Source organism: Propithecus coquereli, unplaced genomic scaffold (genome assembly GCF_000956105.1).
Source record: "Propithecus coquereli isolate 6110/MARCELLA unplaced genomic scaffold, Pcoq_1.0 Scaffold18, whole genome shotgun sequence".
Lineage (NCBI taxonomy): Eukaryota > Metazoa > Chordata > Mammalia > Primates > Indriidae > Propithecus > Propithecus coquereli.
In genome coordinates this window covers 6,484-75,793 of record NW_012142745.1, presented here as the reverse complement: position 1 = coordinate 75,793, position 69,310 = coordinate 6,484, and the positions used below count along the sequence as shown (strand labels likewise).

Below are 69,310 nucleotides of genomic sequence, written 5' to 3'. Positions count from 1 at the left end.
GTCTCTATGTCAGTTCAGTGGCTCCTGGTCCTAGCACAGTGTTTCTGCCTGCAATTATATAGCTTCAAAGATAGTCTGTGTACAGTTATCTGGATACAGCCTTGTACGGTATCGAGCATTTTCAAATGCCCCTTTATTCAAGTGTTAATCAATCATCCAGCCAGCCATCTCTCCATCATTCATTTATTTGCTCCACATTTATTGAGAATCTGCTATGTGCAACTCTGTGCTAGACGCTGAACAAAGTAGGAAAGGGGAAGGAAAAGGATGAATCAATCTTTCACTGCTCACGAAACGGGAGACACAGAAGTGCACCCAGCCGACTGTATGTCAGGGCATTAGCGAATGAGCAGAAGCCCTGGGTGTCCAGGGCAGAGGGCAGTGCCCACCCAGCGGTGCAGCTGGAGAAGCGTCCAGGGAGGATGTGGCTTCTGAACTGAGCCCTAAATGCTGACAGGCAGAAGAGGGGTTGGTGTGATGGGAAAGGACTGGAAATCGGAGTCGAGGGGTGGAGGGAGAGAAGGTGGGGAGGCGGGGGCTGGGATGTCCCGCTGCAGAGCTCATGCGGCAGGCAGTGGGGAGCTGGGACCTTTTGCTGCCCATCAGGATGATGTGGGTGCAGGCTGGAAGGAGGAGAAGGGGTGGATGGCGAGTTCTGCTGTTCTGGGACCTGTGAGTGGAAGGGGGTTCCAGGTTTGTAGCACACTCCCCATCTACCTTTAGAGGAGACTGGAGACCTGGAACTGACCCAGAATCCTCTAACTTCCATCCCTGACCAGGGCTGACCTAAGCCCTGAGGGGCACTTAGTCTGTGGTGGGGGTGGGCCTAGGGGTTAGGCAGAATATGGCTATTTGTGGGGACACCTGGCCAGAATTGGTGCCAGTGAGTGGGAGACTTGGTTTGGGGCTGGGCTGGGGGCTGGAGACGACTGGGCCAGGTGTCCCCACAAGTCCGTCAAACTCCGCTATCATTGCCATCACTGGGCAGCATCTGCATTCTTGCCGACTGAGGCTACTGTCAAGGCTGGTGGGCTCTGAGATGCTGAAATTTGTGACTCCAGGAACCCAGACTCTCTTTCCACCTGGGAGGGGATACAGTCAGCTTGCTGTGGAGACAGGGTGGAATGAGGCCTCTAACTCTGGGCCCCCCATGTTAGGTCCTGAGAAGGAGCCCCTCACCACCCAGCCCCCCCAAGGATTTCATTGTCCTCGATTGGGGGTGGGACAGCCCTCCAAAGTGCTAACCATCTCCCTGTGCCTCTGGCCCTGGATGCTCCAAAATCTTGTCTCTACTCTGGGCTTCTCCTGTCATTGTACTCCTGGGGAAAACTGAAGCCTGGGGAAGGGTTTGGCTGAATTAATAAAATTAGTGAGCGTCAGGACTGGAAAAGTTCTTAAAGACCTTTGGATGCCAACTCATCATGCATCAGGGGAAACTGAGGCTCAGAGATGCAGGTCACTGGCCCAGATGGGGAAAAGAAGGAAGGGCCTTTCAGCCTTTGGAAGTCTGAGTGGTGAGGAGTGTGGCTCTGGGGCCAGCATGCCTGGGTATGAGGTCCGCTTCTGTATGGTCCTGCCTGGCTTTGCACAAGTCACCAACCTGCTCTGTGGTCAGCTGTTCTATAATAACAAAGATGATTTGAGGATTAAATGAGAGAGAATGATCTTTAGTGCCTGGCATACGATAGGTTGCAGCAAATGACTTTTTCCCTCCCATTCGTTAACTAAAATGAAATTAACAAGGTTTATACTTTGGAAAAAGGAGCGTTTTATTTCTCATAAAGGGTAGCAGCCTGTTGGGAGGCCATTCCAACAGGTTGGGAAACTGATTCTCGGCCAGAAACCAGGCACACGTGCTTTGAAGAAGAGACAAAAGGCAACAGGATTTTATATTGAGCAGGGTAGTCAAATATACATATTCAAGAAGCTACAGGAGGAGTCATGAATATTTATGAAGGGAAATCATGCATTTGAATTGTGCATTATCTCGCTCATCCTATCATGGCTGGGAACTCAGTTTTAAGGTATTTCTGGGGTCTCCTTGGCCGAGAGGGGTCTGTTCAATTAGCAGAGGGCTTTGGATTTTATTTTTAGTTCACAGCTCTAACTAATCCTATCTGCTTCTTCACTTTTATCATTTATTTGGTGCTCCAAATATTTCACATCTCTTTTCCCCCATTATTTTTAGTTATAAAAAATTTTCACGTGTATAGAAAAGTTGAAATGATTATATTATAAACTCCCTGAATTCTACAGTGAACACTTCGTTGTGTCTGCTTCATCACAGTTCCATAGATCCATCTCTTTTGTTGATGCATTTCAAAGAGAGTTGAAGCATGTATTTCATTAACTAGAGCTTGGTTCAGATCACTTTGGAATATGCAGTCACAAATGTCCTGACTCAGCCCAGAGAAAACGCAGGGACTGTTATCCCACATTTGACAGCTGAAGAGAAAACAGGTTCAGAAGTGAGATTCCTGGTCTCCAGTCACAAAATGAGTTGGAAATGGCAGAAAGCAGAGTGTTCTACAAAAGCTGAGAGTTGCTGTATTATCATCATCATCATCATCATCTCACCGAACATCCTTCCCCACCCAGCAGCCCCTTGGCCATTTCTCTGCAGGTGTGTCTCTTCCATGGGGTCCTGGCTCTCAGGGTCCTGACTCCTCCCTATCCTCTTCCCCACCCCTGTGCCCCAAGCCCACTGGCCCTGCCCCTTGAGTCCTCAGGGAGGCTGCCGGGCCTTTGGCTGAAGGAGGGGTAGGCCACACTTCCGGGCAAGCTCCTGCCCAGGTGCCTGTGCCCTGCCCAAGCCTGGCCTGAGCTGGGTAAAGTGCAGCCCGAAGAGCACTGCAGGGGTTAAAGGAGGCGGCTGCTGGCAGAGGGGCCGACTGCTGGCTGACTCCGGGAAGGAGGCGGTGCACCACTGGCCCGCCCCGCAGCCAGCCACTGGTTGGAACCCAGCTAGCTGAGCCCTCAGCTCAGTTGCTCCCAGCAGTGGCCCTGGGACCAGCTCTGCTCCTGGCACCCGCTCCCTGCCTGGACACAGTGCTCACTCACTGCCTTCCTCTGGACAACCAGCTTCTTGCCAGCCACAGCTTTTGCCCCCACCACTGGCCACCACCCGGTCCAGGGAGTCCTTTGGCCCAGACACCCACCCCACTCAGTGGCGCCCCTGCAGGAAAGGTGAGTGTGTGTGTGTGTGTGTGTGTGTGTATATATGTGTGTGAGAGTGTGAGAAAATATGTGTGTGTGTGTGTCTGTGTGTGTGTCTGTGTGTCTGTGTGTCTGTGTGTAGGGGGATGGAGCCGGCAGGGCTGCTGGGCTGCTGGTACTGATGCAGTGGAGACCACCCATCAGGGTGTAGATTCAGGGCAGGTGAGGTCAGCCTACCTGGTGCCTTGTCCCTGGGCTGGGCAAGCCCCTCAGGCGTCACCCTGTCAGCCCCCCATCTTCAGATCTTCCTGTGGTGCTGGCAGTCTGGGGTGGGGCTGTCCCTGTGCTGAGAGAGCCACCAGTCAGAAGGAGTCGGTTGGCTGGGGAAGGTGCTGGTGTCAGTGGCTGCTTGGGACCGAGGCCAGCTGGGGCTTGGGGACACAGGGACGAAGGGAGGGGGAAGATTACGGGTCTCCTGTGCCACCTGCCTGCCCGTAGCAGGGGCCTGGGTATCGTTTGTCTTCATTTCTTTCCCTGCCACCCACTGGCACTGCTGTCAGGGTGCCTTTCTCCTCCTTGGGGCTCTCTTTGCTCCCAGAGGGCTGACCCGGGCTGCAGGGGGCCTGGTGGGCCTGGCAGGGTTGGGGTTCAGAGCCCTCTGCCCCACCCACTCCTCAGTGTGGGCATAGCCTGGCATGAGGGCCCCTCTGCCCTCCCCAACCTTTATTTCTTGCTCCTTCCTCACCCCTCTGGGCAGAAATGGCTAATCCAGGTGGTTAATGAACAGACACGGGCAGCTGCCTCCCCCCACCCCCTGCACCCTCCTCTCCTCCTCTGACCTGGTGCCCTCCTGCCTCCCCTTCCCAGGCTGAGAGCCTGTGCAGGGTGACCTCAGTGTCTGCCCCCACCCCAAATTCCTGACCAGGCAGGACTGCCCGCCCAGATGTCTTAGGCTGGCCACTGTGCTAGAAGAGGAAACTGGGAGGGGTGGCTGAGGGGGTGACCCAGGGAAGCCTGCTGTGTTCCCAGGCTGGGCTCCCCATAGGGGCCTGGGGTGGGGTTGGGGACAAGGTGGGGAGGGGCTGACTCAGGAGGGCAGGAAGGCAGGTGGCTGTGGGTGGGAACAGGAGGGAGAACTGCATACTAGGGTTCCAGTGTCTTTGGGGACAGAGCTTCTCTTGGGAAAGCCCAGCTGTTACTCTGTGTGGCAGAGCAGAGGCAGGTGTAGGGGTGTGAGGGGGGCACTCTCTCTTCTCTCCGGAACTGCCCGGGGGGTGGGGACCACTGTGGCTCAGACTGGCCTTAAGTTGCTTCTGCCAGCTGGCGGCTTCTCCTGTCTCCCCGAACCCAGCTCTCGCCCAGGACCTCAGAGCTTGCTGCAGGGGAGGCACCTGCCTGACACCTCTGGCCCAGGGGCTGGGAGGGAGAGGGGAGGTTCTGGATTGGGATGCAGAGTTTGGCACGAGAGACCCAAATGGAATGAGCGCTGGGGTCCCAGTTTGGGGTTGGCTTGGCTCCTGCTGCCCAAGTAGGACAGGGAGCCAGAGAGGTGTGGGCTGGGGCCAGGCTGGGGGTCTCAGCCAGTCAAACGGGGCCACCAGAGCTGGGAGGCAGCACCTGCATCTGGAGCTGAGAGTTCGGGGTGATGGAGGTGGGGTCCTGGGACCCTCTGCTCCCAACCCCTGTCCCTGAGCCCTCCTGTGCTTCTGCTGCTTCACTTCCCTCGGAGCCCAGCGCAGCACTTCCCATGGGGTGGACGCATCAAGAAAGATAAACCCAGAGAAGCTGGTGGCCGGGTGGAGTGGGGCTTGGATAGGGTTCATGAAGGTTCAGGGGAGACATTACTGTCTTGTGACTGTCTTCTGGTCTCCGATGGGCTGTGCCAAAGCATCAGAGTTTGGGAACACTCAGCATCCTGTTTATATTGAGGTAGGGGCAGGAAGCAGAGTAGTAGGGGGCAGATTGGACTTTTGTTTGGTTGAAAGAGGGAGCCCCAGAGGTGGAAGCTGGACTCAGTTAAGGCAGAGCTTCCTAAGGCCCCTGGGCAGTCAGCGGGAGAATGGGCTGCCTTGTAAGGTAGTGAGCTCCTCGTCCTGGGGGGAGTTCTGACAGAGGCTGGAGAAGGGCTTGGAAGGGTTCCTGTGCTGGGCTGTGGTTAGAGGTGATGACCTGGAAGGTCTCTTGGGACTCTGAGGGCCTGGGATTCTTGGAGCTGGGGAATTCTCTAGCACCAGAATGGGGGATCAGGAAGCTGTGGCCTCTGGCCTGGGGCGTGGGCACAGAGAGGACTCACAGGGTCCCCTTCCTCCCGCCCATGTTTGGAGAACGGAGAGCTTGACTCTCTGCCCTGGCACTGTGTGCCACCCACAGCTGCCCACCAGGTCTGCCCCAGCTGCTTCCTGCAGAGGTCCTTAGGTTCTTCCTATTCCTCTGGGCCCACTCTGCGCCTGGCCCAGCTGGTTAACCCCTCGAGGCCTGGAGCACACCCGTGGGCTGTGTGGCACAGTGGAAGGGACATCCAGCACCACAGCCCTTGCCCCCACTTGCAGTTGGAGCCCCTGCCCCTGCCGTGGCCTCCAGGGCCCGTGTGCATGGCCCAGGGGTGGCTGCTCCCTGTTGGGCAGCTTGAGCCTCTGCCGAGTTTGTCCTCCCCTACAGGGGCCTCCCCAGCCAGCCTGGAGATGGTCAGCAGAGGACAGTGCCAGGATCTGAGGTGCAGAAAACCCTGGGGCGGGTCTCACCTGACCCTCAGTTTCCACATTTGTAAATAATGCAGGGTTGTCGGGGCAGCTTGAAGTGGTTTGTGTAACTAGCACGGTGGGGGCGGGTACAAGCCAAGGCAGTTGTTCTCAAGGGCCTCTCAGGAGCTGGGAGCCGGTCACCTCTCCAAACCTGTTTTCCCTGTGGTGGGCAGTGAGAGGAGCGGAGGGTGGGGGTGGGGCCAGAGAGTTCCCAAACCCAGATGCAGGCAGGTTTGGGCTTCCTGTGATGGAATGTCCATGTGGGCTTCTGGGGTGGGCTTACGACCCACCCTGGGCTCCATCCTTCCTACCTCCCCTGCAGCCTCTCCTCTGCGGATGCCCTGAGCAGAGAGGATGGAGCGGGAGGCGGAGGTCGCCCCACTCAACCCCCCCACCTCCGGTCAGGGCAGCCCCTTTTGCAGTCCTGGCTTTGTCTGACAGAGGGTCCTTTCCAATCCTAGCGTCAGGCCCTGTCTCCAGTCCGGGACTAGATGAAGTGCTTAATTAGGGCACTCTTCTCAGGGGTTTGAAAGAGACCCAGTGACGGAGGGAGGGGTGTGTGGGGAAGGAACGGGAGACCTGAGTGTGCGGGGGTGCTGTGAGCCTGGAGCAGCCGGGGTGGGAACTGGGTGGCCGGCAAAGCTCTTGGCTGCAAGTGGTTCTGGCTCGTGGCTTATTTCTGGGGCCATGAGTCTCTTTGGCCCCAGAAAGGAAACTAAGGCCCAGTGAGGGATGGGTTTGGGGGGGTGGGGGTGCATAGGAGACAGGCGGTAAAGCCATCCCAGTTACTGGACTGTGAAGAAAGCACATCAGAAGTGGGTGTGCAGTAGGGGAGGGAGAGGGTGGTTTTTTGAGAATGGAGAGGACTGTCCTAGACTTTGTCCCCAGCACTGTCCCCTGATGGCCTCTGGCTTGGTGGCTCCCTCACTGGCTGGCTCTTAGCTATCCAGGGCTATTAGGCATGCAGAGGTGTGGGCACAAGTGAGCTGGAACAAGGGGCGGGGTGGCAGGGGGGCCTCCCTGAGTGCCCCCTCCATTATGCAAGGTCATACCTGGCCCTCGTCCCCTTCCTTCTCTCCAGTCGCCTGAAGCACTTTCCCATCCCCAAGGAGGAGGCCGCAGGAGGCTAGAGACCCCCAGTGCAGCTGGGTCCCTGGCCTGCCTCAACCCAGGCTGGTGGCCTTGGCCATCTTTCTACTTGCCCCCACCTCACTGTCCTTCGAGGAGGGAGGCTGGTCTGTGTGGAGTGGGAACCCGTATGGGAGGGGTGGTAGGTGGGCCCGGGCCAGTCCCTGGCACTGCCTCCTCCAGGGCTAGTCTGGGCTCTGTAATCCCTGCCTTTTTAGGGCTGGGAGCCTGCAACTCAGGGCTGGGTGTGGGAGGCAGGGGGGACCAGCCCAGAAGGGCGGCGTCTGGGGGAGCTGGAGGGGGATGAGTGATCGGAGGAGTGCCTGGGTGGAATCCAGGCCCTTCTGCCACTATGGGGGTCCCAGTCCTGGGGCCGGTTCCCCCAGGGACCCTCCTCGGCCTTCTCCGGCAGAGATTGTGGAACCCCTTAGTGTTCTCTGATCCTTGCAAGTTTCCTGTGGGCTCACCTGTCTTTTAGCTCCTTGAGGGCAGGCCTGCATCTTTTGCCTCCCTGGCGATCCTTGCTGTGCCTGGCAGAGTGCTGCTCAACACAGGTGACTGACTCCTGGGGAGCCGACGGGCGAGGGTTTTTGACAGGGCCTGGTGAGCATTTGTGATACTCGGATACGGGGCTGTGCTCGCCGAGAGGTCCATGGCAAGGCAGAGAATGCGAGTCTGGAGCCAGACAGCTGGGGCTCAGCTCATGACAACCCCGTTTATCAGCTGTGTGGTCTTGGCAAGTGGCTGGATCTCTGCGAACCTCAGTTTCCCCACTGTAAAATGGGATAGTAGTACCTGCTTTGTGGTGTGGTTGTGAGGATCAAATGAGTTTATTCGTTTAAAGCACTCTGAGCAGTGCACGTAGTACATGCTCAATCAAGGTTAGCAATTGTCATCATTACTGGTGGTGTTGGTGGCCTTCTTCCAGGACCCCAACTGTTGGTTGACTCCTCTCTCTTGTTGTGGTTGCCCCATCCCCAAGATGGGGAGAATTATGGGACCAGAGAGTGGAGGAGATCTTGGCATCATGTTCCCTTAAGGCTTCTAGTGTCAGATCCCAGAGAAGAGTCTTCCTTTCCCCCACTGTCTCTCTTTCTCTGTGATTAGGGGCAGGCGAGGAGCTAGAGGCCTTGTCTGCCCAGGGAGCTGATGCAGAGCTGTGTTTATGGAGGGCTCTGAGAAAGTTGCCATCACCGTAAACAAGATGTGTTATTATAAACCAGCCCAAGCTCCCTTTCTTGGATCCCATCCCATCATGGATGACAGTCACATCATTGGAGACTCCTAGGCCTGGCAAAGACCTGGCCTGGCCTCCAGGCAGGCTACCCTGGACCTTGGGCTATGTCCATAGAGGGGGCACCTACATTTTAAAGTAGGATCCCCAAATAACTGCTGCAAATTATTGTCTTATACCCTCTAGGTCTCCTTGAAATTTAACTCGCATTCCTCTTGCTGTAACTTTAGTTCAGTCCCTTGTTGGTAGGGGTTAGGGGAGAACCGTGTCCAGCCCTTCCTGCATGCCATATAAGCTGAGAGCTTTGAACCCGTGGTAGGGTAGGGCTCCTGGCCACACTCCCTCTCCATCCTAGGCCTCTGCCCTCTCTGGGGTCCTCCGTTTTCCGGTGCCCCTGACATTCCTCATTAGTAGGGGTCAGCCCACAAGGCCTGCCAAGCTGTACTCTCCACCCAGCCGGGTTCCCACCCAGGGAGGCTGGGGTTGCTCTGGGTTGGGGGTGAGCTCCATTTCCGGATCCCTGGCCCTCCCAGTTGCAGCTGCAAAAGGCATTAAGCTGTTTTTTTTGGAGAAAGAATGGGCTTGGGTTGATGATGATGACAGCTGGAGAGGTTCCTGAGCTCAGCCTGGCCCTATCTCGCTTCCCCTCCTTGGCCCCTCCTGCTCACCTCTGCCCCGTTTCTAGGCCATTGCTCATCTAGAGGTGGGCCTCACCTTTGGCCCTTGACCTTGACCAGACCTGGGCAATTAGCTGGTCTGCAACCACTTTATGGGAGCAGCCTGGGGGTTCAGTACTGGGCTTAGTGCTGGCATGGGGGTGAGGTGGGGCCGATGGCTTCAAGGGAGTGTAAGGGAGGGTCTCTGCCCTGGGGGTTCCTGTGTTTGGCCGGTGGGAGAGTAGTGCTCCTCAAGCGGACAGATCTCAGTCTGTCCCTGGCTCTGTCCCTCGACTCTGGATGAGTCCCGTCTGAGTCCCTTCCCTCACTGGGCCTCAGCGTCCCCACCTGTGAAGTGAAGGGCTGGAGGGGTGCTGGGCTGGAGGGTCTGTGAGTCCACCTCCCTTGGTCCTGCCCTGGTCCCAGGCTGCAGAACTTCACCTTGGATTGACCTTGCTTCCCTCCCTGCCCCACCCCCACCTCTGGCAGTCGCTGGCAGGAAGTCCTGCTGATTAGGGCCCTAATCACCGGCTGAGACTCCCAGAAACAGCAGAGCTGGTTGAGTGAGAGGGGCCGCCAAGCCAGGAAGGGGGGCTGGCATGGGGAGAAGCCTCCACTCAGGGATGTGAGCTGGGCTGTCGGGCTGTGACGGGGGGCACTTGATGCCTGCCTGTGATTGGGGTGGCAGAGGTGGGCTGGCCCCAGGGCTTGGCCCCAGGGCTTGGCAGTGCCCATGCACCCACTGTGGAGGCTGTGAGGCGGCAGCTGCTCCAGCTGGGCACTGGGGCCTCCTGATTGTTCACTTTAGAAGCCTTTTAGGGCACCCACCCTGTGCCAGGCAAGGTGCCAGGTATGGAGCTGGAAAGGCCAGGGAGACAGTCCAGTGGGAGACAAAGGGGAGTAGACAGAGTGTTTCTGCAAAATGCAGCCGGAATGTCAAGCAGGAAGCAGTTCACGTGAGCTGGAGGAGTGGAGAAGGCTTCAGAGAAGAGGTGCCATTGAGATGTGTTTTAAAGGTTGAGAAGGAGTTTTGCAGGGGGTGGGGGTGGCGTAGGGACAAAGAGCTCTTCAGGACAGGGGAAGGCATGCGCAGAGGCGCAGCGGTGTGTGGGTAAGCATGGATAAAGTAATGGCTCCAGCCCTGCGTTAGAGTCAGACAAGCTTGGGTCTCCCTCCCAGCTCTGCTGCCTGTCAGCAGTGGGACATCGGTCTGCATCTGTAAAATGGGGTTAACATTCCAATCCCGTAGTGTTATGGTAGGGATGAGACGAGACACCATTTGTGAAGCTCTGAGCAGTGCCTGGCACAGAGCAAGCCCACAGTATATAGTGGCTTGAAAATGGCATGTGTGGGAAAGGGTGGCTTCAGGGACAGCTTGGAGGTGTTGCTTGGGGCCTGGGGCTGGGGGATTTTCTGGGCTAGGCTAAAGAGGGGAGCAGCGGAGGGTTTTAATATAGAAGAAACATGATTTAGGAAAGACATTTGGGAAGCTGTGAAGGTTATACTGGGACAGGCCACAACTTAGGACCTGGGTCCCTAGAGTCCTGTGTTCAAATTCCTCAGCGCTGGGCCTGGGAAATCCTCTCTCAAGTCACTTCATCTCTCTGATCTCTCTGGGCTTCCTGCCCCCGTGCTGTCTTCCCTTCTCGGATCAGGTGGCCAAGGAGGCCCTGAACTCTCCTTCCCAGGAGAACTTTCACTCCAGGAGAGAGCCCTGCTTGGCAGGGCATCACACAATATGAGCTGCAGCAGGCAGGAGAGAGGGTAGACTGCAGGCAGCTTATATTTCTAAGACCCCAGGAGGCTCCTTTCGGGGGCCTCCTTTATCGTCTGGCCCGGCACACAGTAGGCCCTCACAGTTTGTTGAATGAATAGATGAATGGGGCTGTCCCCTAGTCATCGGGGAGGAGCCCATCTGCTGACTGCAAGTGGCCTGGTGAGCGTGGAGACAGGGGAGGAGTGTTGAGTGTCTCCAAGGCCAGGTGCCTGGCATGTCGCAGGTGCTCGGGGACTGGGATGATGAAGGAGCGGGGATTTCAGAGCTTAGAGCAAGGGCCTACCATGAGGCAGTGTGGCGTGGGGGTCCAGTTCACAGACTCTGTAGCCGCACCGGCTAGGTTGGAATCCTGACCCTGCCTTACAGGCTGTGTGGCTGTGGAATACTGACCGAACCTCCAGAGCTCCCCTTTGCTCATCCTCAAACGTGGACACAGATTTGGGTCTGGCGTGCAGGCCGTGCTGTGCAACCCCCGGGTATCGCTGTTGCTGTTGCTGTCGTTACTGTTACGCAGCAGGGGAGAGAGTGGGGCCAGGGACAGGGCCTTCTTGGCTGGAATGAGCACAGCTGCCCAGAGAGGGCAGGGAGAGCTCAAGAGATATCTGTGGCTCCTCTGAGGGCTCAGCAGGAATCCGTCCGTGGCTCACGAGCGGCCTCCACCACCACACATGTGGCTGCCTCTGCTGTGGCTGGCTGAGCAGGGCTGAACCGAGCGTGGGAGCGGAGGCAGTGGCCAGGCCTGGATTCCAGGCTGCAGCCCTGGGAGAGCTGGGGCGAGCCACGGTGAGGTTTGGGGGCCGGGGGAGGAGAGGTGAGTGGAGAGGAGGCCAGGACTCTCCCAAGTCCCCAGCTGGGACCCCAGGAATTCCTGCCTTTGTTTCCTGCCAGAGGGCCTGGCCTTTCAGCTCCAGAGCCTCCGGAGGTCCTGGGGTCTGTCTCCCTGCCTCCCGGGCAGACTATTCTTAGCCTGTGGCCAGGAGCCTGATACCCCTTCCCTGTTAGAACGAGCTACTCCCTGGCTACAACTCCTTCCTCCCTCCTCATCTTGCCTTCAGATCTCCTGTTCCCAGCGTTCCGGACAAGCAGTTGCTTTGCGAGAGGAGGGAGTGAGAGTCGACTTCAGGGGCTTGCCCTGACACGGGGCAGAGGGAGGGGACTGTGTAGTGCAGTGGAAGGACCCATGGCAAGGGAGTCAGGTGGCCTGCTAGTCTGCCTCTGGCACTGTGTGACTTCAGGCAAATGACTTCCCCCTTCTGGGCTTCAGTTTCCCTCCTTTGTGAAACAAGATGTTGGCATTAGGAGACTTCTCTCTTTCCAGCAGTGCTGAAGCTTTGCAAGTCTGTGGAGCTTCCTGAACAGAGAGGCTCCCACTCTTGGGGCCTTTAGAAGAGCCGTCCAGCATGGAGGTGGGGGACCTGTAGGCTCTTCAGGCATCTGCTGGGATTCCAGCTGAGATTCTGGGAAGGTCCCTCTAGCCCTGGACCGGAACATTCTTTGCCCAGTGACCACTCCTCCAGGGCTTGGTTTCTTGGAACAGAGCAGAGGGCAACAGCTGTCAGGGCCGAGCCGGCCAGAATCTCCCCACGTCTGTCCTAGTGACTCAGGTGGGGATGTGCTGGCAGGATTGGAGCTGGCGGAGTGAGTGAGGAGACTGGTCAGATCTGCTGGCTCCCGCCGGCCACCCGAGGGAACAGAGTGGGAGGAAGCGATGTGCTGGGGGCCGGGTGCAGAGGCAAAGTGAGTAACAGTTGTGAGTAATGGCTCAGTGTCTCTGCTGGGTAGGTGGCTCCTAGACCGTGCACAGCTGTCTGGGCTCCGGAAATACTCCCCGGAGGCCCAGCCACTGAGTCACAGCAGCCCGAGCTCCCCTGTCGCTGTCCTGCCTAGGGGCTGGGGGTCCAGGCTGGCAGGGGCCCCTCGGCCTCTCTGCTTGCCTCTGCAGCTGCCCTCCCACCATCTCTGCCCTCACAGCTCCCAGGCCCATGATGGCTCTGCCTTGTCCTCTAGCATCCGGGCCACTTGGCGCGCCTGAAGGAGTGTCGAATTTGCAGTCTGGCTGTCCTGGGTTCGAGTCCCAGCTCAAGCACTCAGAGCTGTGTGACCTTGGCCGGCTGCTTCTCCTCTCTAAGTTTCAGAAGCCTTGTATGGAAAAAGGGGATGGTTTTGCTTCTTGTACCTAGTGTCAAAAGTATTAAATGGAATTATGTGTCCGAAATTCATGTGTGTTGTATGTGTTCATGTAGTATGGTTGTCCCACAAGCCCTAAAGTCTGTTTTGCCCCTCCTCACCACCTCCACCCCAAAAATTCATGCTCCCCATGCTTCCATGCCATAATATTCAGGGGGTTCATTCTCCTCTCAGCTGCACTCTGTCATTCGTGCACCCGCCCCTCCTTTTCTGATGCCTTCTCTCCAGCTCCTGCCAGTGTGCCTATCCCTTCCCGCTGTCCCAGAAGCTAGGGGGGCTCAGGTGGGGCAGGCAATCCAAGGGGAATTCGCCCTTGCCCAGGCTGCAGTGGGTGCTTCGAAAGAAATGCAGAGATCTGGGGGTGCTTCAGGGGCCTGGGGCTGCTCCTGTACCCCCACCTCTGCTGGCCCCTGCTCCTCTCCCCCAGTCCTTCCCCAATCTGGCTTCCTGCAGTCAGCTGTGCTCAGGGCCACACAGACTGCCCCTGCCTGTGGGTGTGTTGGTGTGCTGGTGTGTTTCTGTCTGAGCTGCTCGGGGTGGGGCCGGAGCACCAGGGAGTGACTTTGCATCTGGGTCTGGCCGTGGTCTGGCGTGTGCACTGTGTGTGCCTCAGGGTGTTCTGAGCCGTGTGTACTTGGCTGCAGCGTCTGGGTCACCGGGTCTCTCTCCGATGCGAGCTTTCTCTTCTGTCCATTCGAAATCTGCCCGTGTTTTCCGAGGTCTTCCGCTGCCCCTCCCTTCGCCCTCCCCCATCTCCCTCCAGACCCGGTTTCGGATGCGTGCATCTCTGAGGTCTGCCAGGGAACAAGGAAACATTGCAGGGGGGTGGATATGCGTCAGATGGAGCCGAACAATGCCGGTGACAGCCAGGCCTCCTCTGGCCTTCGGTGCTGGCCTGGCGTCAAGTCTCTGCTGCCAGCTAATTGGGAGTGTGAGGGGGCTTCCTGCAACGTGGCCACAGATGGATTTCAAGGAGCAACAGGGAGCTGGGCTGCCCTGCCCTCCGGCCTCCTGCTTCCGGAGGCTCCCGGTGCAGCCTGGTCCGTGGAACAGATGGGGTTCCAGAACACCAGCCCCTGACGTGTGCTAACTGTGCAGAACAGTTACACTAACTCCTCCTGTCGCTGCCTCTATGGCCGACTGTGGCCAGGACTTTTCCACACGGGTGAATTTTCAGATAACTGAAACTTAAGCCGTGGGAGAGTTGACAGCTCAGAAAAAGGGGGGATGTTTTTTGATAGGAATCGCTCGCCTTGTACAGTGTCCCAAGCTTGCTTTGACTTACAGTAGATGGGATCTTAAAAAATCACTTCCTTGCTCTCCTTCTGCCATTTCTTCTTCTGTAAAATGGGGATGAGAACTGAACCCCCTTCACAGGGTTGAGGTGAGGACTAAATGGGTCGAGATGCATAAAATGCTTGGAGTTGAGCCATAGCAAACGCTGCGCAAGTTACTGTACGCGCAGGCACAGAGAGGCGCCGTGGTTGCCTCCGGGCTGAAATAGAGGGGAACGGATGTTTACCAAGCACGTTCTGTGTTCCGGACATGTTTACTGATGCCTGTCATCAGCTTTATGTAGTACTCCCAGCCATTTGCAAGGTAGGGTTCCTAGCCCCCATTTTACAGATGAGGAAACCGAGACTCAGGGAGGTTGAATAAGGTCTCCACAGCTGGTCTGTGGCAAATCTGGCGTTCGAGCCCATACCTGACTCATTCCAGTGCGTTTTCTCTCCCTCCTCTTGCCCTTTAGTTGGAAATTCAGGGCCTCTTGGTGTGTTTAGGAATTTGGAAATGAGGAGCTGCAAACAGAAGGTGATAGATCTTACAGAGCTGGATCTGCGCCCAGCTACCGGATTTTGGTTCGGTGCAAAGCTGTCTGGAGTCAGTGATGAGACAGGATGACCTTTGGCGGGGGTCCAGGGAACATAAACGCCATAAATAGGCTTTGAAGATATGGAATTTTCTTCTGAACAATACGTAGTTGAGTTTGCTGTCCACCTGTTTCTTCTTCGGGCAAGCCTTAAATTCTTAAAAAGAGAGGTAGGTAGACTTCAGGAAGGACTTCCCGACTGTGAGGCCCATAGGGCAATGATACAGGCAGCCTAGGGAGCCTGAAGAGTCAACACAAATTTTAGGCATTTCTTCAAACCTGAGATGTCTTTTTTTGCATATTAATGTTTCTGAAATTGGAATGCACCTTATGATTGTGATGTGTACAATTTTATTTTCAGAATATTACGGGGGTGCACATATTTTGATTACATAATTTGCTTTTGTACAGTTTGAGTCAAAGTTATCAGTGCGCCCTTCACCCAGATAGTGTGCATTGTAGGTGTGAATTTGCCCCCCCCGCCCCGCCTGCTTGATTTCCGTTGAGTTTTACTTCCGTATGTGCACATTCGTGTTGATTAATTAGTTCCAATTTAGTATTGAGTGCATGTGGTGTTTGCTTTTCTATTCTTGTGATACTTCACTTAGAAGAATGGTCTCCAGTTCCATCCAAGTTGTTACAAAAGGTACTAGATCACCATTTTTTTATGGCTGAGTAGAACTCCATGTTATACATATACCACATTTCATTAATCCACTCATGTAGTCCACTTGGGTTGTTTCCACGAGATGTGTACAATTCAGGTAGCATTTTCCCCTCTCCAAAGCTGTTATCCAGTTGACTGGGCCCCATATGATCAATGGCATCCTTGAAGTTAGGAAACAGGGCAGAAGACACTTGCAGTTTGCAAAGAACCGTGCCGGTGTGGAAGGGAGTGAGATCTGCAAGCTGCTGTCCTGGCCAGAAAACAGACGGTGGCCAAGCAGAAGGCAAGGGGCTGATGTCTGTGGGGGCCTGTGATGTCTGTGGGGGTCTCTGATGTCTGTGTGGGTTTGAGTGTGGCCCCAGCCCCAGAACTCTCCATCTTGGGCCTGGCTCAGCCTCCTTCCCGCCCCCAGCCTACTGTCACACATCCCAGTGGCTGGCACAGTCCTCAGCAGTTCCTGAGACCTTTGGCTCCTTGGGTTTTCCCATTGCTCTTAGATTATTTTCCCACGCATCCTTCCTGTGTTACTGTTCTAGCACAGCTCAGGGTCAAAGACTTCTGTCCCTTCAAGTGCTCATTTAGGGACAGAAACTCTCGGTGGTGAGTGAGGGGTGGGGTGGGCAGCTTCCCCCTGGGTGTAATTTCTGGAAAAACACATGAACTTGAATCCCAGTGAAATCACAGCCCTCTCATACCTCCATGATAGCAGTTGCTGGGCTGTTTTATAATTCTCTGTTTACATGCCTGTCTCCCCCACTGGGCCACAAATTTCCCTCCAGGGCAGGGGCCATTCTCATGCCTCTCTGTCTTAGGAGGAGCCGGGAGCCTGGCTCTGAGGGGGCTCAGCCTGCACTGATCAGTGAATGCATGGTCTTTCTTCGCTTGCCCCTCCCGCTTCCACTAGAACCTTGACCACAGACCACAGCCCTTTTTCCTTGACCAGCTTCTTCTAGGAACTTCCTAGAAGCTCTGTTCTCTGTGCCATAGGCCTGTCACCAGCCCCCCTGCTTCAGAACAAACGTCCCTTCTCCAGGCTGGGGCGAAGGGGTGGGGTTTTCCTGCTCTTTGGATCTCAGGAGAAGACAACTGTGCAGCCTGCATTCCAGACCGCCTGCTCCACACCTCCTTGTACAGAGTCGTGGCTCGCCCAGGTCATCCAGGCCAGGTCTCACCAGCATCCGACTCCCCACTGCCCCAATCCTCCCTCTTACTCCCTTGGCCTCTCTCCTCTGCTCCCTACCTGGCTCAGAGCCTCTTCTTACTGTGGTGGCAGCCGCCTCTTCCAGGCTGGACTCCTGGGCTGCAGCCCTGCCCCTCACCCATCCCTCTCACTGGCTCTGGGGCCATCAGTCCACAGCACAGCATGGCATAAGTCACCCTCTGACCTGCTTTCTCCATTTGGCCATGGTGCCCTCAGCCTAGCCAACTGGTCTCCTTGCTGTTCCCCGACCCCTGGCATCTCCCATCCCTACCCACCTCAGAGGCCATGCCCTCCACGAAACCCTTCCTGTGGCCCTCGCCCGGGCAAGGTGGTGTGGTCCTGGGCAGGGCCGAGGCTTTGGGCACTGCCAGAGCAGAACTTGGTTCAATTTCCATTATTTACTGGTTGTGTGACCTTAAGCTGAGAGTGTGACCTCTTGGTGCCTCATTTCCTCATCTGTAAAATGGGCTGATAGCTCTTAGCTCAAAGTGTACAGTATTGAGTGAAAGTGTACCTGAACGTGGTTGTCTCTGGCTAGAGCAAGGGCTTTGAGGTGAGAGGTGAGAAAAGGGACTGGAGAGGGAAACACAGCCAGGTCCCCAAGGGCTGTGACAGCCATATTAGGGCATTTGGACTTTATCCCACGGAGCTGGGAGCCATGCAAGGCCTTGAGGCAGAGCAGCAACACTGCTGGATGTGCATTTTAGAAATAGCTCCCTGGCTGCCAAGTAGAAAATAGGGTGGAGGGAGCAAGACTGAGGGCAAGGAGACCTGTTTTGGGAGGCTGTTGCAGTAATCTCTGTGATTTGGAGGACTGGGGCGGGGCTGGTGTGTGGCTGGGAGAGGTATTTAGGGGGAGGAGGGGTTGTCCAGGCTTGGTGGGAGGGAGGGAAGGATCAGTGAATGAGGATGCCCAAGTTTCTGGCTTGAACAACTTTGGGTGGCCAGGGAGTGGGGGCAGGGAGATGGGTGGGGGAGGATGGAGGAGGTGGGGGTGGGGGAATACGACAGGGGGCCAGGAGGTAGCCGAGTGGGCAGGACCATGAGTCCAGGATGCTGGTGGGGGTCGAGCCCTGGCCCAGCCATGCCCTCTGGCCCCTCCAGTCCACCTTGTCTTCTGGTTACTGTCCTGCCCCTGTCGCGCCCCCGCTTGCTCTCTCGTGCTCCCGGGGCTGGTGCACAGTAGTGCTCCACGCTGGTTTGCTGAGGCCAGCGCCCCGACCCTCCTGCTCACCAGCGTTTGCTCCTAACCAGCCTGGCCTCGTGTGCAGCCTCACCTCTCCCAGCCTTGCTGAGTGTGCGTGTGGGTGAGTGCGGCTCCTGAGCTGAGCCCTTGGGGTCTCAGCGGGGGTTCCCCAGAGGCAAATCATCAGAGAGGATTCTCTGCACCCAGCTGGGCATCCAGGGTGCACCCATCTGGGTGTCATCATGTGCCGCCTTCCAGGCGGCTCTGAAGGGAACCACATTCAGTGGTGGGAGGCCTGCTGGTCCCACAGCTGGGCCAGCTAGTCCCTCGTCCCACCCCGCTGCTGTCAGGGCCTTCTGAGCCGCACATTCTGAAGGCTCCTGAAGGGGTCAGGCACGCCCGCGCTCCCCTGCTCATCGGGGTCAGGTGTTTAGTGGCCCTTGTGTTGGGTCGAGCCGCTCTGTGTGTGGGCGTGGGTGTGGGTCGAGGTTGGGGCGGTGTTGCCTGGAGAGGAACCTCCCTGTCTGGAAAGCCCATCTTGGGTGCTCTGTAGGACCTAGCGCCGGGCAGCGGGCCGGGTGGCCAGTGAGTGCGACTGAGAAGAAGCTCCCGAGACAAGAGGAGGAACTGGGAGAAGCAGAGGCTGCTCGAGCTTTGGGGGCAGGTTGGTTGGCTCAGTGGTCCAAGAGGAGCGTGGCCCAGGAAGAACTGGGGGAGCAGGTGAGGGCTGGGGCCTTGGGGACAGTGCCCCGAGTCAGCCTTCTGGGGCTCCCCTGTGTCCTCTCTGCCCCACGTTCTGAGCCTCAGCTTATGCTGGGTTTGGGGAAAGGGGAAAGGGCCAGGCTCTGGAGGGGGACTCGGGGCTGGGACATGTGCCCCCTGGCTCGAGGTGTCGCTGGGAACAGGCCCTTTCTTGCCTTCAGGAACTCGATGCACTTCCTTTCCTGGTCCTAGCAGAACTCTATATAAGGGAAGGAAACAGCCTAGCGGGCCGGGGAGCCCGGAGAGGCTGGACAAGCCCTGGAGAGGGGAGCGCGGTGGGGAGGGCACAGGCCTGGGGTGGCGATGGAGCCAGGGCAGCGGCCACGTCCTCCCCAGGACCCCTCCTGCCCAGGGCCTGTAGCTCAGCCTGGGAGGCTGGTGTCTTCGAGCCCTGCTGGGGTAGGCTTCGTCCTCACGCCCTGCCCTGCAGCCTTGGCACTTTTGCAGCTCCCTGTCTGTCGAGCACCCTCGGGCCCGAAGGATCCTGCCTCCCACCTGGCTTCCAGGCTGACTGCCGTCCAGACAGCTGCCCTTGCACGGCTTGCAGGGGCTGGCTGGGGCCTTCTGGGTGGGGCCCAGCGGACTTGCGATGTGGCGCCCAGGTGCAGGGGAGGGGTCATCGGGCTATTTCCTCACTCATGAGCAAGCAGACCAGACCCTTCTGGGGTCATTGGTTGGATTTTTCTTGCCCCTCTGCTGTTGCCTCAGTGACCAGGGCTCAGACACCGGCTGTCTCCTGGCTGCAGGCTCCTTGGTGGGGCCCAGAGGGTAAACAGCAGGCAGAGCGTGGTGGGATGGATCTGCTCTGGGAGTGGGACCCTCCCATGCTCTGGGTGGGGGAGAGAAGTAGGGTGTGGTCTGTGCAGATGTGTGTCTGTTGGGGTGGAGATGAGAGCCTCTAGGTTTCAGGGTACCTGGGTGACCCCTGGCCTCTGGGCTTCAGGGCCCCTCTTCTGCCCCACTTTCTTCTTCCTTTCATTATTAGTGCTGTTAACCTCTGTTTGCCTTGAACCCCCCACCCTCCACCTCCCCCTGGGCCCTACTATGGGACCTCTTTCTCTGGAGCATAGCTCCAGCCTGATCCCTCTCCCACTCGAGAACCTTCAGTGGCTCCCCAGTGCCAGCAGCTAAAAGTCTTAACTCCTTTGCTGAGCATTCAAAGTTGCCCGTGGTCAAGCCTGGAAAGAGGTCCAGTCTTCTTCCTTTCATCCTTTCAGTACCCCTTCAGTGCCCCCTCTTCCTTCCCTGCATCCATCCTGTGTCCCAGCCAAAGGGGACATCTAGTGGTTCTTCTAACATGCCAAGCATTCCCACCTCCATGCCTCGTTCATGTGTTATTTCCACCCGTAATGCCCTTTCCTCGTCTCCACCTTTCAGAACCCAGCCGCTAACCTGGTGAGCGGGAGGCTCTGAGCAGGGCCCTGGGACGTCTCAGTGGAGATGCCCGACGTGGTTCCCGCCCTCGGGGCATGTACGGGGTGGCGGGTGAGGCTCACAGTGGACGAAAGAAGGCGGTGCATCCTGCGTGCCTGGCTCGGGTGCCCGTGTGCCATGAAGCCTGCCCAGGACCCCCGAGTCCTCTCCGTGCTTCCACAGCCTCGGCACCTTTGCCATGGCACAGGCCTTGTCCCACCATGGAAGCAGCGTGACAGGTGGGGAAAAGCAGGTGTTTGAGTCCAGCAGACCCAGGTGACAGTCCTGGCACTGTCACTTGGCAACCGTGCCTTCTCAGGTCTGACAGGATTGTTGTGAGGACTACCTGAAGCCCTGTGAGATGGAGACTCTAATGCCTACCTCGTGGGGTGGTCGTGAAGAGTGAAGTGACAGTATGCACAAGGGCTTAGGACAGTGCCTGGCAGGCGAACACCTTAGCAACTACCGCGTCTGTGTCTGCCACCATGACTACCACTGGCTGTTCGACTTTGGGCAAGTTGCTTAACTTCTCTGAGCCTATTTACTGCAAAACCTTGTTAATAAGATTAAATAAAATAATAGATATAAAGCACTCAGCTCAGGGACACACAGTAGGTGCTGTACAAACCCCAGTTTCCTTCCCTTCCATGTGTCTTTTGGTGTCATTCAAGGTGGGTGCCTGGAATTGTTGGGGCAGGGATGTGGGGTAGCTGTCAGCAGTAACCTCTCTGGAAACAACCCGAGTGTCCCTAGATGGATGCACGGATAAGCACACAATGGATGCAATCTGTTCTGTGGAATGGTGTTTAGCCTCAAGAAGGAAGGAAACTCTGACACAGCTACAACACGAGTGAGTCTTGAAAACATCAGTGTGTTAGTCTGCTGGGGCTGCCACAACCAACGCCACACGCCGGGCGGCTTACACAGCAGAGGTTTATTTTCTTACAGTTTTGGAGGCTGGAAGTCTGTGATCAAGGTGTCAGCAGGGTTGGTGTCTTCTGACACCAACCTATCCTTGGCTTATAGATGGCTGTCTTGTCCTTGTGTCTTCCCTGTGTACATTTCTGTGTCTTAATTTCCTCTTCCTGTAAGGACACTAACCATATTGGACCAGGGCCCTTAATGACCTCATTTTAACTTAATGACCTCTTTAAAGACCCTATTTCCAAATACAGTCGCATGCTGAGGTACTAGGGGATAGGGCTTCGACATATGAATTTGAGAGAGAGACATAGTTCAGCCCATAACACCAGGTGAGATAAACCAGACCCAAAAAAGCAAATATTATATGACTCTTCTTACACGAAGTATCCAGAATAGGCAAACTCACAGAGACCGAGAGTAGATTAGAGGTTCCCAGGGGTTGGGGGGGAGGGGAAATGGGGTATTATTATTTAAAGGGTGTGGGATTTGTTTGGGATGATGAAAAAGTTCTAGAAATGGATAGTGGAGATGGTTGTACTATATTGTGAATATACTTATTGCCACTGAATACACTTAGAAACGGTTAAAGTGGTAAATTTTATGTTATGTACATTTTACCATGATTAAAAAAAAGGGACTAGCAAGAAATAAGGAAAAAACCCAACTTTCCCACTCGGTCTTGTGTGAAATGCTGGATTCGCAGATGCACGTGGCACTCGTTTTGCTGGGGGCAGGGCTGTCCCGTCCAGCCCCGAGACCAGGTGGGCTGGAGTGTGGGGCCTCCTCTGGAGGGCTGGGCAAGTTTAGGAGTTTGGGATTTTATGTAACTAAGGCTGAGACATGAGGTCTTCCTTGGGGCCCTGGGGACGGGAGTGTCACCTAGCTGGGATGAAGGTCCTACCATTTGCAGCGCTCAGAGGCGACAGGGACAGTGGCAGGCAGGCACCTGGGTTTTCTCTCGTCCTGCAAAGAGCAGTTCCAGAGCCCGCAGACCCAGACTCCACCTGCAGCTCCCCTCTTCCCAGCGGGAGCCGATTAAAATCCCGAAAGACACAATCCTGAATGCCATGATCCTGAATATTGAAATCCTGAAAGGTCAAAATTCAGAAAATATAATTCTGGAGAAAATAATGAACCATTCCTTTAAAAGATATTTATTTATGTTTTTAAAAAGAAATTTATTTTAGAAACATATAAAGACATGACCTAGGACTCATAAGCCACTTTACACAATAAAACAGGCAATAAAAACACACATAGTTTTGCAAGCATAAACACTCAGGTACACTAATAGCAGTCACACAGGTGTAATAGCTACGAGCAGATGAGCCATATTCATAGAGTAGTGGTCAAAAAGGGAGCTGCGTAAGTGCATATCACTCTGGTAATGTGTGCACCCAGCTTTATAACTGCAGTCATCTGAAATGCCGTGACGGACAACCTAAGTCTTCCGATGAGATTGATCAAAAACCGTGATGGGTGACCTCCATGTCACCAGCACACCAGTCGCCCAAAAAGCCAAGACCTCAAGAAATTTTATCTTTCACAAATGCAGAGATTATGATCTAAACCCCTTCCCAGCTGCTGGACCCAGGGCAAGAGTCATGGCCTCTTGCAGCTTCTGTTTCTTCATCTGTGAAATGGGCGCAATTTGCTGACTTCGCTGGCTCGGAGGGTCTCGGAAAGATTAGGCATGTGATAGGATTAGTCCCAGTGCCTGGCGCGTAGTAGGTGCTTGACAAATGGCAGTGATTTTACCAAGTGTCTCCTTTCCTCAGGCCTTGGGTCACTTCCATTCCTTCAACAGACATTTAGTGTGCACCTACTGTGTGCTGGCTCGTGTTGGGACTAGTGTGATGAATAGGACATGCTTCCTGCCCTCAGAGCACTTGTTCTGTAGAGGAGGAAATGGATTCTAGACAAGGAAGCACACACATGTGTAATTACGATTGTAATTCGCTCTGTGAAGACTGTGAAGGAAGAGAGATGGGGACAGGAGAGAGAATTGTGCGTGTGTGTATGTGTGTGTGTGTGTGTGTGTGAAATCTAAGGGATCAGGGAGGGCCTCTCGGGGTTGATGGGATTTAAGACAGAGCCAGAAGGGCAGGAGGAGCACAGCTATGCAGACAGCTGGAAGAAGAGCGTTCCAGGCAGAGGGAACAGCCTATGCAAAGGCCCTGAGGAAGAACAGAGCTAGGTGTCTGAAGGATGGAGAGGAGCCCACCCCTGTGGGTGGCGCTGGGTCCTGGCCAAGGGGGTCGGGCACAGAGTGAAGGCTGAGAGGAGGGCAGGGCCAGGTCACGCAGGGAGCTCCCTGCTTGGGCCGCCTGCCGTCCAGCGCTTTTAGACCCTCTCATCCTGGGGGAGTGTCCACAGTGTGTCCTGTTGTTTGCATAGTGCCCAGGGACCTTTGAAGTTGAGACAGTACTCATGGGGGTTGCTGACGAGTGCCAGACATTTCCTGCGGTCTGGGTGGCTAACACTGTCACCTCCCAGCGGCACCCTCAAGTCTCCATCTCACAGGCTCGGGAGCCAGATGCTCTGCTGCAGTGCCGGGCACATCTTTCCCCTTCCTGTGCCTTAGTTTCCTCATCTGTCAAATGGGGATCATAGCTCCCAAGGAGTCTGAGCAAAGGGCTTGGGACAGTAGCTAAGCTTCGGTTAGTGTGAGCAAAGGGCCAAGGCCAGACATGCAGCGCACTCACTCCGTGAGCAGCCTGTCGCTGTGGCTGTCACTGTCCCTGCTGTTGATGGCTCTGTGGAAATTGTGCTGACGGGAGAGTCAGCGTGGCTCAGAGGGCAAGGGCAGGCCTGCGAAGCCAGACTGTGGGTGTGTCCCCTGCCTCCTATGGGCCAGTGCATTAACCTCTACGCGCCTCCGTCTCCTCATCCACAAAATGGGGACAATAATTACAACGCTACGGGTTGTTATGAGAATTAAATGAGTTAATTTACACAAAGTGCTAAGAATAGTTCCTGGTGCAGAGCAAGTGTGATGGGAGTATTTGGGGCTGCAACGTTATTATTATTCTTATATTGTTCAGAGTGGAAAGACTGGGCACAAGGCCCTCTTACTCCCAGTGTCTAGCTGGGTCACTGAGGTGTGCCAGGGAAAGAAGAGCGCTTGCCTACGGCTGCCTTTCTGGGCTCAATCCTGTGCTGCCAGCCCTGGAGGTGAACCGTGGCAGGGCTGGCACCGAGAGCCCCTGCAGACCCCCAGAGTCTGCCCCTCTGCAGAGGGACGCTTTCTTGCTTGGGGCCCCCAGGGACAATGGGGGCAGCCAGTGCAGACACCAGGACCGTGGGGCCATAGGGCACGGGCCACAGGGTGGCAGGGGGCCCTGGTTCTCCCTGGCACATTCCAGGCTCCTGAGAGGGTGGCCAGGGGCCAGGGTGCCGGAGGGAAGGAGACAGCCTTTTAAGGAAACATTTCTCTGCTTAAAAAAAAAAGAGAGACAAGAAACACTGAAACACACAACAAAGTTAGTGGGCTGGCGGGCCGGCGGGCCTGGAATGCACAGCTGTGGGCGGAGGGGGCAGAGGCCATGGGGGGCAGCAGGCCCGAAGGGCACCTGGGCCTCAGGCCCTCGGGTGGGGGCTGGGCAGCTCCCCCGCAGATCCAGTTCTTACGGGGTGCCTCTGCCTCGGGGGACGGGGAAGGCCCCGTGGTCAGCACACCTGGTCCTCCCTCTTTCCACTGCCTTAGGCTGGGTCTGGGAGAGACACCCGCCCATCTGTCTCAGAGGACACCTGTCTGTGCTATCCCTGCCTCACTGTCACCTCCTGTAACAGACGGGCACGGCTGGAGGGGGCTGTGGCAGGGGCCCCTCTTCTTGCAGCTGGGCCCTGCGTTCGGGTTCCCTGCCCAGCCCGGCTCCAGCTCAGGAGAAATGAACATAGCAAGGCTCTGTCCTGGGGATGGTGCCTGCTCCCTGCCAGGACGTGAGGGTCCCATGGTGATGGGGTGAGCTGGGAGAGGGCACCCTGGGGACCTGGCCCATGACGTTGAAACCTAACATCCCCCAGAGTGGGGTTGGGGGCTGTGCCAGGCAGGGACAGCGGTATCCCCTGTGGCTGGGACATCGACTGGTGGTCAGGGCAGACAGGGAGCTCTGCAGGCCACAGCCAGCTCTGGGCCCTGACCTTCCCTTCCCTCCTGGTCTGTTCCCCCAGCACCCTCCACCCCACCCTTGGGCCCTGTCCCTGCAGATGCCTTTTCTAAAATAGTCGCTCATAGCCCTGTGCCGGTGTGTATCAACAGCTCTGGGTTTCTGGGAGCGGTTGTCTCTGTTTCCTCATTATCCTGAGAGTCGGGCCATGAATGGTAAGGTTCCCTTCACATCTGGACTTGGGATCATACTGCCTGGATTCAAATCCCAGCCACTATCAGCTGTGTGACCTTGCGCAAGTTGTTTAACCTCTCTGTGCCCCATGCACCTCAGCAGGGGATACGACAGTAGTATCCACCTTACTGGGTTGTTGAAAGGATTAAATGAGTCAGCACGGGTAAAGCATTTTTAATAATACCTGTCATGGAGTACATGTACGATAAGTGTTGGATATTGTTGTTGTTGGGTTTTTTGGCCCCATGTGATTCTCTCAACAGTCCCGGAATTCTGTTGAGTACAGGGTGATAAATGCTAAGACTGCTTGGGCCTCTTTGCTGGAGAAAGAGTTGGGCAGGGAGCCTGTATCATGAGTGGGTCTAGAACCCAGGGCCTCTAACTCCCAGCTGCGTCACCCCACAGCATGGGGCACTGTCACACGGGCTGGGCTCCAGTGTCCTCATCTGGGCTGGGTGTCAAGTCTGGGAGCCCTTGGGCTGTTGGGACAACAGCACGAGCAGGAGGAGACGAGGCCCAGCTGGGCTGCGCTGTGGGCTTGCGCCAACACCCGCTCCACCGGCGTGGTGGGCAGGGAGGGCTGCCCACTGTCGGGGCCCCCCCTTTGGCCGTCCATGGCTTGTGCCCAGACCCCCTCATGCCCGAGGGAGAGCCTCCCTGCCTGTGCCCTGTGTGGGCTCCTTGCCTGCTGCTCAGGTCGGGAACTGGAGCCAGGGTCGAGGACTGAGCTCCAAGAGAAACGTGTCCCGGCTAGAAAAAAGGAGCACATGGAGTCTCTGATAAATGCCCCTGCTAATTGTCAGGGTAATGGCTTGGCTGCCAGGCCTGGCCAGGGGAATGTTATCTCAGGGAGGGGAGCGAGCGGGCGAGCCCTCCCTCCCTTCCTCTCCTCTCCTCTCTCCCGCTCCCCCACCCCTGTCTGGAGGCCCAGGTTGCCATCTCCTCCTCCAGATCGGAGAGGAAGATGAAACCGATGAGGGTCATAGGTGGTCCATAGCGGGCACCTCTGTCCCTCAAAGCCCTTCACATATATCAGTGACGTCGATGGCTTTCTTTGGAAGAGCTGGCAGGGGCCCTTCACCGCCTGTTTCCTGCGTGCTTCGGGAAACTTTGCCAGGGCTGCTAGGAGCTGTCTGCAGCTCTGACCTTTGGGTGAGATCCCTTGGCATTGGGGAGAACGGAGGAGGTGACTTTCCCTGTTCTACAGGTCTTCATCTCAGTTTTTAAAAATGTAAACCAAACTTTACTATATTGTAGAGAATTCAGAAAATACAGCAAAAAATAAAAATCCTTCTTCTCATTCCCTCGCCCCGCTGGTATTAAAGTGCCGGTGTCTTCCCTCCAGCGACTCCGCGTCTGTGTACCGTTCACAGAACTGTGGTCCTGCCGCACATGGCACTTCTGCGTTCTGCGGCCCCCCTTGCCCAGGTGTCATTGCCCGAGCATGTCCCCTGTGCCCCAGTCTTCTGCAGAACCCTCAGACTGGAAAGCGTCAGTGTGTGCCACTGAGGGAAGGGCGGGGCATGGATGGCTGTGAAAAGAGATGCTCACCTGCCCTTTCTCTGTTCCTCCTACAGGTGGCCGCCCCCTGCGTTCCTCCATCCAACCATGAGATGGTGGTGAGTGACAGCCCTCCCTTACCCTGCCGGCCGCGCCCCCCGCTTTCCGCAGCTCCCCAGCTCCCCACTGGAGCTTTCTTTAGACGGAGTATGGCGTTGGGCAATGAGGTGGGAGGAGGAGGGTCGACCTCCCTAGGCCGAAGCTGGACCGGGAGGAAATGAGTCATGAGGCCCCTTCTGATGAGATGCAGGGCCTGCTATTTCCAACCTTGAGACTTGAGTCCTTGGAAAAACCCATAAAAGGGCATCTTGTGTGTTTCCAGGCCTGGCCAGGTGCCTGTTGTCCCAGGGCTCAGAGGATCAGGGACTGCTGTGGCATCTCCTTCCGCCCGCCAGGTTCTGGGTCAGGCACCCTTCAGCTGGGGGCAGGGGGTGGATGACATGACCCAGAGTCCACCCACCTGGGAGGTTTCTCACACCCAGGTGGCCTCCGTTCCATCTCCAAGCTCTTTGGCTTGACCCTGCTTTTCTGCTGTCACTCCGTTTCCCCCACTCCTCTTCCCCATCAGGCTTCCAGAAGAGCCTGGACAGGGGCAGCCCCCTGTGAGTTGTGGGGAGGGCCCTGCTCCAGGTTGACCCCCGCTGGGCTGGTTTGGGGTGTTGGATGCTCTTCCTCCCTGCCCCTCACCGCCTTCTCCCCTGTCAGAGATCCTGCTGCTCCCTGCTGGAGGTGGGCAGGGTCCTGGGGGCTGCAAAGGAAGGGGCCTGCATGGGCATGTGGGATGTGTCACTGAAGGGCACCACGTAGGTGTGATGGATGGTTTGGTGGGAGGTGCTTGTGGTGGTACTGATGTGGGCGGGGGATGGGGGCTGGGGGCGAAGGCTCTCCTGGGGCCCAGACAGTGGTGGGTACCTGTGCACCTGTGTGGTGCCTTGCTCAGTCAGGCCACCTGGCCCCTTCTTCTGCTCCAGCACCCACGTGCCCTGTGACGATGAGTCAGTCCCACCTTCTTGCTTTCTGGATCTCAGTTTCCCTTTCTGTCAAAGAGAGGGGCTGGACTAGATGCTCCAAAGGCCCCCTCAGTGCTCATAAATATTCCCTGTCCCTCCCTCCCTGCTCGAGGTCGAGATGGAATGACATAAAGCACATGGAAGTGCTCTGGGCTCTTGGTGTCACTGCTCTCTCCACTGGCCCGGGCCCTGCGGGGCTGTTTACCTTCTTTGCAGTGGCCCCTCTACCCCTGGTCTCACCAGGGTCAGACCCTCCTGGGCCTCAGTGCTGCCCAGCTGTGCTGCTCCAGCTGTGGAGCGTTATTCGCACAGAGCCCAGTCAAGGGTCATCTGACAACGGCGGGTGTTGGGGGTGGGGTGCTGTGCGGAATGGGGCCGGAGTGCATCCTGGCTTGGAACCGCCAGAGAGCAATCGCTTTTGGCTTGCAGAGGGACACCAGGGGAGCCTGAGGAGGGCGAGTGGGGAGGGGTGAGTATACATCTCTCATCGTCCCCGCTGAACTACCACCTTGTGGCTGAGGACAGAATGTCCTTGGCTGCTTTGGGAGACTGGGGGCCCAGGGTTTAGGGACCACCAGGCAGAAACCAGATGTCTGGCCCCTGGGAGTCTCGTGAGCTTTGTTTGCATGAGGAGGGGTCAGAGGTTGGGACAGAAGGGAATAGGTTGGCATTCCAGCGGGAGGGACGGCAGATAGAATCCACAAGGGATGCCTGCCTGAGAGGCGTTGTAGAATCTTCGAGTCTCTGTGATGTGCCCCATCTGTGCAGGGGGCTCTGCCCTTTCGGGGAGGGCGGGTCAGCCACCAGGCGGTAGAGGGGCCTGGTGACACCGGGCTGTGCTCCCAGAGGCTCCCCTACCTGAGTCAGAACTACCCCCTGCAGTAGAGAGCGGGGAGTTACACTCCCTCTGGGACCCGGCTCCCACTCCCTGGTGGTGTGGCCCTGAACGCATGGCTTAATCTCTCTGGACCGCGGATTCCCTTTTTCAGAATGGGGGTTAGTAATAGTACCTACCCCGTAAGGTTGTCCAAAGAATAAAATGTGCAGATTAATCCATTTAATTCATCTGTTTTCAAAACCCCTCAATGCCTGTCCCCCTTACTTGGAGCAACAGCCCAGTTTCTCCTATTGGCCTACACAGCCCTACGTGACAGGTTTCCTCTCTCACCTCGTCTCCTTCTCCTCTACCTCTCTCTCATCATCTTCCTCTCTCTCCTCCATTCCCTCCCACCTCACTCACTCTGTTTCAGCCACCTGACCCATTGCCGTTCCTTGAACATACCGGGCACGATGCCTCCGGGCCTTTGCACTTGCTGTTCCCTCCGCCTGGAATGCTCTTCCCGCAGGTACCAGCGAGGCTCTCTCCTGCCCAAGTCTTTTCTCAGGTGTCAGCGTTTCCCTTCCTTCAGCAACCCTATCTCTCTTCCCTGCTTTTGTTACCCCTTAGCACAAGCCACCCTCTGATGCACTATGCAGTTTACTTATTTATCCTGTCTAAGGGGCTTTGCCCAGGCCAGCATGCAAACTCTATGAGGACAAGGGATTTTTCCTGTTTTGTTTGTTGCTGTATCTCCACTGTCTTGCACATAGTAGGTGCTCTATATGTGTTTATGAGTGACTGGAAGCAAGGCATTCAGCCCGAGTCTGGCACAGAATAGGCACCCAATAAACAGGACTGCTCTTGCTCGTATTGCCTGGTTTGCTGACGGCGGGGCTGTTGAGTTCTGTGGGTGGGAGTGTATGGGGGGACGGCTGCCTTCGGCTGGAAGCTCTGTTGCTGTCCCCGGGGAGTGGGAAAGTGGCCCAGGGGAAACCGGAGAAAGTTTGGCTTCCCCTGAGAGCGCTCAGCACCTGTTTCCTCACGGGCGGGCGAGGCGAGTGCTTTGAACAGGTTCACAAGAGGGAGGAAAGGGCGAGTTTGTATTTTTCCTTCCTTTTCCATTCGCTGCCTGCCCTTCAGCCTCTGCAGCGCTGGTCCCCAGCCTCCCTGCCCCCTCCCTGTCCGTCACACGGTGTGTCTGTCGGTCTGTCTGTCTGTCGTGTTTTCCCCATAGCTCAGTTTGGCTGCAGCTCTCCCTCCGGCCTTCTCGCTGATCTTGCTTGAATCCTAACCCTATGGGATTCAGACTCCTCATCTTGGACACAGAATTTCTGCCCAGCTTCAGGCCCTGCAGGCCAAACACATTTTCCAGCCTGTGCCTGGGCCAGCCAGGGCAGAGTGGCTTAATCTTCAACCCGTGTTTTTGTCTTACTCAATAGATGTTGCCCAAGGCCTTGGGTAGAAGGGTCCTAGGGTCACCGCCCTCCTGTGGGTGCACTGGTGGGGCAGGGTGGAGAGTGGAGAGGGCTTGTTTGCCATGGACACTCCTGATCCTTGCAAAGAGCTGAGGCAGCTTTTCTAAACTTCTGAAAAATGAGTCAAGGGAATTTCCTGAGGGTGATAGCCACATGGAGTGGCCGTCAAGGTCGGCTGGACGCGGGCCTTCTCCACACACAGCCTGGAACCCTGGAGACCCGGGCTGGGGGAGGAAAGGTGTGCGCACTGCTTCTCCTTGCACGGGCCATCCCAGCCAGGGGCTCGGAATGTCCTCGCAGAGTGACTTGGAGGTCTGGAGGTCAGGTGGGAGTCTGGAGGGAGGAAGTGAAGGGCGAAGGGGACTGCTAGGCTGGTTTCACCCATACCAGCAATAACAGCAGCAGTGAGAGGTTCACCCTGTAACGGGACGTTGTATCTGCCAAGCTTTGTTTTGAAAGCTTTACGAAAATACACTCATTTAATCCTGATGACGGCATAATGACGAGGTGCCATGAGCATCCCCAATGTCATAGATGAGTAGCTGAGGCTGAAGGCCACAGAGCTACTGAAAGGGGGAGCTGGGATTCCGACCCAGTGGTCTGGGACAAGAGTCCACCCTCCTAACCACTAATAATGACAAATGTTGCTGTTACTTGCATAGCACCTGCAGTTTTCAAAGCCCTTTTCATGACACTGGGCCATCAGGGACCCACAGTGGCTTTTGCAGGATCCTGGGCAGGCCCGAGTCCATTCTGGGTAGGCAGCAGGGGCAGATTGTGTCGTGGAGCAAACTGGAGCTCAGAAAAGCTGGGTGACCTGCTCACGGCCACACAGCCAGCAGTTGCCAGGCTGGGTCAGGAGCGGATTCCTGGTCTCCCTGCTCCCAAGGGTGCCCTGGGCCCTTGATCTTGATGTAAGTCCCTGGCGTTTGTAGGTGGAGGGCTTCTCTTGGGCCCCTGTTTCTAAACAGCTAGCTTCTCTCTTTGCCAGTGGGCCCGGGATTTGTGGAGGGTCTGTCCATCCATCTCACCCTCTGCTCATCCCACCGGTAACTCTCTCCTGGGCGCCTGCTGTGTACCTGCACGTTCTACGTGCTGGGGCTGCAGTGCTCTTTTCTGCCACAGTCGTCAGGGTTCCTTGAAGGCAGGTGGGCATGGAGTAGGCCTGGAGCCACAGGGCAGAGAGGACTTTCGATACCATCTGGCCCCATCCTGCTCTTTTGCAGTTAAGGGAACAAGCCCTGAGATTTTAAAGTGACTTTCCCAAGGTCTCTCGGTGTCAGATCTGGGGCTGGAAGGCACCGGCTGTGTCACGGATGAAGGGAAGGGTGTGATACGAACTGGTACCAGAGGAAGCCCCAGCCTGCTGTCTTGCTCTCCATCAAGGAGAGCAATGACTGGTCGCCGTAGTGACTCTGCACTGTGGCCTGATGCATCGCTCATCCCGGGGAACTGGGCAGGCCACCAGTGGCCATCTTTGGGAAATCCTGAAAAATGGCCAGTTTTCAGCTGGAAGGGGCAAACTCTGGGCGTTGCATTCCCCAGAGGATGCGCAGCATGGGGAGGGAGGTTGGAAATCCCAGCTTGTGCAACCCCTAGGGCTGCTTAGTCCAGAGAGGAAACGTATGGGATGGGCGCAGAATGGGAGCGAGAATGTGTTGATCTGGTAGGTGGAGGTTGTCACGAAGAGGAGGAGACCTGGGTGTAAGGAAGCGCCTTCTAATACCTAAGACGGCTCACTGGCGGTGTTCTTCCATGGAGTATCACGCACTCACCGACACCTCTCAGGTGCCAGGCACAGTGCCGATGGAAGAGTCCCTCCCGGGGGAGCTGCCTGGGTGACAGTCTGCAGAGCCCACTGAGGTCCTGCCCCTAGGCTGGGCTGTGAAGGCACAAGGTCCCTGAGGTCAAGGCATCACCAAATGTGCTAAACACCTCCCCTGTGACCCCCACCGAGAGAGGCCCAAGTAGGGTGAAGGGCCCTGCCCTCCAATACCTGCTGTTCAGTGGCAAAGAGAGAGAGAGCTATGGTATGGAAATTAATTGGTGCCTGGCTCTGGGGTTCTGACCAGAGGTAGCCCTGGGGTCCAGGGGAGGGAGTGATCCATTTGTGCTGTGATGGTTGGGGAAATCTGCCTCCTGTTCCAAGTCCCATTTAAGATCTAAGCAAATGGAAGAGGAGGGAAGGAGAGAGGGCGTTCCAGTAGGTGGCAGGGCTGAAACAGAGAGGGGCAGGGTCTTGGTACCAATTGCTGAGTCTGACAGAGGCCCAGGGCAGTCTAGAGTAGATGTTTTGGGCTAGTGTGCTCTTGCTGGGGGGAAGAGGGGACAGGGCAATCTTATATTACCTGGGCTCGAACATGCTCTCGGTGGCCCTGGCTGGGGCTGGTGGCAGGAGCAGTGAGAGTGTGGGATGGAGGCAGGGATGAGCGTGGCATGTGTGGGCCCGGGCAGCAGAGGCTGTGTGCAGGAGAAGGGAGGGCAAAGCAGTGGGGTGGTGGTGGGGGGTTGAAGGACCAGATCGTGGAGGAGTCTGCAAGCTGAACTGGGGAACTTGGACTTGATGCGCTAAGCACTGAGGCCGTTCTGGGTCCCTGAGTGGAGGAGTGACCCAAAGCAGGGCGTTAGACCTGGGAACCAGCTGCCAGCTGTGGGGTGGCTTGGCAGGGAGGGCTGCCAGAGGAAGGCAGGGCAATCTGGATGGGGCTGGAAGGGCTATGCAGCAGGGCTGCAAGGGGGCTGGAGGGGCGTGGAGGAAGGCCTCAGGAAGCACAGCCTTCCAGCGCCCTGGCGCAGTGGGGAGGACAGCCACCTCCAGTGGGGGGCACGGCAAGAGGGGGCGTGAAATATTCCAGCCTGGCCCGGGCCCAGGGCTGGTGAATGTGTGCAAGCCAGCCGTGGTGGGGGTGTCCACAGTTGCCCAGCCTCAGCCAGGATTTGGGCACCAGGCCCCTGGGGGTGAGTTGGGGGAGGGACTGAGGACAGGAGTGAGCTTGCCAGTCCCCTCCCCTGGGGGGTGCAGGGAAAATCAGACATAACTTTCCACTTAATCACATCGGGCCTGTTCTTTTCCTCTGGTGGCCTCTGCCTGCCTGGGAGACGATGTGGCCCCTGGAGCAACTGAGCCTGTACACTTGGGGTCCCAGGCTCTGGCTGCTTGCTGGCTTCCCCTGCCACGCCCCCCCCGCCCCCCGCCCCGCCTGCTCAGCGCCCTCCCTCCAGCCCCTGGCCATTTGCTGCCACTTCCTCAGATGGAGGCTCAAGGTATAGCTCACAGCCAGCTGGCCACCCTCCCTGGAAACTAAGGCTCCTCATTTGCCAAAAGGGGTTCGAAGTGCTCCTTCTAGAGCCCTTGTGACAATTAAGCCAGGATGCCTTGGGAGGCACAGAGCATTGAGAAAGAGTCTCTCCGTTTGTTTGTTATGATCTCTGTTGATACTTGGCCTTCAGGGGGCTGTGGGGACCATTAAAGGAGGCATGGCGATCACGTGCCATCTCCGCCAGCCACGCTCCCTCTAAGTGCCCCGTAAATGCCATTTCCCTGCCCTTCCCTTCTGCTTTCAGCCCCCTCCCTGCATCTGCTTATGGCCCTATTTTTGGAACAAGCGATCCTGGAATAACTTTCTCTGGGTCCTGGGTCTGAGGCTCCCACCTCCCTTTCTGACGGGCAGTGCTGCGGTGACCTCATAGCTCACTGCCATGGTGGTAGATGTGATGTCATGGGGTCTTTTTGGCCCAAAAAACTGCCTGGATTCCAGGCCTCCCAGGGGGCCAGAGTGGGGAGAGCTGGGTGGAAGGGGGCAGGGCGTGAGGAATTTCTGGACGGAATGTTCCTCTGGAGGCTGAGGCTGCATTCTGCCCCCCAACCTCCCAGCCCTGAGCTCAGGCTTGGGCACTCCCCACTACCCTGCCGTTTTCTTCCTCCAAAACAGCAGCCCACAGACACATTTTTCCCAGCCCACCCTCCTTGCAGGCCACCAACGTGTCCTACTGCGTGAGCCTCCAGGCAGTCATCCCAGCCACCCCTCCCGTCCCGGCCCCTCTTTGGGCCCGCACAATGGAGGAGGGTACAGGCTTGTATAGAGGGGCCATGCTTGTCTTTTTTTGGAAAAAAAAAATTGAAGAAAGGATGTGCAGCTTCCCTGTCCATGCTGTGGTCCACAACCCCTCAAATTCAGGAAGTTCTCTCTGTGGTCTGATCTTGATCTTTCCTGCTGCAGCCCAGTTCCCGCTCTTCCTGTGGGAGCACAGTGAGGAAGACTCTCCTGAGGCCTGGGGCACAGGGACCGCTACAGATAGCCGTTCCCTGTCAGAAAGCTTGCTCCCACCAGGAGGGCAGTTGGTTAGGAGTGAGAGGAGCTGACTAAAGGTCATTGCCAGGGAGAGGAGCCATAGCACGGGGGCTGAGAGGAGCAAGGTTCCGATACTGGCTCTCCCACTGACTGGCTATGTAGCCTTGGTCAAGTCATTTAGTCTCTTGGGCCCTCAGTTTCTTCAACTGTAAAATGGGGTAATGTTTCCCTCCTATCGTGGTTATGAGGATTGATGACGGGGAAAGCAAAGAGCCTGATACGACGTCCAGGGCGCGGCTAGCACCTAACGAATAGTTGTCCTTGCACTAACTTTACGAGGAGGCGTCGCCAGGCCAGTGCCGGCACTAGGGTGGGGAGAGTGAGGCACCCCGGTGCAACATCTGAGGGGCGTCGCTCGGGATTGTCAGGTGCACTCGCAGGGCCTGAGAGTGATGCCTGCTTCCATTTTGTGCCCACAGTGCCTCACCCTGGTCCCTGCCTTGCTCCAGACACCCGAGTTTGGGACCCCAGGACAGAGTGGTCCGTGAAGAGCAGGGCTTGGCTTTTAAGTAGGGCTAGGTCAAAACTCTGCCACCTGCTCCTGAGCTGGAGTCTGAGTTGTCCTGCCTGGAGGAAGGGGGATTCTGGAAGGATTACAGAGTGGCTGCCCTCACTTTGGAAAGCCTGGGGATCTATGCTCCAGGCCTTGTCCTGGGGCTGGGCAGCGGGTGGGGCCGCGCGGAGGTGCTATCCCTGTCTGGGCTCCACCTGCTCCATCCTGCTGCTGCCGACTGCGGGGAAGGCCGAGAAGAGCCCACAGGAGGTGCCAGCTAACCCGGCCTGTGGGTGGACTGGGGACCAAGGGCCAGGGTGGTGGGGTCAGCTTGGCAGTGGGCTCTACACACCTGGGAGGCAGCCCCTGCCCTGCCATGCACCTTGCCACGAGGGGCTGGGCACGTGCGTCAGACCTCTCTGTGCCTCAGTTTCCCCACCTGTGAAACAAGTCCCTCAGAGCTGATGTTCTACGGAATGGCGTGCAGGGATGTTATGCTTGTGTGAATGTGTGTGTGTGTGTTGGGCGGGGGGCAGGGGGTGGGGGTAGCAAGGTCCTGACCAAACACTAAGCAAAGATGGCGGTTGGGGGCTTTGGTTCCAGGGGTCCCAGGGGTGCTGGCTGCGTCATGCCGAGCGTGGTGGGCTGTCGGGGAGACAGTGCGAGAGCTCCCTTGGTTACTCACTCAACAGGCATCAACGGAGGGCCTATAGCTTGCCAGGCACTGTTCTGGGCCCTGGGCGGGCAGAAGGAACTTACATTTTAGTGGGAGAGACAGACTCAGTGAGATAAGCGAGTCAGTATATAGTGTGTTGGAGCATGGTGAATTCTAAGGAGAAAAATAAACCAGGGAAAGCATAAACGTGTGTGTGTATGTGTGGCGGGCGGGGGGGGTTGTGGCTGAAAGTAGGGTGACAGTCAGGGTTGAGGGGGTCTCTGCCAGCCATTGGAGCTCTGGGGCTGCTTCCTCGGGTGGCCACAGCTCCAGGTGGCCCAGGGGCTTCTCTATGGCTCCAGCCTTCAGGCAGGGCCTGGGGCAGGGACCACCTCAGGGGACCCTGCTGTCATGTTACCAGTCCCTTGCCTTTTTCCTTCCAAGTAGCCTGGCAGTGGTTGGGAGGCAGAGAAATAGGACTTCAATCCCAGGAGAATGGGGTGGAGGGTGGAGGTGGGGAGGGCAGCATGCGTGCTGGGCTGTGTTTGCAAACTCTGCAGGCTAACTCGGGTGTTTAGGTCAGGAGGGGTTTTTTGGAAATTTTTAGCTCCTCGGAAAGCATCTCAACCAGTAAGTTGAAGGCATCTGATTGCTGGCAAGCGTCGCCCTGTGGCCGGCCTCCAGCTGGTGCTGGGGAGGGCAGGGGCAAAGGGGATGGTGCTCAGATGATCGCTGGCAGGAAGAGAAAGTTTCTCTTGCACTGCCGAGGCCTGTGGTTTCTAATATTGACTCCAGCTCCCTTGTCTGCACCCTGCCAGACTCAGGAGGGGTGGGGCAGGGTGGGCCAGAGAGGGCCTGGGCCTTGGGGACATGCCGGTGCCTCCCTAAGGGTGGGGCCAGTAAATAATAATGATCGCTCACATGCACTGAGAGCTTCCTGTGTACCAGCCACTGTCCCGAGTGCTTTATGTGCCTTATTTCATTTGATCCCCTCCAAATAACCCTGTGCAGTCCTGTTGAGGAGCAGCAAGGGCAGAGTGACCTGCTCAAGGTTGCACAGTAAGGTAGCAGCCGAGAGTCAGCGTGTGGACCTGGCCGTCCGCTGTCAAGGCCTGTTAGATCTGCCAGGTGGCTCTCAGAGTCACCTGGGACCTGCATTACCTGGAAACCTGTAAGAAATGCACATTCGTGGGTCCCACCATAGGTTTAACTGACTCAGAACCTCTGGGGCAGGGCCAGGCACCGGTGTGGCAATAGTCCTCTGGGTGGTTCCGATGCACGCGCAAGCTTGAGACCACCTGGCTCACTCTTTGCTGAGAGTGGAGGCCTGTTTGGAGGCTTTACCTGGAGGAGGCGGAGGGGCTCTTTGGGGGCTGGAGCAAGCCTGGAGCAGGCACTTAGTCTCCAACATGTCCATCCCACTCCATTTTCGTCCATTTGTGGGAGGCTGGGTGGCCGACGGGTCGATTGCGAGGGCTTTGGAGTTGGGAGATCTGGGTTCGCGCCTCCGTTCTTCTAGGTAGGTGCTGCGCAGAAAGGCCCCTGTGATCTGCTGTCTCGCTCCCTTCCTCCCCCCAGGGGACCAGAGCTGCTCAGAAAGCAGGCAATGGGGCCATCCTGCCCAACCCAGGGTTTCCACGTGAGCCTGACAGAGCCCTGGACATGAAGAGACAGGTCAGGGGTGGAGAGGGGTGGAGTGGGCTGACACTGCTGTAGAGGACCCCCTGCCAGGACAGGACCCCCCCCCACCAGCCCCAAGCAGAGGGATGGGGGAGCTGGGTGGTTGTTGGAGGCTGAGGGAGGCTCTGAGAGCACAGGGCTCAATCCTCAGCCTGGGGAAGGGACCCCTGGGGATTTCCTGGTGGGCTCATTTGCCCTCTGCCCAGTGGCCTGGGGCTCGGGAGGTGGCACTCTGGGAGGTGAGTGGGTTAGGGGTCAGGATTGGGGCTGACCTGGGAGGGGGCAGAATGTGGATCTTTACTCCTCTTCCAGAGCCATCCTTGGGCTCCAGGTGGAGAGGGGAGGGTATACGGGGAGGGGGAGAGTGGGAGGGGTGTGCGCATGTGCCTCCCCTATCCCCTGCTCTGGACCTGGACCCCATCCCCAATCTACCATCCCAAGCTGCCTTGGCCATGAACTGCTCAGGAAGTTCCATGCCCTGGAGGGAAGTCTGGCCTCAGCCTCCTGTCTTCCAGGCAGTCGGGTAGATGAGTGGGGCTATTTCCAGAGAGAGCACTGCTACCTTCGGCTCAGCCTGCGCTCTTCCTCCTTGCCCATCTTGGCCCACTTCTGCTCCCTGGTACCTGAACCTTCCAGAGGTCATGGTGTCCATTGCCCTGTCTTCAGACACAAGCAGCTCATCCCTCAGGCCCTGGGGCTGGGGCTGGGGCTGGGGCTGGGGGCAGACACCGCCTGTTCTGAGACAAGATCCTCAGCCCTGTTTGCACTCACCTGTGCAAAGGTTTGTTTCGTAACCTTTCATCGTGCTCACATCCTTCTGTGCCATTCGAGGGCCCCATGGCCACTTCACTGAGTTGGAAATGGAGCCCTGGAGACTGCTCCAGGGGTGGACCTGGACCAGGCAGTTTCTCTTCCTGTTAGGGGGCCCGAGGAGCCCACCTTGTGGAATGCCTTCGGTGGGAAGCGCTTCTGTGGGTCTGGGCAGAGGAGGGACGGCCTCAGGGTGAGGCACAGGATCCGTCAACAGCGGTTTATTGGTGCCCGCTGCGCATAAACCACGGTCCCTGGAGGGGGGAGTTTTCCGATGAGTTTGATAAAAATGTTGCTTTGAATCTATTTTGGATGAAGGTGGGATAAAAATCATAAGTAAAACAGTAGTTGGGGAAATAAGACATACATTCCCACAATGAGATTATACATACACCAAGGACCAGATAAGTGGCAAAGACAGCGAGGCTGTTTGGAGTTCAGAGGGAAGAGAGATTCACCACTTGCTGGGGTGGTCGGGGAGGGCTTCATGGAGGATGAGAGCCCTCCATGCAGGAGAAGAGGGGAAGCCATTCCGCAAGCCAGGACCCAGTCGTGGGAATAAGCCAGGAGGGCCTGGGGCCAGGTCTCAGGGGGCAGGGCCTTTGTGCACCGACACGGGGTGTCCTAAGGGTGGGCAGACTTGCAAGCCCGCCAGGTGCTAGGACTCTGGCAGGCTGCTCACTCCCCAGGTGGAGCTCAAATTCTGCTGTCGCTGTTAGAGTTGATGGTTTGGGGTCACTCCTTTAACTTCTCCTTATCAGTAAAGTGGCTAAAAGGTAAGAATGGTACCGACCTCCCTGGATTCTTGTCGTGAGTAAACGAGACAGTGTAAGTTGCTCCTTGTTGCCTTTCGAGGGGTCCGAGGCTGAGTGAACCTAGAGGCACAGCACCGGCGCTGACATGGGTCCTTGGTGGAGGCTTGTAGGACTGGATGGTTCTAGTGCTATTCAGATTGTTTTTCATTTTCCAAACTCTGTCCCCCTTGAGGAGCCAGCTGGGTTATGTCTGAGTCTCGGGGGCATTCTGCCCATCACGGCCACCAGCCCTGGGGAGAGAGCCAGTCCCAGGGCCGTCTGCCCGGAGGCTCATGCTGTTTCTCCCTTTGTCCACAGCCCATCACCACGGAGAGTGCACCGAAGAATGTAGTGGACACGGTGAGTGGTGGCAGGTGGGCGGGGCTGGGAACAGCCTGGGCAAGGGAGGAGGGTGGAAAGTGGAGGGTGGGTTTGGAGGAGAGTGAGCCTCTGTGGTTGGGGGCTTCCTTCTGGTAGATTTGGGGACCTTGGGGGGAAGTGGTGGGGATGCTAGTGACACCAGGCGTCTGACTGTCCCTGTGTGTTCGGGGTTGGGCTACTGGGGAGCTAGGCAGGCAGAGAGCGGGAGGCCGGTGATTCAATGTGGGCGTCTTTATTAAATATGCAGAATGTGGGAAAGCTGGGCAGCTCTTTCCAAACATCTTTCTGACCTGGCAGAGAGACAGACAGTTTCCTCAGGGCCACATGGAAGAGGAGAGGAGGAAAGGGGGTGTGTCCTGTAGTGGGGAAACTGAGGTTAGCTGCTGAGAGACGTCTCCTGGCAATAGCCAGCATGAAATCGTGGGCTTGGAGTTGGAGGACTTCGGTTAAAATCCTGACTCTTCCAAGGTTCTAACTGTGTGACTGCAGGCAAGACATGAGCCTGTCTGCACCTCAGTTTTCTTATCTGCAAAATGGGAATAATAGTATCTCCCACAGGAATGGTCATGACATGCAAATGACAGGGTTTGGTTACCTCTAAGGGGCTCTTAGTGGACAAAGAAATGTTAAACAAAAACCACATTTCCCTCCCAGGCCTTTCTGCCAACTCCTCACATCACCCCACCCCCCACCCCCGATAAACCCAGCAGGTGGTGGGAGGCCCGGGTGTCCTGTGATTATTTTCCTGGACTCCCTTCTCTGACTGCCTCTTCTCTGTCTGCAGGGAGAAGGAGCCTCCCGGGGTGGAAACACACGGAAAAGTCTGGAGGACGACGTAAGTATGGAAGGCGATGGGAGAAGGATGTGGCAGGGCCCCTGGTGGCCAGGGCGAGTGGGTGCGAGGTGGGTAATGTCTCAGACCTGTCCTGTTCTGTGGGCCTCCCTTGCCCCTCTCTAGCGGGCTGGGCAGGGGTCGCTCAGCACGCGGGGCTGAGATTGCAAGCAGGCCCGTTCACGTAAGGGCTGGGCCTTAGTCTTGGCTTTGGCTTCCATCTAAGCTGGATCCAGAGCTCATTCGTCCATGACTTTGCCGGACCTCCATGCTCCAGGGTGGGGAGGGAGGAGAGAGGGCAGCTAGGAGCAGCTGCGGGAAGGGTAAGGAAGTGGGCAAAACCACAGTGAGAGGGACTAAGGGTGAGCTGGAGAAGGACTCCTGGGCTCTTACGGGATCGTTAGACCCTGGGGAAGTTGTAGGGTCTGCTTCTCTGGAGACAGGAGTCTTTGGAAATGGCCAGTGCCTCTGTGTGGCTTCCATGCCACTGGTTCAGGAGGAAGCTGGGAGATGGGCTCGTCAGTCCCCCTGGCCTCCTCCTGCCTGCATCTGGGGGCAGCAAATGGGCAAATTCCTTAGATAGAAGGACCCCACAGAAGGGTACATGGGGCTCTGCCAGGACCAGCGTCGAGCGTGTTTGCGAGTGGGCTCTTCTGCAAACCCCAGGGGCAGACCCCCGACAAAGCGGCTTCCCCTTCTTCCCTGCTCTCTGTGACAGGGTGCCCTGCGCTGGCCCCTCCATCCTCACCCGCCCTGGTCTGCAGAGGAACAGGGAGTGGTTTTGGCGGTTGGCACAGGGGTGGGGGGAGCCGTTGAGGGCACGAGGCCCTATCATCTGACAGCTGCCTGACCCACGGCGGGGAGGGCCCTGGAGGGAGGCGTAGGGGGAGCGGGAGGGGCAGCTCCTGCAGGCAGCCTCGCTCCTGTGGTGAGCCCAGGGCCACTTCCACAGTGCCCCGGGCAGCCCGACACAGCCCGCCCTGCGGAGTGGAGGCGTCCTGAGGGCCGCGTGGGGCCCCAGGAGGAGCAGGGAGCATACCTCTCAAATTAGCGGGGAAGGCTCTGTTTAAGGTATGCGAGGGTTCCTGCGGGCACAGAGTACTCATGTCGGGGAGGGGTCCTTGTCCAGGGTTGTGATGTTTCTGGGGCTGGGGTGCAGGGAAAACTAATTTTTTTGTGTGCCTACTACTGAGGGTGAACTAGCTTAGGGAACTCAAAGCACGTAATATGTGCTCAATAAATGTTAGCCATTCTTATTCCTGCTATTTTGACTAAGGGCTGGGGACTAGGCTGGGTGTTTTTAGATCCTCATGGCACCCCTGTATGGCAGATGCTATGACCCCATTTCATAGAGAGAAAACGAAGCTTAGAGTTGCTGGATGACTCCATGAATACCATGCCATCCCCTGGGACCGCTGCTCGGATCTGGTGTTATCCAGGACTCCTAACCGTTGGCCAGGGGACAGTGATGGTGTGTGAACCAAGCCATTTTAGCCAATGGTCTGGGCACACTTAGGAGTCAAGTTTTAGAGCTGCTGCCCGCCATGTCCCCAGCTTGGACCGGAAGGATCCCATAAACTAGAGCCGCAGCAAGAGAGAGTGAAGTTAGACACCATGAAGAACTTTTGCCTGCAAGGGTGTGTATGAGCTTGGTCATAGGGAAGAAAGAGGTAGGTGTTCGGTTGTGACTGGAGGATATTTGGTATTTTTTAGGAGAACGTTTTGGTGATCTGGGCTGAATGTGTCTGCGTGGTGGAGGGGGGTGTCTCGTTTGGATATGGAAGGAGGGACAAGATGAGTTTTGGAAAGGTGAGCAAGGGAGCAGATTCCACAGTGGCCCACATATGGCAAAGGAAGGCTCCCGTCACCTGTCTCAGGTTGGGTGACCCAGGGTCATTGAGTCGGTCCCCTGCCCAGCCACTGGGCAATTCTGCAGTCAAGCCGCGTGAGGAGAACCTGTTTTCAAAGCGGCAGGGCTGCAGCCCTGGGCCTGCCGCTGCGATAATGTGCCTGTTTGTTGAGCTGTTTTCCTGTCTCTGGCCCGCAGCCCAGGACTCACAGGGCAGGAATGGCTGTTTTCCTTTGACAGAGTTGGTGTGTAGTGGAGTTTGTGCATGGTGTGCTGTGTCGCACTTTGTTTTGGAAAAATCCAGGCTGGTGGGCAGGAAGGAGAGAGGAAGGGGTGTGGCTGGAGGGGTTGGGATGGGGGGGAGGTTGGCCACAGCCCCCAGAGGAGATGCAGGAATGGGGCTGGGCCCCTGACGTAGGTCGGTCACCGATCTCCGATCTCCGATCTCCGGCTGCCTGACACGGCCCCTGGTGTTCTCTTACAGACCCTCCTCCCAACTGTGCCCCCCTGGGGACTTGGCTTCAGGAAACAGCTTTTCTTTTGGTCCAGAGCTGTTGTGTTTGGTCTGTGGACCTTAAAGGAAGGCAGGACTCTTCCCACAGAGCCACTGCTCCAAACCATCCCCACCCAAGGCAGGGGGGTGGCTGCTCCTTGCTGCGTGGCGGTGAGGAAGGTGGCAAGTAACGGGACCCAGGGTCATAGACCCTGAGCCACCCAGGGATGTCTGAGTGATGATCAGTTCCTGCCTGTAGTGAGGACCAAGGCAAAAAGAGTTGGCTGAATCTGTAGCAGGAAGGATAAGGGCTAGATACCAGGAGGAACTTCCTGACAGTGAGAAAGTGAGACACTGTTTTTTGGGAGGCTGTAGAATCTCATTTCCTGGTGTTCTTTCAGCAAAGGAGAGACCGTGTTTTGGAGGTGAGGATAGGGGAGGGTTCTGTTTGATGTTTAGAGTGTTGAATTAAAAGTTCTATTACTGATCTTTCTTGGGAGGAGCTAGGAGGAAGTTCAAAGTCATGTTTCCTCTTGAGTTCCCCAGAGAGGAAAAGAATAGGATTAAGGAAGAGAGCTTATTTTTCTTTTTAAAATAAAGTTTGTAAAGTCTGATGGTAGTTTTTCGCTAGGGGCTCTAAGCGGAATAGGTAAGAAATCATGTGAGCACTGTGCTGTACCCATTTTACAGATGGGTAAATGAGACTAATCCTCTACTCCTCACACGGTCTGTTGATGAGTATCATTGCCCATAGAGTATAAGCCCTGTGAGGTCAGGGACTTCACCTCCTTGGTCCCCTTGTGCCTAAAATGTGACCAGGCACACAGCCGGCGGCACTTGGTGGATGTTTGCCAAATGAGGGAAGGAGCACGAAGATTGGAGGTCCAGGAATGACCAGATGCCTTGACTCACTCCCACCCCTCTTGTAAAAAGCCTACGTGATTAGGCATGCTTCAAAAGGCGCCCGTCTCTAGCCTCGGTGTGAGGTCACCTGTGTTTTTTGGAGCGTGCGAGTTTGTTTGCTCACATGCCGCCCCTGCCCCAGCCCATTGGTTGTTCTCTGAGTTCTCCCCATGGGCCTGTGTGCACCAACCCTCAGATGTGTCACCGTGCATGTCTGGTCTCTGCCAGCAAGGGTCACATGCCCCCAGACTCTGCAGAAAACAGGAAGCCCCGTCGGTTCGAGGGCAGCCCAGTGATTCATCAGGGGATGACAGTCCAGCTGTTCGTCCCCCGGCCTCTGCAAGGGGGTCACTGTCCAGGGCAGCTTCCTCCCCCTGCCTCCCCTTCCTGGGCCCACTCGGTGGAGCAGAGTGGGCTTGGACTTTGCCTTATCACCTCTGGAGGCAGCTTGGCCAGACTCTGTTTGGGCCAAGGTTTTATTTATCTTCCCCGGCTTTTTTGGGGTGGGGAGGCTGAGGAATGTGGAGTGTTGTAACGTTTGGAACAGGGCGGTGGAGAAACAGGAGCCAGGTCTCCTGTCCTGCTTGCCCTTCTTACCCCTGCACCCTCGCAGGCTCCCAGCTCCCCTCAGCCCCCCAGTTCCCTTGCCAAGCCCGTCTCAATGTGTCCCATTGTCTCCCTCCAGCTCCCGGGGCCTGGTCCCGTGCTCCTGGCCACCCCTCGCTCCTTGGCTATGCTTACGGCTTCCAGTTGTTCTAAGCAGCTGTGGTGGCTTCCTCCAAAAGTGGCTGTGGATCAGCAACAGATGCAACCCGAGGGGCTATTTATAGCAGGGTGGCCCTGGGTCTGGAGCAGGGCCTAGGGCCTGGGGAGAGTCAGGGACTCCTCATCAGGGACTGGCACGATGGAGATGGATGAAGTGCTGGGTTTCTGCGTTCCTCTAGGTCAGTAGTTTTGGAACAGCCTGGTTTTGGGCTTGAAAACAAACACAACCACCCCTTGGCCTCCCCCCACCCCGGCCCCCTGACTCATGCAAACCCAAGTCCTCGATGCCAGAAGTGCCGTGGAGACCGAGAAACTTCCCGCCCCGACAGCCCCACTTGGCTCTTTCCTCCTTCCACTGACGCCTCTGCTGCGCTGTTCAGAGCGCGGGTGCAGCGGAGACAGAGAGGACCGGCGGAGCCTTCTCCCTGGCGGCCAGATGGAGAGTCCCGTTGGGGGAGCTGCCCTAACTTGGGGCTCGGCTGGGAGCCGGGCCTCAGAGCCCACCCCCCCTGCCTCATAGGCGCTGCAAGCCCAGGAAAGGCTTAAGGGGGATCCTCTTCTTGGGGCTCCAGGGGTCAAGCCCCAGGTGGGGGAGTGAACCCTGCCTGGCCATCAACTTCCCAGGGACCAGTGGTGAGTTACTCCGTGCCTCAGTTTCTCCCCTCCCTTGCAGATTGTGGTCCTGTCTCCTCCGAGAAGCAGCTGCAACTTGGTGGCTGGGAAAGGCTGGGTTCTGAGAGGCACATGGGTGTTTGGAAGGTGTGGATGGGTCCAGAGGGCTCAGGCTGGGTCTGGGAATCTAGAAACTGGGCGTTCCGATTCTGCCTCGTGTGTGGTGACCAGAAGGGTGGGGCGGCTGCTGGTGGTAGAGCTGATGCAGGGTTTTGATCCATAGAGGTGATTGGTTGTAACTACCCTCTAAATAACTACCCTTTTAATTGTACTTGAAACCATAGCAACAAGAAACAATAGCTGTCATTTATTGAATGCCAGGTACACGCAAAGTGCCTTATATGCATAATTCCTTTGCATCCTCACTGCAAGCCTCCGAGGGTTGTCCCATTTTACGTGTGACAGTACAGGAGGCTCAGAGGGCTTAAGTAACTGGCAGTGTTGCCCAGCGGGATGCTGGAATCTGGACTCTGGGGTCTGTGGGGTTCTGATCCTGTGCTTTCACCGTCGGATCATCCTGCCGCCCCGGGATGTTCTGGGCACCAACTTGGGTCCATTTGCCTGTTTGTAAGGTCGACAGCTGTGGACGTGGAGTGGGTGAGATGGGCTAACAGACAGTGGCAGCGGGTCCCAGGCGCGTGGCTCACTGCCTTAGACCTCGTTTTGCTTCCTGCATGACACATCTGGCCGTTCCCATCTCAAAACCTGATTGAAGACTCCATATCGCTGCTTTCAAAGGGGAATGTGGGGTGATAGTGGTCGGGGAAGACAGCTTCAGGGCTGGACAGAGGGTCACCGTCACTCTCATCTGCCATCTCTTTCACGGCTGCAGTCTGTACCCTCCACTTGGGGTCACCGTCGCGATGGCCAGCGAACCAGGGTGAAATGCGTTTCCAGTGATTCGGTAACTGTTGCGTGTGTTCTCAGTGCAGAGGGCACCAGCCAGGTGGGGGCACTCCTCAGCGTTCGGGATTTCTTCCTTCGTCCGTCTGGGGCAGGCAGGCACACTCACGTGGAATCGGTGTGGATGGCTTTGGCTTCGGGTGGTTGCAGAGAAAGAAGAGAGTCATGTTTGGCCGTGGCCCTGACTGCTCCCGCGGACAGCTCCCTGCCGCCATCCCCCCGCTGTCCCGCCTGCCTGTGCGTAACGCTGCTTCTCCTCTCTCTCTCCCAGGGCTCCACCAGGGTCATCCCGAGCATCCAGCCCCGTCCCCTGCCCATCAGGTAGGCCTGGCCCACGGGGCAGGAGCGGGGGTGCAGGCGGTGGGGTCGCTCTGGGTGTTCCTGTCAAATCTTGCCTCTGGGTCCCCCATAAAGCCATGGGCAGGGAATGTGGGCAAACATGAAGGCCCAGGAGAGGATGTAGGGATGCACTTGACAGCGGTCACACTTTGAGCTCCAAGTCAGGCCTCGCACTGGACTCTTTATTTCTCTGCGTGAGCTCATCTAGTCCTTGCAACAGCCCCACAAGGTAAGTGTCTTATTCCCATTTGGCAGATGAAGAAACTGAGTTTCAGAGAAATGAAGTGACCTGTTAAAGGTCATACAACCACCGAGAGGCATTGCTTTGGATTTGCGTTCAGAACTGGTGGGCACCTGGGCCTGTGCCAGGTCTCATTCGTCTCTGCAGACGGGGGTTTCTGATGGCGCAGAGTCGTTTGTCAGAGGAAAGTTCTCTAGCTAGCTGGCTGGTGGGCGGGGCGAGGGCGCACAGGGGACTTCATGCCTTGCCATCCAGGTTCTGTCTGGCTCCCTCCCTCTCTGCCTCCCCTTCACCCATTGAGGCTCCTGAGACCAACAGGAATGCCAGCCCTGGGGTGCAGCTGAGGTCCCTGGCGGTTGTGGCCCAGCTACCAGCTGCCCACAGGCTGGAGGTGGCTCTCAAAGGACCTCCTCCTTCCCCACAGCTGAGAACAGCCTGGGTGCGGGCGGGCGCAGAGCGCGATGCTGAGGCTGTCCAGCTGAGGGCGCAGTTCTGCCTTTGCATCCTTCTGGGAACCAGCCTGAGGACGGGGCAGGCCAGGGTCCAGGATGGGCCACCTCTGACTCATGCCCCTAACCACGTCCCTTCTCGCTCCGCTCCCGCTCCCGTGCTGAGTGAGAGGCTGCAACCACAGGAGCTCGGCTTGCAAGTTTTCCTGACATTCCGGATCTTTTTGGAGCCAGGACAAAGAGGGGCTTTGGAGAGGGGGAGGAGGGGCTGCTCCAAGTTAGCTGAGGCCCCCTCATGTCCGTTTTCTTGGGCACATGTGTGTGTGGCTTCTTGTCCCAGACTGAGCATCACCTACAGAACTGTCCTTGAGTAGGCGGCGGCCAAGGTAGGAACCGCACCCTAATGGCTGCAGCGAGAAGCCTGCCATAGGGACGAGCACTCAGAGTCAAACTCAGACTAGGCTCCCTACCCCTGGCCCTGCTTCCCTCTCCGGCTCAGCCCCTGTCCTCCCACCGGAGGCTGTATGTCATGCTCGGCCATGCCCCCAAGCCCCAGCGCCCCATCCCCCTACGCCCCCTGCCCCATCTAAACAGCTGGGCTTGGATTTAACCCTGGCGGAGGTCTGGATTCTTCTAGGCTCCGCAGCGTCCTGGGGCTTGTACTCCAGTGCCTGAGGACCCCACCCCCTGTCACTTTTAGATACCTTGGCAGTGTCCTCCCTCCTATTCCCCTCCAGTGTCAACCTTATCCTGCCATAGGGAATAGTTAGCACAATGAAGCGTGAGTGTTGCCCACCTTGGTAGAGGGGGAAGGAGACACTGGGAGGTTGGTGATGGGGTGAGAAGGTGTGGGGGTGGGGCAGGTGGAGGTGCTCCCAGGAGGGGCAGGTGGGCTTCCCCACTGGGTGTCCTGGACCCTTCCCCTGGAAGAAAAGTCTGGAGAGATGTAAAGATGTGAGCCCCTCCCTCCCCTCCCCCAGTGCCCGGTAGAGGGCGAGCTGCCCAGTCCAGGGCTCCCCACCTCTCCCGGGAACAGAGATGGTGCTGGGGCCGCCTGCCACCGCAGTGGCAAAGACTCGGTGCCCTCGCGTTCCCTGGGCCCTTAGAAATCAGGGAGGCCGTTGCCAACAAGCAGTTCTGGCAGGCGGTGTGAGCAGCCAGAGGTGGGGAGACAGCCAGGGTACAAAGGGCAGGAGGCTGCCTGCCTCAGGAGGGCTGGAATGCACGCTGTGGTCTGGCTTACCTGGAACCCAGGTGAGCATGTCACCTGAGCTGCCCCCTTCCCCTGAGGGGCCTCCCGCCCACTGCACAGAGAGCCAGGGGAGGGCAGCGGAAGACTCGGCTCCGGGGTGCTGGAGAGCACCCAGGCTGGCTCGCCTTCCTCTTCCGGATCATGCCAGGGTCCTTCGGGAGACTTCTGCCTGGCCAGGCGGCTGCAGGGGCTGGGAGGCAGGGCTGGGCTCCTGGGTTCCTGGCCAGTCTGGCCCTGGCTCTGAGCGCTGGAATCATGAAGGACTGACAGGAGCTCAGCATTGGTGTTGTCACGGTTTGGTTCTAAAACGGTCTGAAGTCCTTGCCGGCTCCTGCCCAGCTGGTTCTCTCTGGCGCTCCCGGGCCGGCTGCACTGGTCTTGCCAGGGGAAGCCTCCGGCCTTGGCCCTGGGCTGCACATGGGCTCCTGCCTGGTGTGTAGGCCATGCAGATATCTGGGCCCACCCTGGGGTGCTGGATTCTGACCTGGCCCCTCCACTGCCTGCTCTCTCCCTAGAAACATGAGCGTGAGCCGGACCATGGAGGACAGCTGTGAGCTGGACCTGGTGTACGTCACGGAGAGGATCATCGCCGTCTCCTTCCCCAGCACAGCCAACGAGGAGAACTTCCGCAGCAACCTCCGCGAGGTGGCCCAGATGCTCAAGTCCAAACATGGAGGCAACTACCTGGTGAGGATGGGGCCTCCTGCCCACTCGTGCAGCACCCACGTGCCTCCCTCTGCTCGCCCGCTCACTGCCCCTTCACTGCAGGCGTCCCTGTCACCTGCCCCTGCACCAGCTCACCCTCACCTGCCCTTCACCCTGCACGTCCCTGGTGGGCTAAGTCTTCACTCTGCAGCCCAGCTCTCTTCTAGAGAGTGTGTCTGCAGCTGGAATGCTGGAATGCAGCCTCTGGAACCGTGCGTGTGTGTGTGTGTGTGTGTGTGTGTGTGTGTGTGTGTGATTGTGTGTGTGTGTTGACCAAGAGAAGAGAGTAACAACAGAATTCCAGGTTACAGAGCACTTGCTATGAGGCAGGCGTTGTTCTAACTGCTTTCTGTGTACTTAACCTTCTCTGCAGCTCTAAAAGCAGGTCTTGCTAGAGCACAGAGGCATGGGGTTATTTGCCTAAGGTCGCAGGGTCAGGAAGTGCCAAAGCTGGCGCAGTGTCGGTGCCTCTGAGGCATCTGAGGGCAGAGTTGTGGCAACATACATCATAAGGGACCTTGTGTTGCTGGCACCTGGCTGGGCCCGGCCCAGAGGAGTCACCTGACCCACGTGGGAGAGGAGCCTTGGGGATCTCCTCTAATGTAGAAAGGCTGACCTACCCTTGGCCCCAGAGGAGGGCTCAGGTCCATTTTTCAGGGAGGGACACATGGACTGGAACCACAGACCAGATCTGTGCAACCTCAAGCGGCTGCTCCCAGGGTGTCTGAGTTGGGAGGAAGGGGCTGCTGCACCAATCACAGTCAGCCTCTGTATCTGTGGGTTTCACATCCATGGATTCACTCAACCACAGGTGGAACATATTCAGGAAAAAAAACCCCAATAAACAATAATATAAAATACCCAATGTGGTACAATGATTATTTACATAGCATTTACATTGTATTAGGTGTTATAAGTAACCAAGAGATGATTTAAGGTCTACAGGACGATGTGCATAGGTTAAATACGAAAATGATATGTCATTTTATATGAGGGACTTGAGCATCCATGGATTTTGGTATCTTTTGGGGGTCCTGGAACCAAATCCCCCATAGATACTGAGGGACAACTGTACCTCAAGCTTGGTGGTTCAAAATGACAGAAATGTATTCTCTCCCAGTTCTGGATGCTACAGTCTGACAGCGAGGTGTTGGCAGGGCCCTGCTCCCTCTGAGTCCTGAGGGGCAGAATCCTTCCTTGCCTGGTGCTGCCTTTTGGTGGCTCCTGGAGCACCGGAGTTCCTTGGCTTGTGGCTGCATCACCCCAGTCTCCGCCTGCTGCACCTTCACTGGCCTTCTTCCCTGGGTCAGTCCTCTCCTCTCTTAGGAGGACATCAGTCATTGGGTTCAGGGCCCACCCAGGATCCAGGTTGATCTCACATTGAGATCCTTAACCACTTACGTTGGCAAAGTTACTGTTTCCAAATAAGGTCACATTCTGAAGCTCTGCGTGGACACGAATTTTTGGGAATACTCTTTAACCACTATAGGGACTCATCTGTCAGCTGTGTTGGGGCATTGTTAAGACCTGCCTTTAAACATCAGGAAGTCTTGGGCCCAAATTCTGGCTCTGCTCTTACTAACTCCATGATCCTGGCCCTTTAGCCTCACTAAACCTTAGGCTCCCAGTCTGTAAAATGGGTCTAGTAACACTATTTACCTCTTATGGTCGTCGAGAGAATTAAACCAGCTGTTAGATGTAAGGTCTTTAGCACGGGGCTGCCAGGTGTAGGACACATAGCCATTGTTAATATAATTGAAAGCGTTTTTTATGGGGTGTGAGAGTGGACCAGAAGGCACCGAGAGCCTTCCTGATTTAAGGAGTCTGGGATTCTGGGGGTCTCTGTGCTCCTGCCCATTCCAGACTGGGCTGTCCTCTTTCCTCCCAGGAGACATGGTCCTCTGTGAGTTTCCCGGGCTGTGGGGTGGAGGTGGGGAGTTCTGCATGCCCCGTCGGAGGCCGAGACAGGAATCCCGGAGAGGGAGGATTCCATGGCGTGTGGCGAGGCATTGAAGGGCACGTGCTGGGAGAGGCGTGCCCAGGGTCTGAGCTGGCCACCCAGGATGGTTGGCACCCTCTGATGGGAGCTGTCCAGTGACAGAGAAGTTGTATCTTCGTGGGATGAGATTCTAATGTCAACATGTGAAGTGGAAAACAGAGGTGGCCAACGACATATCATTTCACACTGCTGGATTTCCCCTCTGTGCGTTGAAAGGCACAAGGGACCTGAGACGGGTTCCATCCCCTTCGTCAGGATGTCAGGACGTCCACTCACGGAGGGGAGTGGCCGAGTGTCTGTGTACCTCGCTCCCCCTCTTCTCCCTGAGAAGCTGCAGTGGAGTTCCTGTTGGTCTAGCGTGCTTGATGGGACCCCGTTGGGTGGCATTTCCATCGGGGAGAGAGCAAGGGAGAGCAAGGAGGTCCAGGGCGCTTGTGGCTGGCCTGGGGCAGGCCCTTGCCTCTGCCTGGCGGTGTGGTGGCTTTTTAGAGGAAGTTGGAGGGGACACCACAGTCCCCAACGTGGCCATGGCATCTCTCCCCTCCCAGCCCTCCTCCCCCTCACCTCCTCATGGTCTCTTCCCTTTTTCCTTCTAGCTGTTCAACCTCTCGGAGCGGAGACCTGACATCACGAAGCTGCACGCCAAGGTGAGCGATGGCTGTTTCGGGGTGGGGGCTTCTCCCCGCTTGGAAGAGAAGGGGAACAGACAGGCTCCCTTCCCCGTGGTTCCCGTGTTAGAATCTCGGGGAAAAGTGCTGTGGTAGTTTGAAAAGCCTATTCAAAGTTCGAGTCCCATCTTGTATTTAGAAAGTGGAAAATAATATATTTGTTGTTTCTGTAATGCAAATTACAGAAAGCAAAGCTTGAGATGGTGATTTTTCGACCCAGGTCTGCCCTCCCTGGGGAGCACGGGGGCTCTCTGGGGTGAGGCGGGAGTTGTGCGGTCTTAAGTTTGGGGATTTAAAACACTTGGGATCGTTGCCTGAGACGGTCCTGCCGCCGGGGTTTCCCGCTTGCTCTGTGGGCTGTGTGTGGGGCTTTGCCATGGGTGCCTGCTCCTGGCCCCTGGATTCTGGCGTCTGTCGCTGTGTGACCCTGGTCAGGCGACAGACTTCTCTGGGCCTCAGTTTGTGCCCTGAAGGTGAACCGGCTGGATTAGGTGTGCTCTGTGGGCTTTTCCAAGAAGTTCTCTTTTATTTTAAAGTTCTGTGAGTTTAGAAAGGTTTTGAGGAGCCTGAAGACCACTATTCAGATCTGCCCTCTGTGCCCCTCAGACTGTGCTCGCTGGCCTGAGCGATGGACGGTTTGCACATCAGGCCTGGAAAAGGGCCATGGACGCCGAGACTCCCCTGCGTCTCCCTCTCTTGCCCTGAGCTGGGCCTCGGGCCTGTCTGTGGGAGGGGAGCTTGAGGCCGGTGCTTGGGGCCCTCAGTACGTTTGTTTGTTTGTTTGAGACAGGATCTCGCTCTGTCACCCAGGCTTGAGTGCAGTGGCGTCAGCCTAGCTCACGGCAACCTCAAACTCCTGGGCTCAAACGATCCTTCTGCCTCAGCCTCCCCAGTAGCTGGGACTACAGGCGAGCGCCACCATGCCCGGCTGATTTTTTCTATTTTAGTAGAGATGGGGTCTCCCTCTTCCTCAGGCTGGTCTCAAACTCCTGACTTCAAGTGATCCTCCCACCTCAGCCTCCCAGAGTGCTAGGATTACAGGAGTGAGCCACCGTACCTGGTCCTCAGCACGTTTTGAGATCAGAGTTATGTGCTAGGGACGATGGAATCATCAGCTCCAGGCCTCTGTTTTATACATACGTGAGGAAACTGAGGCTGGGAGAGGGGACATGACTTGCTGAGACCCCCCAGGGTCTCCAGGCCTGAGCCAGTGGCCTTTGCCCTCTAAGGGCCTGCCTCCCAGCTGACGGGCAGGGAGGTCCCCAGGCCTAGCAGGAACCAGTGGCTGGCGGCCGCTACCTGCCCAGGCACCAGCAGGTGGTGTGCGCTGCTCCCGCTGGCTTGGTGGGCTCTCCAGGGCTTCTGCCCTCTTCTCACTCACGGCTTGGGCCCAGGTACTGGAGTTTGGCTGGCCCGACCTGCACACCCCCGCCCTGGAGAAGATCTGCAGCATTTGCAAGGCCATGGACACGTGGCTCAATGCAGACCCCCACAACGTCGTCGTTCTGCACAATAAGGTCAGAGCAGGGGGCTGTGGGGGGTGTGTGCGTGTGTGTGTGTGTGTGCATGCGGTGCACATGCCTGGGTGTATCCTTAGATGAGTGTGTATACCTGCCTGTGTCTTTGGATTGTGTCAGCATGCAAGTCTATCTGTGTGCATTCTCCCTTCCAGGGGCTAGCAGATTCTATCCCTGAGGGATCCCCAAGATGTGAGGGGCGGGGACCAGCTTGTGTCCCCAGCTATGGATGACACTCAACCCCTACCTCCCTCTTCCTCCTTCTGTCCTCCCTTAAAGCCACAGCCCTGTCTCCAGCCCCTGTCCCCTTTCCTCCAAGGCTGCTGGGTGGGCTCTGGGACAGCAGAGCTGGCCTTAGCAGTGAAGGCTCTTGTGTTTTGGGGCTCTTTCAGGGAAACCGAGGCAGGATAGGAGTAGTCATTGCGGCTTACATGCACTACAGCAACATTTCTGCCAGGTAAGAGGGGCCCGAGCCTCCCCTATTCTGAACAGTGTGACCCTCCCCCACTTCTCTCCCTTCGCTGGGATGGGGAGATAAGGACAGAGGAGATGAGAGGTGATGAGGACGGGTGCAGGAGCCCTCAGAAGAGGAAAGGTGCCTGTCCACAAATTCAAGGCAGGACCCTGTGCACAGAGGGCAGGAGAGAGGAGAGCCTCTATCTGGGGCCCTGGTGGGGCACTCGGCAGACAGACCCTGTCATGGGTACCCCATGCAGCCAGCTTCTTGGGGCCACTTTTCCTTGCCAAACTTCCTTCTATTTGGCAAATCCCTGGGAGAGCAGGGAAGGAGTCAGAAAGAAACATTGGATCAGATCTGGGTGGGTGGAACCATCTCGAAGTTATCTCATCCGTCTCCCTGCCTCGGGCCAGCAGAGCCCTCTTCCCACATAGGTATTTGGAGCAAGAATAAGGAACCACCGGTGCGTGAATCCCATTCTGACCCTGTTCTGCAGGGAGGCAGAGGGATTCATTCGTTCCTTTGTTTATTGGCTTGGCAGTGATTACTGCACAGACACTACCAGGCACTGCTCTAGGTGCTGGGACACAGCGGAGGGCAAGGCCAGGCTCTGCCCTTGTGGACGTTAGATAAGTGAATGGCCACATCAGTGGCAGCAGGTGATAATTACTGTGACAAGATGAAGGGACTAGAGAAAGGCAGTGGCAAGGGGGGTGCGTGGTTGGAGGCCCCTTGGCCAGGCGGGACTGGAGCAGAGACCAGACTCCCGAGGTGGGAAGGGCGGGGCCATGTGAGACCTGGGGGTTGAGCCCGGTGGGCTGAGAGAAGCGGAAGGTCAGGTCGATGCGAGGAGCTGGCGGGGTGTGGAGCCGAGCCGGTGAGGGGAGAGGAGGAGCGGGCAGCTGGCAGGCGGCAGGGCCGTGGGGCCTCGTGGGCCTTGTTGAGGGCTTTGGAGTTTGCTCTAAGAGCCTGGGAAGTCGCTGGAGGATCAAGAGTGGAGGAGCTGCGTGATCTGTCTTTGTATTTCAAAATCATCTCTGTGCGCTCTGTGAGGATGCCTAGAATATTCTGTGGAGGGCTTGCCAGTAGGACGGTAGTTTTAGGACTTTGAGCAAGCACTCAGCCTCATCTTTGCTTAATGGTGAACACTTCCTGTGCTCCACTGTGTGCCTGCGGGTGCCGGGCTCTTTGCGGGTGCTACCTCACTTAATCTCTGTCATAACCTCTGAGGAAGGTGCAGTTGTCACCCTCATTTGACAGGTGAGGAAATGAGGCTCTGAAAGATTAAGGAACATGTCCCAGGCACAGGGCTATTAAGTGGCAGCCTTGGTGTGGCTCCCAGGCTGTCTGGCTCCAAAGCCCCCCTCCACCCCAGTGCTGTACCACCCAGGATAGAGAGATGCTGGAGCACGCTTTTCCTGAAGCTTCTTAGCACAGGATGGCTGGGGGAAGAGGCTTGTCCTCCCACCAGGACAAGGGCTGGCTGGAGGGCTCTGCAGGTCTTGGCGAGCAGACGCAGGAGGACAAGGGGCCCTTGGATGTGGGAGTTGGCTCCTCTGACCACCTGTCTCCCCACAGTGCGGACCAGGCTCTGGACCGGTTTGCAATGAAGCGATTCTACGAGGATAAGATTGTGCCTATTGGCCAGCCATCCCAAAGAAGGTGGGTCTCTGGGGCTCATGGCCCAGTGCATACACGTGTGCACGCTACACACAGGGGCTAGATTTGTGTACCCACGGAGGATAGGACAGCCGTGCCTAGGTGGGAGTGTACCAGTCACGTATAATCAGATACCAGCCTGGGGTGGTGTGAGCTCAGGGGCACAGGAGAGCAGGTTGGCACGTGCTGGAGAGCAGCGGGGCCATCGTGGGGAAGCATGGGTCTAGGCTAAGAAGGTGCACATACTATTCTTGGCCTGGTGGCAGTTCTTGGATAAGTCTACAGGAAGCTGACGTCGCTTCTACCTGCCCTGGGGAGGACACAGAGACGATAAGGGCTACCTTCAGTTGGGAGAGTTTTAAAATTTTTGTCAAGGGCTTTCTACCATGTGGTCTCACTGGAGTCTCACAATAACCCAGGCAGGAAGCAGGGCAAGGATGCATTCATTCATTCATTCAGCAAAATGTAGGTATTCTACTATAGCTGCCAGCGCTGAGAGTCTAAGCGAACAGGACAAAGTCCTTCTGAGTAGTGAGCTGACAGTCTGTTGAGAGAGATGGACACTAAACAAGTAACCACACAAACAAGACAATGTCAGATAGCGACTAGTGCTGCGAAAGAAAGAATGGGGTACCGCAGAGACGAGGGCTGGTGGGGGGATGGGGCCATTTTAATGGAGATGGCCAGGGAGTACCTCTCAGAGGCAAACTGAGCCCAAACTGGAATAATGAGGTGCCATGTGACGATCGAGGGCACCCCCTTTTACAAATGAGAAACGTGAGCCTAGGGAGGGGACATGGCCAGGGTCTGTACGGAGTAGCTACAGATCTGGAGTGTACATGAAGGCTGAGTAACACACGGGCCAGGGCAGTGCCCCCGGGATGTGCCGCCCGCTGTCTGTGGGATTCCGCTCTGTGGGCAGCACGCTGTTCAGTGATGTCTAATCCACAGGAGGGCACAGGGCAGTTTCAGGGCCATGTGGTCTTTGATGAGGCTCCAGCCAAAATGGTGGGAAACCCAAACTCAAACTGGAAGCCTGGGGAGTGGGACCCAGGCTCGGCCCCTTTTGTGGCCGGAAGTGTGGGCCTGCTGCCTGCCGTGATGTGTCAACGTCATTCTGCGCACTGGGGATGTGGTGCTGAGTCTGCCAGGCAAGGGCTCGTGGAGCTCGGCTTATAGTGGATGATGTCCAAGGACATGAACAATCAAGGTCGTTTCAGGTGGTGACAAGTGCTGTGAAGACAAAACAGGTCTGGATAGCTAGAGAGTGACGGGGTGGGCAAGAGGGGCCGATTCTGATCCACGGGCCTTCTGGGACGGTGGCACGTGAGGTGGCATCTGAGTGGGGAGAAGAAGGCAGCAAGGGCAGGTCTGGGGTGAGGATCCAGGAGGAGCGAACAGCACCAGATACAAAGACCTGGAGGCCACAGCATCCCATTTGCTTTCCTGGGTCCTGGGACACTGACTGGGCCAACGGGACCCCACAGCTGCAGATCCTAGAGCTGTCCGGCCCCACCGCACTGAGGGGCCAATACACAGCCCATCAGCCCCGCCTTGCCTGGCTGCCTAGACGTGTGCTGGCACAGCGAGGCTGTTGCTGCCATTGCAGTGGGAGGCGCAAGCAGCCATGAGTGAGTCCTCAGGCAACCCCAGCACTTTACAGTGGGCACACAGCAGCTGACAGCCAGCCTCTGGGTCAGTGCTCAGAAACGGGATGTCTTTATGTGCAGAAAATTCTGGCCAGGCCCCCAGACACAGCAGCTGAGGATCAATGAGAGTCTTCCCAGGGAGGAAAGAACTGTTGGTTAAGCACTGACACCTTAGTCGCTGACTCACAATGTATGGCTCTGGTCTTGGCCATGGTGTAGCGCTTCAGGGACAGGGTTACCTATAGGGAAACATGTTGTTATGATGGCACAGTGTGGCTTGGAGAGAGGGAGCAGAGCAGTCACATCTCTGAAGTTGAGCAGTGAAGGCCTAGAGACTGGGGGGTCAGTATTCCCTCTCGGGGATTCCGCGGTGTTCAACATGTGCTTACGTTGCATGCAGTCGGGGTGTGCCTCTGTGTGTGGGCACATTATCTGGGTCCGCCGCCAGCTCATGTCTACTGCTGCATCTGCTTGTGGGTGGGTCACTCTCTGTGCCCAAATGTGAAAGTGCAGCGTTGGGTTTACTAGGCATTCGTTGCCACTTTCCCGCCTTCTTGTCAGAGTCACTTGCAGGGAGCGGAGCAGTTGGAGGAGAGGAGGGCGGGGAGAGAGAGAGGGAGGGGCTTTGCCTGCAGCTCCCCCATTCATTGTCACCCGCCCCTGGACTCATTGTCCCCAGCACACAGACACATCCTGTTGGCGCGATCAGGGGATCTGATAGGAACCTGCCATTCCAGATTTCCGGTTTGAGTAATGGGGCTGGGGGCTGGGCAGGGGCCTGAATAGGACCTGGAGCTGCCCATCAGATTATCTTGCTCGGGTAGTCCAAGGTGGCCCCACCCAGGCTCAGGGATGGGGGCCCACAGGCCTGGAGGTGGACCAAGGGGCCAAGAGACAGGAGGGTAGCGTTGTCATGCTCGTGGGGGTTCCGGTCCCGCCCGCTCCTGCAGAGCCTCTGGCTGCATTCTGATTGGTCTGGCTCCGTGCGCTCTGGCCAGTCAGAAAAGGAGGAAGTGCCAACCAATCAACCGCAGAAAGACTGACGTCTGGTTTAGGCAGATGTGTGGGAGCCCAGACTTCTTTCCTTCTCTGTCCCCCACTCCCAGCTGTGTGTGTTTGCTGTGTCTTTGGGACCCCAGTGACCATTTCTGGACCTTATTGTCCCTCTCTGTCTAGAAGGAGAGGAGCTGGGTCAATCCTTCCAGTCTTCCAACAGATCTCTGTTAAAGAAGTGGGGGCTGGTGACCCTAGAGACAGGAATGCTGATTGGAAGCCAGTTATCTCAAATATCAATGAGATAATTGATACTGGGGGACTTCGTGCTTGGTATAAAGAAAGTAAAGAACTGTCGTTACTAAGGTCTTGCTCACTGTTTGCTGGACTGTCTTGGGCCTGGTGGGGCTGTGGGCACAGCTGGGGCTGTGAGTGTAAGTGTAAGCTTGCTGGGCTCGATGTGGGGGTGTGAGGGTGTCCGAGCTGTGTGATGGTTGGGCCTGCCACGTGCAGTAGTGGGCAGCTAAATGATGCCTGTCCGGGATATCAGGGAGGAATTTCAGTCCATTCTTGGGCAGGGAGTGAAGCAGGAAAGACATGCTCATGTTGAACACCAGGAGGCGCTGGAGAACACCGAGTGAGATGTTCTGCTTGATCCAGCTCCTGGTCTGGTGGTACCTGCTTGCTCCTCCTACCTGGGGCTCTGAGCAGTGAGGGAAGCCCGTACTGGGGCGGAGACCTCAGCTGCCTGGAGGCCTGGGGGTGGGGCATGTTGTTGTGGGGGGAGCAGGCGGGCAGCCCAGGGCAATGTCTCCGGAGAAGAGGGGACAGGGGTGGCTGGCTGCACCAGCACAGGCCTGCCTCCTGAAGCTGCTCCTCTCCCTGCCGCAGGTACGTGCATTACTTCAGCGGCCTGCTCTCCGGCTCCATCAAAATGAACAACAAGCCCTTGTTTCTGCACCACGTGATCATGCATGGCATCCCCAACTTTGAGTCTAAAGGAGGTACCTGCCCCAAGCCTCTGGCCGCCCTCTCTCGTCTTCCATTGCCTTCCCTTAAGAGGCAGCCTTGGGTGGTTACAAAAACAAAACAAAACAAAACAAAACAAAACAAAACACCAGAGCTGTAGTCCTAAGTCTTGGGTTGAAATCTTAACTGTATCACTTCCTGAACTTTTCTGAGCCGCAGTCTATTCATTTACTAAATGGATTTGATACTCGCAATGCCTGCTGGCCAGTGATGGTGGATGTGGCGCTATTTTTATAAACTTAAACCGCCTTACAAGTGAAACCTTAGTATTTCTTCCCCTTTCTGCTTCCTCTATTTCTCTTTCCTCTTTTCTCTTTCCTACCTCTCTTCCCCATTGCTTCCTTCCTTTCTCTCTTTCTTCCTTCACTCTCTCCTCTGCCCTTTCCCCCTCCCAGGGTTTCTGCTATCTTAGCTAACACCCATCTCCCTTACAGGGTGTCGGCCGTTTCTGCGCATCTACCAGGCCATGCAGCCTGTTTACACGTCTGGCATCTAGTGAGTATTCTATGGGGACGAGAGGCCAGGGATGCCCAAGGCCCAAGGCTCAGGACCAGAGAGGGCTTGGAGAGGCTGCCCAGAACCTCTTCTTCTCATGAAGGCTTAAGGGACAAAGTCAGCGAGGGTTCCCAGTAGCCCTGTGGCAGAGGGGCAGCTAGGAGAAAACATCCTCCTCCAGCGCCCTCTTTCTCTGTCCATCTCTCCCCCTCAGCAACATCCCAGGGGACAGCCAGACCAGCGTCTGCATCACCATCGAGCCAGGACTGCTCTTGAAGGGGGACATCTTGGTGAGTGCCACCCTCGTCTGAAGCCTGACCCTCTTTTGTTTTTGCTTCCTTCTTTTCTCTCCCTGCTCCCCTCCTGCCTTTCGGGATGAGACAGCTACTCCTTCTGGGGGCTGCCAGACTTAGAATCCTGGGCTCTCAGGGCTCCTGCAAGACCGTCCAGCCCAGGACAGTCCTTGTCTCCTCCCCTGGGTTTATCTTTTGTCCTGGACCATCTCCAGAAAAATATAACTTAGTGTGAGCTGTTACCTTCTGGCTTCTGGTTGGTGACAAGGACTCCCTCAATTCTAACTTTAGTCCTTCCTGCTGCAGTTTAAATCCACTCTTACTTTTTCCGTTCTGACTTTTATACAGAAACTTCTTAGAAGGGTAGTTTTGTCCCCAAAGGTCAAGACTGGCCTCCCACTTTCTGCTCTTCTAGAAGCTTCCCCACAGAGCTCTGAGATCCTGTTTGGTGTTGGTGACCTCTCCCTCCCTGGGTTTGGAGCGAGCCTTGGGGGTTCTGTCAGCGGATCTGAAAAGGAGGCTCCCTGGGAGCTGATTTCCCATCCTCATGCCCCTGACTGGCTTTGCCCCTGTCCCACCCAGCTGAAGTGCTACCACAAGAAGTTCCGGAGCCCAGCCCGCGACGTCATCTTCCGTGTGCAGTTCCACACCTGTGCCATCCATGACTTGGGGGTTGTCTTTGGCAAGGAAGACCTCGATGATGCCTTCAAAGGTGGACTCCTTGGGTGGGGCTGGGGGTGGGTGATCCCGTGCTGGGGAGAGGAGCTTTGAGGGGATGTGGTGGACATGGGGACCATCTTTTCTGAGCCACATGCTCTACCAAGTCTCAGGGTACCCTTAGTGACAGTGGGAGAGAATTGGGAGAGAGTTGGGATTGGAATGGGCCAAGAATTCAAGTTGTCAGTAGAGGTGGAGGTAAGTTCCTCCCAGTCCCTGGGCTTTATATCCCCTGTTTTATATCTTGCAACCTCCTACTACTTTCCCTCTATCTCCTTCATCTTGTCCTCCCAATTTGTCACATGAGTCCTGCTGACAATCACATTTCCAACATTCATTGGGCATCCACTTTGTGCTAGGCTCTGTACCAAGTGCTGGGGATTCAAAGTAAAACATGACATGATCTTTGCCTTGCTGAAGCTGAAAAATCTTGTCAAATTGGGGGGCAGACATGGCAGGGAAAAATTACCCCACAGGGTAGAGGAGCAGGAGTCAAGGGTGGTGGCAGCAGTGAGGGAAGAACCTATCCCGAGACAAGGAGATGTGGTCAGGAAAGGTTTGGGGTCTTCATTTGCTTCTTTCTTCTATCCATTGGAGGTTTTTATATATTTCACATTCAGGAATGGGACATATACAAATACATGTCTATTCATCCATCCATCCATCATTCTGTCCATCCATCCACCCACCTACCTGTACATATACCCATCCACATATTCATCCATCTACTCATCCATCCACACATTCGTTCATCCATCCACCCATCTATCCATCCACCCATCTATACATTCACCCATCTACCTATCCACCCACCTATTCATCCATCTATCCATCCACCCACCCATTCATCCACCAATCCATCCATCCATCCATCCATCCATCCATCCACCCATCTATCCATCCACCCATCTATACATTCACCCATCTACCTATCCACCCACCTATTCATCCATCTATCCACCCACCCACCCATCTATTCATCCATCCATACATCCATCCACCCACCAGGCATCACTTGTGTGCCTATGTGTCAGGCATGAGAAAAAGTCAGGTCTTACCCTCAGGGAGCTCATGGGCAAGAGACACACAAACATGATACTATGATGTGACGCTCTCAGTGATGGAGACATGCGCAGGCATGATGGGTGTCTCACAGGGCAGATGCCATCCTTGCTATTACTTCTCTTCCTACAGGCAGTGGACAGTGATCTATGTCCAGAGTGGGCTCAGGCAGAGAGGATGGAGTGGGGCTGCAGCTTGGAGGAGAGGCTGGGTCTCCTCAGTGTAGTCTGGCTCGTGTAAAAGAAGAATGTTTCCGTGTTGAGCTTTCCTTGCACTGGAGCCAGGAGGGCTTCCGAAGATGCTGTTATAATTATAGCACAGAATGTAAATGTTATCAATCTTAACAAGGCAAAATAAAGATATAGCTACAGAATAAACATGGGGTTGGGAGAGGTAGAGGAAAGGGAGGGTTACTCATTTCCTCCTCTTAAACGGTGGGAGTCAGGACACACCATTGAAAATGTACAGATCAAGAAATAGAGGCTTAACTATAGTACTTAAAGTCTCAAAGGTAATCAGTAGAATAAATAAAAATAATAATCTAACCAGATTTAAGAAGGCAGGAAGTGGGGGTAGTATAAGTGAACCAAATTATTCATCTTCATAGTGGTGAATCAATGAAGATTATTTAAAATTGATATATAGAAATAGTAGCATAAAATAGTGGCTATTATTGAGAGTCTTAGAGGTAAATTGCTAGTAGAATAAAAAATAGAGATGGTTAGATGTGCTTACCTCAGGCAGGAAGGCTGGGGGTTGGGTGGGGAGGAGATTTATTCAGTGTACATATATAATTTCATGTATATATGTATAATTATATATGCATTAGTTGTTATATTATTAACCATGTACACATATATTACTTAATTTTTTTCTAGAAGAAAACTTTTTATGGAGTCCTTTTTGGGAATTCATTGCCCGTTTTTATTTTTCCTTCTCTTTTTTCAGATGATCGATTTCCAGAATATGGCAAAGTGGAGTTTGTATTTTCTTACGGGCCAGAGAAAATTCATGGTATGAGCCAAGTTGGAATCCATTTGTCACCCCTTCCCTCCATCCTGACCTGTGCCCACCCTATCCCCATTATCTTTCCACTGGTCTGCTCTACAATTATCAAGCTACCTGTGATTGAGAGGCAGGCCATCAGTAAAGGATCTGGGTTTCAGAGTGGACCCCTAGCTAAACATGAACCAGTGACTTAATCTCTGGATAATAAAAATAAAAAAGCAGACAGACAGGCGCTGGGTTGGATAAACTGTTCTGGTCTTACTAGGTCATCAGCCCGTTATATTCAGAGACTGAGGGCCCTGGCAGATGGAGGGAGTGGCCAGGGGGGACACTCAAAGGTGCTGGATAGATGATGAGTATTTCTGAGAACTGAGGTGCTTCAACCTGAAGGCCAATTTAATAATAGCCTTTAAGCCTCTAGACTAGTTATATGTGGAGACCAGTTGTTCTCCATCTTATTTGAGAACAAAATGGGAGGAGAAGAAGTTAGGTTAAAGGCAGAGGGACTGTGGATAGACTAAAGAAAGGACTGCCAGGCCAGGAAGGTAACTTGAAAGGCCTGACTTGCAGCTGTGCTATCTCTGAGCTGGGCTTTCCATGGGTGGGTAAGAGACACTGCCTCTGCCCTCAGCTTTCTGTCTGGAGTGGAGGGCATTTTCAGAGAGGGGCAGGGGCATCCCTGGGATGACCTTTTAGAGGCTCTGTGTCTTCTCACTGTCAAGGCTGTGATTTCCTCACTGCCCCTGACCCCATGCAGCCCATTACATGCTTGTCCCACACTCCCCTCCCCTGACCGCAGGGCAGACCCTATGGCTTCTTGGCACTGCCCCAGGGGCCCCAGGGACACAGAAGAGGAAAAGGCAGACACCCAGCCAGGGGGTCCTCCCCGCTTTCTGCTAGGGGGTCTTCATTCCCTGTCTTGGGTATGGTGCCCTGTCCTGATTTACCCCTACGACCTGGCACGAGCCTTTTCAAGAATGCAAGAAACCAGACTCCTCGGTTCTCCATCCAGCTGAAGCCACTGGGCCCGCCCCGCCGTGCTCAAGAACATGAGACGTCCCTCGGGGAGGTCCTGGGGGAGCTTGCTGGCTGTCTCTGTTTTTGCAGCTGCTGATCTCTTTTTCCTCCCCTCACTGTCCCCCCGCCTGGCCCCCCCTTCCCCACCCCACTCAGGCATGGAGCACTTGGAGAACGGGCCCAGCGTGTCCGTGGACTACAACACCTCCGACCCCCTCATCCGCTGGGACTCCTACGACAACTTCAGTGGGCATCGAGAGGACGGCATGGAGGGTAGGTGGGACCCAGTGGCTTCCAGCCTCTCTGCACACCACATGGGTCTTGCTCACCTGGCCTCGGTTCTCATGGCCTGCTGTCAAAAGACTTGGGTTCAGAGAGGAGGCAGAGGAGGGGTCCGAGGCACCTCTGAGAGCTCACAGTCCAGTGGGGGCAGATAAGGCAAATATATGAAAGTGTTCAATAGTGATAAGGACAGAGCCAAAGGATGCCGCAAAACGGTCCCATGGGGATGTCATGCGAGTGTACTGTTGCTGCCAAATAAGCATCCTGGATGCGCGTGCTCTGAGGCTGGCAGGGGGTGGATGCTGGAGAGCTGGAGTGGTCTGGGAGGGCTCCTTGGAGAAGGCGGCCTTGAGTGAAGCTTGAGATAGCCCCTGTGCTGCAGACACAGCATTTCTATTAAACCCACTGCTGGGTTTCTTCAGGGTCGCTGCCCGAGTTCTCCGGGGTCAGAGTGCCGGGAACGTAGATGCAGGATCTGGGGCCTATGAGCTTTCATCAACAGCCAACGAAAATGTTTTGAGCTGGAAACAAACCGATAGGCCCTGAAATTTGAAAAGAAAGCTGCAGAGTTGAAATTAATACATGTTTAATTTAGCTACGAAACCTAACATTATGTCAAATGGGCAACCGCAGCTCAGGTCGCTGCGTGAGCGCTGTGTGTGACTTCCAGTTATTTCTGTGGTCCCTCCAAATGTGTGTGAGGGGACGTGGGGTGGGGCCACTCCGGAAGTGAGCACGCCTGGCCTACAAACTCCTGAGATGCCCTTTCTTGGGTTTGGCCACTGGCTTATTTTTCTGATTGGTCATAGGACCACAGAATGTTGGCTCTGGGAGGACCCTCGGAATGGTCTGGCCCATTCCCCATATTTGTAGTTGGGGTAATGGAGACCACCCCCACCTCCCGATTCACCCCCACGGCCCACAATGTACCCTTTTGAGGGTGCCATCGCCCAGCCTCTCAGTGTCCTCTCCCACTCGAAGCCAGTCCAGGGTGGGCTGCGCTGTCCTGGGGCCCTGGGCCACAGGCAGGGCTGCTTTAGGGAGAGCCGGCCTGTGGCCCTCACTCACCCCTTTTCCCCTGGACCACCTGTCTCCCTCTCCCCTCTCCAAGGCTGGGGTTTGATGACTCCACTCTGGAAGTCTTTAGGCCTTTGCTTGAATAAAAGATTCTCCCTCTGACCATGCAGACTCCAGAATGAGCCAGAGACTTCAGAGAGAGCTGGGAGGAGGGAGGTGGCTGGGCTGGAATTTAGGGCTTGCCATGAGCACATCCTTTGTGTGCGGCATCGGGAGGCTCGTGGTTTGTCCTTATACCGTCCCTTCCGGGGTGCTTCTCCCCCTCCCGGGGCCCACCACTCTCAGATTGCCTGAGACCCCCCACCGGGCCTTCCCCACCTGCCGAGGCTGCTCCCCCAGAGTACTCCCTTCTCCCACACCCTGTCCCCACACAGCGAGTGGCTGGGGAGAAAGCAGAGGGTGGGACGTTCTGAGGCACCACGGCTGCCAGGCTAATTGGCCGTTGTGCTGGGGATGTTTGCATTTTTAACAAGAACACTTGGCAATTTGAAGGAATTTTTACTGTCTCCCCGTCTCTCCCTGGTGCAGATTCAATGCGAGGATAAATGTAAAAACATTTAGCAAACTATAAAGTGCTATAAAGTGCCAGGCAAATAAAAGGTAAAGCAATTAAGGGCAAGAAGGAGGAGGTGTGGGAAGATCGGGCCTGGGACCTGGTCGGCTGTGGGGGAAGGAAGGGGAGTAGCTGGTCAAAGCAGCAGGGGCCCGGGGACAGCAGGAGTCAGGGCAAAGGGACAGGGACTGGCAATGGAGGGCCCCAATGCTTCTCCTGCCCCTTGCCCTCCTCCTCTCCCCAAAGGGCCCTTTGGCCAGTTAAAGGTGAGCTCAGCCTGCAGGGACAGAGGGGCCCCTGTCTAGGGGCTGGAATCTGGCCCTCTGCCCCGTTCCCTGGCCTGGTCTGACCGGGGCTGGGCCTGCACAGGGAGCTGCGCCTGGTGAGAGCCCACCTCTGCTCCCACCGTGTGCCCCCTCTGCCTGCCACTGGCCTGCCTCCCCCAGGGATACGAGAACAAGCTGGGACCCACTCTGGGGCGGGGACCGTGACCGTATCCTCATCCTGCTCCTGGCTGGTGGCCCTTCTGGAAGGCTCTAGATTCTGGGCCAGAGGTAAAGGCATTTTCTTTTGACTAACGTTAAGAGAGGGAAGTGGGGGTCCTACATCTGTCTCTGTAGTTGTGGGCAAGGCCCGGTGACTCAGTTTCCCCATGTGCTAGCTGGGGTAAGGGCACCTAGCCCCCAGGACTCCAGGGTGCTCAGGAGATGGCTCAAGCTGGAGCCTGGGAGGGAGCGGCCCGGCCATTCCCAGGAGAGGCCCTGGGGCAGGGATAATGTTCTCAGGGGTCACGTGGTGCCCATGGCAGCTTTGCCTTCTCTCTGCAGAGGTCCTGGACCAGGCAAGGCAGTGACCACGATGCTGTGGTGGGGGAGCACATGTGTTTTAGAGCTGGGCTGCCTGGGTTCAAAGCCCTGGTAGCCCCTTGATAGCTGTGTGGCCTTGGTCACATTATGCAGCCTTCCTGCCGTCTTAAGTTTCCTCATCTACAAACTGGGGGCAGTACTGTTACCCGTTTCACTACGTTATCAACCCGCATGAGAGACAGTTCAGTACAGTGGTGAGGAATGCAGCCTCTGGAGCCAAACTACCCGCTTCAGATCAATTGACAAGATGCCATCCCTTGGGGCCTCAGTCTGCCCTGCTGTAAAATGGGGATTCAGTGAACAAATCATTTTGACCACCTGGTGGGCAGCAAGACCTGAGGAGGGGCTGCCTGTGGTGTGTCCTCAGGAGTCTCTGACACGTCAGTGGTGACCGTGGCCGGCATCTCAGGGGTCTGCAGACACGGCTAAGGGAGCAGGCCGGGGTCTGCCTTGCACCAGCCACAGCACCAAGACCTGGGGAGACGCCCTTTCATTTGACGCTCGCAGCCACCTGTGGGGTGGGCCCTGTTACTCTGCACAGATGGGTTAGCTGCGGCTCGCAGGGGTTACGTATCCCGCCCGAGGTTGCCAAGCCAGTCAAGGGCAGACCAGAGTGTGAAGCTGCCGCGCTGCCCACGGTGCTGTCCTGCGTCGGTCCCCAGGGGCCTGCTCTGGGCATCTGGCTCTGTGGCAGTACCTGGGTGTCCACTGAGCTTGGGAGAGTGTCTTCTCCCTCTGACTCCCACCTCTCGCCCCTGGACGGAGAAGGTCGCCCCTGTCCTGACCCTCAGGAAGAGGGAGGGGTCGGATGAGGGCGGTGTTGCACGCAGCACAGCACCCCAGAGACCGTCGGGCTCGCCTGCGGCAGGTGTTTGGCAGGACTTCAGTGCAGGGAACAGCTGAGCCTCCAGCCCCCACCCCACAGGGGAGGGTGTGGGCCGCTCAGGCAGGAATGCCCCCGGTGGGGGGCCAGCCTCTCCAGATAGGTGGAGGCCTAGTGTGTCCGCAGTGAGGTGGGGCTGTTTCTGGAAGCGGTCCACTGCTACCTCTTCTATTTCAGGCCCTCTGGGTGGCAGGTGGGGAGGGCAGCAGAGGCCAGGCCAGTCCCTCTGGAGCCCACCAGGTGACTCAGGGGGAGTGCGGGAGCACCCAGCCAGGCAGTCGGGAGCAGATGTCATCTCTGGCCTGTATCCTCTTGAGCAACTGTGTGCCTGGCAGTGAGGGGCAGCCAGCACTGGGCTCAGAGCTCCTGGTCCCCCAGAAAGCCCTCCTGAGACCCTGATTTAACCATCCTTTTGGGAATTACTGTATGTTTTTAACTCCTTCCTTGCTGGCTGCAGACCCCCTCCCCCGCCGCCCCCAGCTCTAAGTTCAAGTCCAGGTGTGCAACATTGTGACATGGGTCCTCTTCCACTCCCTACGGATGTCGCTGGTTGATTTCAGCAGCAAGATGAAGGAAGGAAAATCCATTTGCGGACTTCTGGCTCTCCGTAGGCAGCCCTCCCGGGCAGAGGCGCCCATGCCCGTCAAAGCCTGTCCAGTGCTCTCCTGCCATAGGGAAAGCACTGAGGCCGCAGAGGGAAGGGACTTGCCGGGGGAGGAGACCCCATGTACGGAACCCACCTCGGCAGTAGCTCAGCTGCGGCTGTAAGACCCCATCTCCCGGGTGAAGACACGGAGGTGTGCAGAGGCCAGCGATCTCACCCGGGGCCATGACGTCAGCAGGGGCGTTGGTATTTGAATCCAAGTCTGTTTCCACCTCCCTTGGAGCTCAGTTTATCAGCATCTCCCCTCCCACCGCCCCCACAGCTCCTTGTTGTCCAACTCCTCAAACCCTATGATGACAGGGTGCTCACTACCACACAGAGCGGCCTATTTCACTGTGGGATGGGGGAAATAGAACCACGGGAAAGAGGGAAAGAATTGTGCCCCTGTGTAGTGAACAGTGGCTGTGGTGGCGACAGATGCTTGGGACTGGTGGTCCATCTGTGCTTAGGCCAGGAGGAGGGGGAGTTGACAAGGGTGAAGGATAACATGGAAGCTCAGTGTCAAGCACCTCTGACCAGACAAGGTCTTAGGGCATGGGACAGTGGCCAGGGAGCATCTGCTGTCCCAGGGACTTCCTAGTCTCGGAGCAGTACCCTCTGGTGGATCCGGTGGCCTGGTGTGCTTGTCTCCAAGCAGCCGTAGCCAAACACCACAGACTGGGAGGCTCGTGCAACACAAATGTGTTCTCTCACAGTTCTGGAGGCTGAAGTCTGGGATCAAGATATCAGCAGGGTCGGTTTCTCCTGAGACCTCCGTCCTTGGCTGGCGGATGCTGTCTTCTCCCCATGTGTGCACGCGGCCTTCCCTCCGCGTGCGTCTGTATCCTAATCTCTTCTTATAAGGACCCCAGACATACTGGTGTAGGGCCCGCCCTAGTGGCCTCATTTCACCTTAATTACCTCTTTTAAGGCCCTGCCTCCAAACATTCTGAGCTGCCGGGGGTTAGGACTGCAGGATGTGAATGGGAGGCGGGATTCAGCCCATCACACCTGGGAAGGATGTGCAGTTGGATGGGTTGCGTGCAACTGGAGGCCCCAGGCCTCTGGTCCTGAACAGGGAGGAAGGAAGGGTCTAGGGTTGGATGGGGAGAGGTCGGGTTCCCCACCAGCCTCCCCCTTGCAGGCTGTCTCTGTCTCCCTGCCTTGCCCCATGCCTGCCAGCTCAGCGTTCTGGCTGACACCAGGTTTAGCAGCCTCCAAAAGCGCCATTAGCTGCTTGGCCTGAGTTCTAAAGCCCCGTGCCCAGATCCCAGCTCCCCATGGGTGGGAGCGGGGCTGTGTTTTTGTCTATGCTGCACAGAACCGTCTCCAAATTCCTCCAGAGTGTTCCAGGGCAAGCCTTCTCGGAAGCAAGCACCAAGACCAAGGGACGTGGGCTGCCTTCCACCTCTGAGGAGCTGGAAGGCTGGCCAGGCCGGGTTGCTTCACTGCCCGCCGCCTTGCTCCCACCCTTCCCTGACCTCCTGGGACAGCGGGGGTTTGGAGTTTCTCATGACTGGAAAGAGAGAATGGGGAATAGGGACTGGTGCGGGGCAGATGAGGGTGCAGAAGCAGATTGCTCAGGGCCAACGGACGGAGGGAGAGAATGACAAATCCCTGGCCTGGCTGGCGAGGATGAAGAGCTGGTGTCCATCCCACTGCGGTTTCTCCTGCATGGTGCCCATCAGCCCATCCTTCGTGTCCATGGGCAGGCCCACCAGGGCCAGGGGCTGGTGGTGGGGGCTTTGGTTTTGTGCCCAAGCTT

At 56.5% G+C, this 69,310-nt stretch overlaps 1 protein-coding gene across 1 annotated transcript; it reads left to right on the top strand.

Annotated features, from left to right (window-relative positions):
• Positions 1-9,893: 9,893 nt before the first annotated feature.
• LOC105808725 (tensin-1-like) lies at positions 9,894-63,518 on the top strand (the record flags this gene model as incomplete). Its single annotated transcript, XM_012642457.1, has 16 exons — positions 9,894-9,907; positions 26,823-26,864; positions 39,213-39,254; positions 40,060-40,110; positions 45,964-46,013; positions 48,489-48,660; positions 51,274-51,324; positions 52,740-52,862; positions 53,255-53,319; positions 54,898-54,981; positions 58,512-58,624; positions 59,084-59,144; positions 59,359-59,434; positions 60,020-60,149; positions 62,165-62,230; positions 63,398-63,518. Coding segments are annotated over exons 2-16 (1,211 nt in total), but the record flags the coding sequence as incomplete, so codon positions are not given.
• Positions 63,519-69,310: the final 5,792 nt, after the last annotated feature.